This window comes from Malus domestica, chromosome 14, assembly GCF_042453785.1.
Source record: "Malus domestica chromosome 14, GDT2T_hap1".
Classification (NCBI taxonomy): Eukaryota; Viridiplantae; Streptophyta; class Magnoliopsida; order Rosales; family Rosaceae; genus Malus; species Malus domestica.
The window spans coordinates 7601064-7673152 of NC_091674.1; the positions used below are offsets into that span (position 1 = coordinate 7601064).

General features: G+C 37.4%; 2 protein-coding genes, 2 long non-coding RNA genes, 1 other non-coding gene and 1 pseudogene across 7 annotated transcripts; 3 read left to right on the plus strand and 3 right to left on the minus strand.

The window, feature by feature from the left end:
* The first annotated feature begins 24292 nt into the window (after positions 1-24292).
* Positions 24293-26781, plus strand: LOC139191360 (uncharacterized). Of its 2 annotated transcripts, XR_011575383.1 has the most exons (3): positions 24293-24671; positions 25119-25602; positions 26531-26781. It is a non-coding gene; the product is annotated as an uncharacterized lncRNA (long non-coding RNA). The 2 variants fall into 2 exon arrangements; XR_011575382.1 differs by having other exon boundaries at positions 25119-26781.
* Positions 26782-27542: 761 nt separating this feature from the next.
* On the plus strand, positions 27543-31088 carry LOC103456124 (target of rapamycin complex subunit LST8-like). Of its 2 annotated transcripts, none has more exons than XM_008395764.4 (11): positions 27543-27725; positions 27862-27984; positions 28342-28443; positions 28571-28683; positions 28789-28858; positions 29051-29128; positions 29593-29709; positions 29799-29893; positions 30130-30209; positions 30340-30399; positions 30671-31088. In XM_008395764.4, the coding sequence occupies exons 2-11, from the start codon at positions 27874-27876 to the stop codon at positions 30673-30675; spliced, it is 831 nt and encodes a 276-aa protein (XP_008393986.3). In that variant the 5' UTR covers positions 27543-27725; positions 27862-27873; the 3' UTR covers positions 30676-31088. The 2 variants fall into 2 exon arrangements, with proteins under 2 accessions (XP_008393986.3, XP_008393984.3); XM_008395762.4 differs by having other exon boundaries at positions 30739-31088.
* Positions 31089-32746: 1658 nt separating this feature from the next.
* Positions 32747-38078, minus strand: LOC103400225 (DNA-directed RNA polymerase I subunit 1-like; annotated as a pseudogene).
* A 2687-nt stretch (positions 38079-40765) lies between these two features.
* Positions 40766-41938, minus strand: LOC139187586 (uncharacterized). Its single transcript, XR_011575518.1, has 3 exons — positions 41824-41938; positions 41476-41651; positions 40766-40938 (listed from the first exon to the last, which is right to left on the minus strand). It is a non-coding gene; the product is annotated as an uncharacterized lncRNA (long non-coding RNA).
* A 2261-nt stretch (positions 41939-44199) lies between these two features.
* Positions 44200-44394, minus strand: LOC114821248 (U2 spliceosomal RNA). Its single transcript, XR_003768695.2, has one exon. It is a non-coding gene; the product is annotated as a U2 spliceosomal RNA (small nuclear RNA).
* Positions 44395-47114: 2720 nt separating this feature from the next.
* LOC114820879 (uncharacterized) lies at positions 47115-48151 on the plus strand. The gene is made up of 4 exons (XM_029092199.2): positions 47115-47225; positions 47509-47744; positions 47840-47906; positions 48143-48151. The coding sequence occupies exons 1-4, from the start codon at positions 47115-47117 to the stop codon at positions 48149-48151; spliced, it is 423 nt and encodes a 140-aa protein (XP_028948032.2).
* The last annotated feature ends 23938 nt before the right edge of the window (positions 48152-72089 follow it).

Below are 72089 nucleotides of genomic sequence, written 5' to 3' on the forward strand. Positions count from 1 at the left end.
ACAACCAATCCTGACACGCCACGTGTCACTTCCGGTTTACAATAATTTAGCCAAGATTTCGATAAGATTTTCAACCAATCACGTAGTGCCACGTGGCATTGTCCAGAACCTCATCCTTTCTTTTTTTGTCCATATAAACCCTACATCCCTACATTCATCCTCACACCAAGCTCAATCCTTCTTTTTAGCTCAGAATCCTTGTTCATCGTTTTCAAATCTTGAGTTCTTATTACAATGTCTTCTTCAAGAAGGGTGTATAAGCAGTTGCAAGAGCAACAACAAAGGTTGTTGGCACAACAGGCAGAATTGGCCAATCTCGAGGAAGGTGGAGGTGGAGATGAGGCTTTCTTCATGGAGGAGGATGAGGATGATCACCATAGAAGGCAGAAGGCCTCACATTCCCGCCATGTCATGGAAGCCGTGGGTCAGATAGCCAAACCAAGACGTGTTGCAAACCTCGATAGAAAAAGGGAAAAACGAGGTAAAAATCTATTGGAAGATTATTTTATTCCCAATAGCATATTCCCTGATCATATTTTTAGACGGCATTTTAGAATGCAACGACATTTGTTCAACAAAATCATGAGTGATATTTGCAACCATGATTCATACTTTGTGCAAAAAGAGGATGCTTTTCATGTTCTAGGTCTTATTCCCGAGCAAAAAATTACGGCATCCTTGCGAATGCTTTTCATGTTCTAGTTCTGGCGTTTTCTCCATGTACATCGCAAAACGCTTTCGTAATTTTACTCCATATTTCTCGCTTATCCATCTCATTACCCGTAATCGGGTCATGAGTAGTGTGAACCCAACATTCACACAACGTAATATCTTCAATGAGCTTCCACGAAGACATTTTTTTCTCTTAAAGTGTAGAAAATATTGAAATGTGGTGTAAAGGTGGAAGATGAGGGTTAGGTATTTATAGGAAAAAATTTAACATTTTTCAAAATTTTCTGTATTTTTTAATAATTTTTCTGTATTTTTTTAATAATTTTTAATGAATTTTAATATAGTTAATTAATCCAGACCGTTGGATTTGAAAAATATTCAAATCCAAGAGACAGGGAATTACCACGTGGCCAACGGTCATATTTCTGACCATTGGGCCTTTTTTTTTTTTTTTACTTTTTTGTGAAAAAAACATGGACCGTTGATCTTTGATCCGACGGTCTATTTTAAAAGTAAAATTTAAATTTTTTTTACCGTTGGAAATCCAACGGTCTAGAAAACTAGCCGTTGGAAATCCAGCGGCACAAAGGGAGCCACGTCGCCAACTCGGGGGGGGGGGGGACTGAGTGCGCCTGCACGCAGGCCCGCGCTCTGAAACCTTGTCGGGCACTTGCGGCAGCGCCTGCATGAAGCGCATGCGCCAGGCAAACTGCCCAGCTTTTTGCTCAGTCGGTTTTGGGCTGGTCCATTGCCCAGCTCGGGTTGGGTACCAGTCAAATTGAGGGGTGGACTTGGTTGACAGGGTGCTGGGCCCTGTTTTTATGCACCCCAAAACGCATTATGATTATGTTGCCCACCTAGTGTGGCTATCGTGAATAATAGTTGATTACTCAAAAAATGGTAGAAGTTCTTTTATAATGTAGATTTATAGAATTTTGTGTTTATGATCAGAACTGTTCATACTATAGATCATATTATAAATATCATCTTTGTAAATAATCGAGTAAAACTGAGATCGTTTAGTCATCGAATTGTATAAAACCAGATGGATGAAATTGGTACAATTATCAAAAATTGTCTATCTATTTGTTACAATTGATTTACTAAATAATCTTTGTTTTAATTTTTTTTTTCACATATGATTTTTACATGTGATTTATTTATGAATGGTTCCAATTATAAGCACGAAATTTTGTAAATTGAACATGAATTTTTTTTAGTAGGAATTCCTAATTATCCTTGAGTAGTGAAGTATTGTTTGACCATGGTCGGGTTTGAATCAACTGATATTCAAGAAGTTATTTGTCTCGTGTCCCTGAACAATTATCATTCCTATAACGTATATTATCATGGAAAAATTACACTTAGAGTATATTTTTAATACTTGATTATACATTGAGATAACACTTTTTAAACATTTCAAGGAGAGACAAAAGTTAATACATGTAAAAAATGACATCATTGCCTTTGTTTTCTCTAGAGTGTAAGTTACAAAATTACCCTTTATAGTGGAAAAGTCTTTCACATTTATATCTCTTCAACTATTGCTCCTTTCTCTCTCTTTCTCTCTTCAAGAAATATTGGTTCCATTTAATTATTCAAATGAATGAATGAACTTGTGGATCTACAACCTCTACCCAGTTTACCATCTCATTCTCATTCTTAGTTGGACAATTAAAGTTCTCACCTAGGTTTAATTATTTGTTAGATGGGTATAATTCCCTTTTTTTTCCCTTTTCAAGTTCAAGGTGCCTTGAAATTGGATTGAAGGATGTTCTTGCAGCTTTATAGTATATGATATTCAAATCAAACACGATTTATCACAGATAACCTTCCATGGACCAATTTAAGATGAGTTTCAAATCAAACAAATTCTGAATTAGAAGACCTGGCCTTTGCCTTGCTTCTCTCCCCCAAAATTCTATTGTTTTATTTCAACCTCTGTTAACGAAAAAAATTCTATCAAAAATTTGAATTTGTAAAATGAAAAAAATAATACAAGAAACTGGATTTTGCAAATGTAAATTTATCGTACACACCTATGACTTAATAAACCAAAAGATGAATTAGTGAAATTTTGTAAACATTATCATTTATCGAAGATAGGTTGAACTAATTCTACAAAAATGATCGAGGACTAGTTGAATTGATTATGCAAAAATTGTCGAGGATGGGTTGAACTAATTCTGCAAAAACTGTCGATGATGGGATGAATTAATTCTGAAAAAATGTTGAACTGATTCTGCAAAAATTGTCGAGGACGGGTTGAACTAATTCAGCAAAAATGGTCGACGATGGGTTAAGCTACGTTGAACTGATTCTGCAAAAATGGTCGATGACGGGTTAAACTAATTCAACAAAAATGGATGAGGATGGGTTGAACTACGTTGAATTGATTTTGCAAAAGCGGTCGAGGATGGGTTGAACTGCGGACGGGTTGAACTAATTCTGCAAACACTGTCGATGACAGGTTGAACTGATTATGCAAAAATGGTCAAGGATGGGTTGAACTGATTTTGCAAAAATTGTCGATAATGGGTTGAATTGATTATGCAAAAATGGTCAAGGACAAATTGAATTGATTCTGCAAAAATGGTCGAGGATGGGCTAAACTGATTCTAGTAATAAAGGATACAAACTAATTCTGCATATAGTTTCAAAGCTGATTCTGCAAAAATAGTCGATGATGGGTTGAGCTTGTGGCACATTAATTTTGTTGGAGTTGTGAGGGCTTAGTTCTATTAACTGCCCTAAAGCCTTTAGGGGTATGGCTAGTATTTTAAAACATTGTTTCCATGTTTTTGGGCTGGGCTTTAGTTGTTTTTAAGTTTTTGTCTCTCCATGACATGTTTAAAAACTAGTGGAGTTCCTTGAAATATAGTAAATGTTTTTGTCTACATATCTCCCTATTATCATTCACATACCTAAATGTTTTTTTTTTAAATTAAACATGTTAAAAATGTAAATAAACATACTCTAATTACTTCTAAGCGGGGCGGTGTTAAGATTGAAGAAGAATTGATGAACTAGAGGTCTTGGGTTCGAAATCCGCTCTTGGTGTGGAAGCCAGACTTGTAGCCAGAGAGAGGCTGAAATGCCTCTGTGAGTTTTCTCAGTCCCCGAAAATAATGAATAACCATGATTTACCACCAGTTGTCTCCCTTAAATAAAAATAAATAAATAAATAAATAAAATAAAATAAAAACTATTTCAGAAAATACAGAGAGATAGGAAGAGAGAGCTCGAGAAATTTTAATGATAGGATTGCTTGTCTTCATTGTCAAGTAATGTTTACAATGGTGGTTTATATGTATATCTTTCTTACAAAGCTTGTAATGAAAGCTTGACAAATGGATAAAATTCTAACTACCTTATAACAACCTTTATAACTACTCTTATAACAACTCGTATAAACTACCTATCTCATTATTGAGCTAAGACAATACTCTTATAACAACTCGTATAAACTACCTATCTCATTATTGACAAGTGTCACTAGCTTGACCCTTGATCTCTTCTTGACTTGGATCCTTAATTCTTTTGTCTTAATTGTTTTGCTAGCTTTGAGAGCTAAGACAAGTGAAAAAATGGAAACTTACCAATACCACTACTATTCAGTGATCTGGTTTAACTGGTTCGCTCAACGATTAGACTTTTTAGTGTAAAAGCCTAACCCCTCTCATATCTATGTTCAGTGTCGCTTATTTGAATGGTTGGTCTGTTTAAACTTAGGTGAAGGGGCACACAAATTGCCATAGCCACGGACTTAACTCACATATGTCGCGATGTGCCATTTCAAAAATAATTTCTGGTCCATTCGTGCTTCTAACCAAACGCACACCGGTCAATATAACTTACCCGGTTTTGATCTGAATCCAGTTCCAAACTGGTAGCTAACTCATACGGATTTTGTAGCATTTGGCCCCTACGCTGACATATTTTGTTCCAATCTAAAACCCAACCTTTAGTCCGTCAAGGACCCTCAAAATAAAACAAAAAATGCATTGCAAGCAGCAGGAACCTCCTGTCCCTGCTCAGTGATGAAAGTTGCTTAACATGAGAAGGAATCAAAGTGGATCCAACATTTTCAAGCAAAATGTAGAAAGTAAATCCTTAACTCTTCCACTGGGAATAACTCGGTGCATCCTGTAGTAGTATACAAGTACTTGCATTCATTTATCTGATTCACAAAGTGACAGAGAAAGCATTTAAGAAGTTAATGATTGAACCCTAAACTGTTCACATAAAGATGTGACATATTCATCATCTAAATACCTTCTTCTCTTTCAGTATAATTCCATCTCTCTCTCTCTCTCTCTCTCTCTCTGGCCTAAACTCATTAGTTGTACTCCTACTTCCGCAGGCTTATGTAGCCATCACAGGAGCTGAAATTTCTACGCTATTTTACTTTCTAACTCTCATTAGGGTTCCCATCTCATTTTTTAACAACTTGAAGGGCCCAGCCAACATGATCGGACCCCACTCATTATGGCCTGCATGTTCCAGAGGTTTGTAGTTTGTACAGATATCATGATCAAAGATGAGGAGGCACTTGGAGCATTAGGGCACAATTTGACCCCTCCCCAGCCAACAACAATAAAAAAGTGGGGTTGTGATTGAATAATGAGGTTAATTATTTTGTGGACTGAGAGAGCAGAGACCACTACCACCCAACATGAGTACTCCAATTTATTATCCCTGCCAAGGACTTCATGATTTTGCTTTGTTTTTCCTTCCCGAGGCCCTGCCAAGAACTTCATTGATTCACCTTGACAGGTAAAGCTTCAATATACCTGCATGGCAAAGCTTGCAGCTTTCAGAAGAAGAAAAAGTTATATGCGGTTTGTAGAATTGCATTTTGAATATTTTTATCTAGATGAAATATCTCATTTATTGAAGGAGTTAAGGACTTTATAAGCTGAATTATTTATGTAGAGCAAATTTCAGTAGGCCAAATGCATGACTTGAATTGAATGTGTAGTCGATTAGTATCGATGTGATGTTAGTGAAAGAGTCTCATGTGGGCTTAAAAGATTTAGAAGAATGAATGTTTTAGGGCATAGATCATGTATCTCAATCTGTTGAAGGACCTACCAGCTCATAAGAGCACCGGCTACGTACGCTGTGTTTATAGGGTAATCTTGTCCACTCATGCCTACGTACGTTGCGTGTATAGGGTAATCTTGTTCACTCATACACATCCATTTTTGCATACATTAGTTATTTCATTTGAACATAAAGTTTGTTCATTTTTGAATTAGGAATATTTGTAAAGTTCGGGTTGAGGAAGCTCCATTTTGTTTGGAGCTTTTCCTTCTTGATGATGGTGTCAACTTAGCAATTCCATTACTGTAACATATTAGTTTGTTCTAATGAATACTTCTTTCTAAACAAAATTAGTCATCAGTGATTAGGATAGGATTAGGATTATATCAAATGTTCCCTCACTTTAGGACTAGTCTCAATTGCGAGGATTGTTAATATATTGCTTTTATCTTGGCTTTTTTTTTTTTTTTTTTTCAGAGAGTTGACTTGGAACATCTGCTGATATTCATAGCATCTCGTGCTCACTTTTGGGGCACATAGCTAGAGCATGATGCTTATCAGTCCAAAAGATTGCTAGTCACAACCGTAGTATTACGCAACCTACAAGAATTTTATTCTTTGGTACGGTTTTCTTTTATTCTATTTTAATTTCCTTCAATTTTCGTTTTGTTTTCATTCTTTCCTTCAAGCCCGATAAATGGAAACATATTCCATATGCTAAGTTGACACCATATTCCATAAGAAATTTTGACCAAATAAAAAGATGATTCCATATAAACGGAAATTGGTTGAAATATATACTCAATTACACCAAAAAAAAAAAAAAAAAAAAAAATTAAATTCCCTTCTTGTAAAGTCCAATATACAGTAAAACCTCTTTTAAGTTATATAGTAAATTGGGACCAAACCAAATTTATAACTTAGGAGGTTATTACTTTATAGAGGTGTAGTTAAAAATAAGAGAAAATAGATTCATATCCTTCTTTTTGCTACTCCATTGATTAAAATCCTATTCATTTTCAATTTTTTATCAAGGTCCTTGGATATTAATAACATCATTAATTATTTGAATAATAATTTTTTTAAATATATTCCTTTAGTGTTAAAAATGTTACAATTAGTATATTTATATTTATGGCTAAATTTTTTATTATGTATTTTTATTTTTAGTTTGTACCCACTTTTAATTTGCAACATTTTTTTAAATTTGTAGTATTTTCTTTTTAGTTTTATTTTGTACGCATGTATTAATTTCATTTAGTGCCTATATTTTTTAAAAATTCATTTGTACTCATAATGTTTTAATATTTTATCTGTATCCTAATTTATTTATAATATATCCATTCTTCTTTATTAATGTACCACTTTGTTATATGTGAAATGTACCAATTTTTTTAACACTATGGATACATTCTTTTGCCATTTATTATTTCTCATTTTTACATAGTTTTTATCCATTTATTCAATCAAAATGTTTAAATTTTTTTATTGTAACCATTTCTAATAGTATTATAATGAGGGATTGTAAATTTATAGGATTATAAATCTCATAAAATATCAAACAATTAATGTCAAAACTATAAAAATATTAATATTAATTGTAATATAATGAGGTGTACAAAGTCAAGGGACTTTGATCAAACTTTGAATAGCATTAAGGTTTTAGTCAAAGAATGTTAAGGATTAGGGACCGTATCCAAAGTATCCCAAAATATTATTTATTGACTTATTTATCTTTTAATGGATGTTGTATTTTCTAAATAGGATTCCTTGGGAGCCAAGTTTTTTTTTATTGCATATTTTTGTACTCATTGACAATTATAATGATGTAAAGGTCTGTTTCCTTAACATGGGACGAACAAAAATTATAACTTATTATAATATGGAGTTTATTCTACTACATAGCTGAAATATTATTTGTTAACTTCTAAGCGTGCAATGTGCCACTCTTGCACTCCGCTTCAATTTTCCTTTAAATTATGACACATTGCACACTTGGAAGCCCAAAAACTTTTCTTCAAGGTAATTTTCGTCATAATAAATCAAAATAGCATTTTGGAAAACAATCAATTCCAACTAGGAACACCTATCCCACACTTGGAACACCAATCAAATCTCCTTAATTGGTTCCTGAAAATGTCCTCCGTCCAATGAGTTTTTTATAGTAAAAGTTGGACGTATCCATCTTGTGGAGCCAAAAATATTTACTAGGCGACACGTGGACTTTTGGACAAAAGGGGACAAAAATATCCTTGAGGCATAGCGGGATTCATACGCGCGAGCAGCGGGCAATCATCTTTCAACCAAGTCAAAAGTGCCCAAAATAGGTAACAATTTAAAACCTATTTCATCAAATCCTTTCTATAAGGTAATTCCCAAAATCTAATTTATTCTATATGTTTTATATTCCATTATTTAGCTAATAAATTAGCTAAATAATATATTCCTTTCATATTTCCTAAAATTGACGAATTAAGGGATTAATTACCTAATCAATCCCTTAATTATCAATTAAACCACCAAATTATAACCAAAAAACATACCAAAGGCCCGTTACCCACTAGGGCCGGCCATACCCTTTTTGCTATCATTTTCTTTCCCTTTTATGACATTCAATAGCTAGTTAATTAGGTTATTATTATTTGCTAATTAACTAGCCAATTATTTCCATAACTCTCCAAAATAACTAGCCCATTATCTCCATAACCCCCCAAAGTAAATCATCCATGGCCCAAAGGCCAGCCACACCCTTTCTCTCCTATATATTGGTTCCCATTTTCACCAAACACTAATTCCAATTCTCTTATAAAAAAATTCCGAATACTCTAAACACTATTTCTCTCTAAAAAATTCTAACTTTAGCATTGGAGGTTCTTCAGCCAAAGGCCCCTCCATTCATCGTGGGCGCGTGAGGCTTTTGGCCTTAACCTAAGGTGCTAGTTGTTTGTAGGTGCAAAATCGTCCAAGATCGAGGAGGAGAAAATTTGCATCCACAAATTGTTGCTTTCATTGAGAGTTGAAATCCACACTCGTAGAAGACTTTCCCACAAAAAGGTTTTTTCTCTATTTTTTAGTCCATTTGAATATTTTTCATACATTCATATTATTAGAATTTTTTACTTGCAAAGGTTCTTTGATAAAACGTATAAGAAAAATATAATGGCCAGAAATTTGGAAAATACCACAAGTGAAAATTCTAATACTCAAGAAATGGGATTGCGGAGATCCACAAGGCAAAATACGGTCATAAATAAAGTGGCACCACCATTACGAGGTTCCACCATGTCCCAAGTCGTGCCATCCAGGTTTGCACGGACCCAAGCCCAAGCCTCGCATTTGCATGCACCACGCACTGAGTAACTTGCTCCCGTAGCCCAGCCTGCTCCAGTGATCCAGCCAGCTCCCATGATCCAGCCTGCTTCTGCAGCATAGCCTGCTCTCATGGCTTCTTAAGCTGCCCAAGTCAGCCCGAGACTATCTCAACCATCCGGACCAATCATCGAGGCTGGGGCGTTTTCACCATATTTCTCCGCAGATTTGACATTCCCCAACTCAAATCTCGCACTCGGAGTTAACCACCCTTCTATTGTTTAAGGAGGTACATTCCATCCAAGTTCTTCAAATCCGAATGGCGAACAAAACTTGTCCTGACAAGTCATAGAATTGACAAGCGCCCTTGCACAACAAACAACTTTGGTGAATCAACTTTTGCAATGCACCGAGATCCAACGTGCCCCAGATGAACTATCCCGAAGTAGGACAAGGGCAGACGAGGAACCTCTCAAACAGTGTCACGGAAATCAGCTGCTCAACCAACCACAAATCAAGCATTCAGGCAGTGCACACTTTTGATTGGGCCCCCGAGATAGCGTATACTCCCGTCTTAGTGCGCAGAGGAGCGTGCATTCCCGACTAGGTCCACAGGCAAGTATACATTCACGGTTAGGGCCACACTTTGATAATCAACATGGGTAGCCTTCCAGGCAAAGCATTCATTCGCAGTTAGGCCCGCAAGGAGTATCCTCCACATCACATCGGAGCAGGCAGCCTAACAAACGGAAGGAAACAACCGTTCAATATGGCTCTAGTTCAACTAGTAACCTGCAAAGAAATCCCTCGCCTGCTAGGAATCTATCACATACACCGTAGCCACGACATAGACGAGCTTAGTGTGTAGAAAAGCAGCCTAGACCGACAAGTAAAGACCAGGGGCAGCCAAAGGCTTCACTACCCCAACAAAGGCAAATCTAAGAAGAGGTAGAAAGGCTTTTCAATAAACAGATGCATGATTTCTGATGCAATGAAATGGTTAATGAAACACTTAGGCGAGATATGACCAACATAAGTAAGTCACCTTTCATGGATGAGATCAAGCAGGTAGAGCCTTCATGCAAGTTTAGCATGCCGTACTTCACATCTTTCAAAGGAGACGGGGATCTAGAAAGACACTTGAAGCATTACCGAAGCGCGATGGTCCTTTATCAGAATAATGACGCCCTTATGTTCAAAATATTCGCTACTACTTTACAAGGAAAGGCACAAGATTGGTTTCATACCTTGCCGACGCAATCCATTCAAAATTTTGATGATCTTTCCTTGGTTTTCACCAAAGAATACTCATCTTATTGTTTGATCAAGAAAAAGTCCGATCACTTGTCTAACGTAAAAAAAAACCTAAAAGAGTCACTTCACGATTATGTAAAGAGATTCAAAGCAGAAAAGGCGAAGATCGTCGAATGCGATAACTCAATAGCAAGTGCAACCTTCCAAAAATGACTCCCAGCAGACCACTCACTGTTCGGAGAAATGATCATGAAAGAAGACCTAACTCTAGCAGATTCCTTTGCTCTGGCAGAGAAGCATACACTTTGGGACGAGGCTCGACAAGCGGAAAAAGCCCCTGAACAACCTCGAAAAGAGTCAGCAGCTGCTCAAAGGAAGGAGGATGGAAAGCAGCCCAACAAGGGCAGGCAGGAGGTCAAGCACATGGACCGACCCATGACCAAAGAAGGCCCGATGACCAATGGCTATTCTAAGTTCTCAATTCTGATTCATCAAATCCTTTGTGACATCAAGAACGAACCATGGTTCAAGTTGCCGAAACAATCAAAAGGAGATACTTCCAAGTTGGACCACACCAAGTATTGCGCATTCCACCGAGGTCCTGGCCACATAACCAACGACTGCTACACTTGGAAAAACTACCTAGAGAAGCTCGTGAAAGAAGGCAAAGTCGATAGATACTTGGACAAGCCAGTTGCGCAGCAAAAATGGAATGTAGACGGAGATGAAAAGCCACCAACCAAGATGATTTGAATCAATGGCATTTTCGCCGAATTCAAGCACTTGGGGGCCACTAATAACTCCAAAAAGAGGAAGATCTGGCAGGCTTTACTAATCTCACAAGTTTAAGCAGTCGATACCCAACTTAGATCTATTATTGGCTTTATTGAGCAGGATGCCGAATGAGTCGATTTCCCACACGACGATGCACTAGTAGTATTTGTCCAACTAGCCCATGCTATAGTCAACATGATGATGGTTGACAATGGAAGTGTAGTCAACCTACTTCAATATTCAGTCATTCAAAAGATGGGCCTGGAAAGTACAATCATACGCCGGGCAGAGGTACTTACTGGATTCAACGGACACACCTCAACTGCCATCGGCCATATCACACTTGACGTGAAAACACCGCCAGTCATCTCAAAGCAAACATTCACGATCGTAAGTGACCCATCTCCCTACAATGGGATTCTTGGGAGACCTTGGTTGATCAAGCTGGATGCCGTCACTTCCGTCAAGTATCAAAAAATCCGATTCCACATCCAGGGAGGATGAGTCGGAGAGATCAAGTTTGACTAGGCTTCATCCCAACAATGCACTGTGCAAATGTTGAAAGAATCAAAGAAGAAGACCTTTACCCCCATAGAGGTTACCGAAGTCCAAAAGGATAAAGAAACTGCCAAATAGCAATTACAGCAGGTGGATCGAGAAGATGATGCCCAAGCAGACAAGATATGATGGAAACCCGAAGAGGACACCGAAGATATCATTCTTGATCCTCAGCAGCTGGAAAAGACGGCTAAAATTAGCTCACGACTAAGCCCAAACGAGAAGGAAAAACTCACGATTTTCCTTAGAAAAAACCGAGATATCTTCGCATGGTCACCATCTGACATGCCCGGTATTGATCCGAAGGTGGCCTGCCACAAGCTGCACGTCGATCCTACTGCCAAACCGATAATCTAAAAAAGATAACATTTCGCACTCGAGCGAGTAGCGATCATCGAGGTAGAAATCGACAAACTATTGGAGGCCGATTTCATAGAAGAGGAAGCACACTCAGCATGGCTTACTAATGTCGTACTAGTCATGAAGAAAGAGAATGGCAAATGGAAGGTTTGCGTAGACTACACCGACCTCAACAAAGCATGCCCAAAAGATCATTACCCTGTCCCTCGGATTGATCTATTAGTAGATTCAACTTCTGGAAACCAGTTGCTTAGTTTCTTAGACGCATACTCCAGCTACAACCAAATAGCCATGCACGAGCCCGATAAGGAGAAAACTGCATTTGTGATAGAGCGAGGCACCTACTGCTACAAGGTCATGCCCTTTGGCCTCAAGAACGTGGGAGCCACTTACCAAATGCTAGTAAATATGATGTTCAAAAAGCAAATTGGGGTAACCATAGAGGTCTATGTTGACGATATCATGGTAAAGGGCAAATAGCAATCAGATCATATTCATAATTTGGCAGAAACTTTCAATATCCTTAGAAGGTACAAGATGAAGCTCAACCCTACCAAATGCACGTTTAGAGTATCTTCAGGCCGATTCCTAGGGTACTTAGTAACCCAATGAGGAATTGAAGCACATCCCAAGCAAATCCGAGCTATCCTAGAGATGAAATCTCCAACTACCTTGAAGGAGATCCAAAGCTTGACCGGACAAGCAGCCGCCCTCAACCGCTTCCTCTGACGATCCACGAATCGATGCAAGCCTTTTTTCAAAGCTATCAAGAGGGCACAAAGAGACAAATGGGATGAAGAATGCGAAAAAGCTTTCCAAGACTTGAAGAATTATCTCACATCACCTCCCTTACTATCCAAGCCGGAAGCAGCAGAGGATTTATACATTTATTTAGCAGTCTCCGAAATAGCAGTTAGCTTTGCTCTCATACGAGAAGAGCTGGGAGCCCAACTGCCGGTATTCTACACTTCTAAAGCTCTTCTCGATGCGGAAACAAGATATCCGAAGATGGAAAAATTAATTTTGGCTTTAGTTGTTGCGGCGCAGAAGCTTAGACCATACTTTCAAGCTCATACAGTCATTATCATGACTCAGTATCCCTTACGATCAATGTTACATGGTCCGGACGCTTCTCAATGAGTGATGAAATGGGCATTGGAACTTGGCCAATATTGTTTAGTTTTCTGACCTCGCACAGCGATAAAGGCCCAAGCCTTGGCAAACTTCGTAGTGGAATTCACGCCTAGCCTAGGCAACGCAACAGAGTGGCCCATCGACGCCCCAGAAGCAGCCGAGAGCACTTTAGCCACGCTTGCTCCATCCGATAAGGACTTCTAGAATTTACATGTCGACAGAGCATTCAACTATAAAGGCTCGGAAGTGGGTGTAGTCCTTGTTACTCCAGACGGCTCAATGCTCGAGTAGGCGATCACTCTAGGCTTCAAAGCATCCAATAACGAAGCAGAGTATGAGGCCCTACTAGCAGGCCTCCGAATGGCAAAAGCCTTGGTGGTGAAGAAACTCACAATTCATTCTGATTCTCAACTAATCATCAGCCAGGCTACTGGGGAATACACGGTAAAACACCTAAGGATGGCACAATACCTATAGAAAGTACACCAACAGCTTGAGGCATTTCAGACTTACACTCTCAAGTTCCGCGGGCAAACAACGCCCATACAAATGCACTAGCTGATTTAGGCTCTGCCCTCGACCACCAGTTTAAAGGCTCCATTCCAGTGGAATATCTAGACAAGCCAAGCATAGAGATGAAGCCGATAGCCGAAGTGTCACAGGTTAGTGTAACTCCCAACTGGCAAAGTTCTATTATAGACTACTTGGTCAGCGGCACACTACCCACCAAAAGATTGGAGTCAAGGAAGCTCCAAATTAAGGCAGCACGCTACTATATGTGGAATGGCATTCTCGTCCGAAGATCCTACACCGGACCACATCTTCTTTGCCTAGCACCTCCCGATGACTTGAAGGTTTTAAGCTCAATCCACGAAGGCGTTTGTGGGAACCACTCTAGAGGTCGATCCTTAGCCCAGAAGGCTCTTAACGCAGGCTACTACTAGCCTACCATGCACCAAGATGTTAAGAAGTTAGTACAAAAGTGTGATCACTGCCAACGCTACAAACTGGTACCAGCACTGCCTGCCAGTAGCTACACCTGCAGATAAGTTCTTAGCCATTCATGCAATGGGCAATCGACCTGGTAGGGCCTATGCCGCCTGCTACTGAGGGTAGATGCATGATGATCGTGGCAACCGACTACTTCACCAAATGGGTAGAAGCAGAACCTATGAAGACCACGACTTAGACGAACATAGAGCGCTTCATATGGAGGAACATCATTTGCCGATTTGGCATCCCTCAGTCCATCGTCATCGACAACGACCCTCAATTTGTGGGAAAAGATTTGGTGAAGTTCTTCCAAAAATACGGCATCAAACAACATATGTCCACGCCAAGATATCCTCAAGGCAATGGGCAGGCTGAAGCATCCAACAAGACAATCTTCGATCGCCTCAAGAAATCCCTCACCGACAAAAAAGGGAAATGGCTAGATGAACTCCTTGGATGTTTATGGGCATATCGCACCACCAAAAGATGAGTGACCGGTGAAACTCCTTTCTCTTTAGCATTTGGTTCGGAAGCAATCATTCCTCCCAACATCATCGTGCCAAACATCAACACTCTACTGCCAAGCATTAAGCAGAACAGTAAAGAGATGGCCATAGACTTAGATTTGGCAGAAGAGAGGCATGAACAAACCATCACCAGTATCGCAGCCTACCAGCAGCAACTTCTTTCCAGCTACAATAAAAGGGCCAAGATCCGGCAATTTCAACCCAGAGATCTGGTCCTAAGCAAAGCCTTCATCACTGTCCGCAGAGAAGGCTTGAAAAAGTTGGATCCCATCTGGGAAGGTCCTTACAAGATTAGCAGAGTAGGCGGCAAGGGTAGCTACACCCTTGCTACCATGAATGATAAAAAGATCCAGAAGCAATGGAACGCCTACAATTTGAGGAAATACCATGTGTGACTTCCTACTATATCAAGACCCGAAAACTCAAGCAGCTCAACGGGCACCACCTCGTAAGCCAATGACTATCCAATCATCATGCAGTCTTTTGCGGCCAAGTTATTCACTTATTTTGTTTATTTTTCAATAAAGAATTTAGAAGTAATTTGTAACTTGGCTCGATTACATGTCTACAACAACTTATCTTTCTCTGCATTTCAAAAAAAGATCGCACCCCCTTTTGGGACTTACTGCAGGAATTGCACCTCCCGAGGGACTAACTATGCTCTCCAAGGCGAGAAGATAAACTCAACACTCTGAATATCGAGACGTGGATGAGTCTGGCTGCCCTAGTATAACTAGGTGCATGATGGCTTGCACTGGGATTCCTAGAAGTAGCCACAATAGTCTTTTTCAAGGCTTAGCTAGTTGAAGGATTATGGGTCTATTGGTCTAATCCACAGGGAACCGGGCCCTAGAGACTGATGGAGCACATTACGCAGCACACCCAAAGGACGGCTGCCCTGGAAACCTAAAGCTGCTACCGAGTGCACTAAGGTAGCTTACGGATTTCCAGAAGACTGCATACGGCCTGCCTTTCAAGTAGTGGAACCACACTAGACTTATACAACTGCACATTCTTGTGAAAGGTTAAACAAGCTAGCGTGCATACGCGAAGATTTTATCCACTGCCGACATGCTACGTAGTCGATAAGCTTCACCTTTGTTAAACGCAGAACAACCTACACCAAGTCCTAAAGTGTTGTGATACTTGCTACATAACCTACGGAATTGGAAAGAACCAAGGTTAAATAGCCTAGTGGTTACGCGGATTCGTCTGCTTTTGTAAGTAAGGCATCCGGCTGCCAACCCTATGGCTAACAACTTTGCAAAAGTTCTACACCAACACCTACGGCTGCGTAGGCTATACGGGCCTGTCTACTTATAGAAAAGTAGCACGCTTGCTACTGGTCTATAAGGTCTAAAGGTTAGGGCATGGACAAAAAAAGAAGCAAAGATGGGAAAAGCAAAATAAGCAAGCTTATTAAATTTTATAGCAAAATTGATAAACAACTAGCAAATACCGAAGGAGTTCAAGCAAAAGCAACAAAGGAAAACAAAGAAAATCCTAAAGGCTACCTAGGAGACTACTCTTCAATAGATTGGACATTTCACAAACTACTCAGTCGCCACACCTTCAGCAGCCTTGGTGTTCTCAGCAGCGGCATCCTCCGACTTTTTATCCTCGGCTGCTCTAGCCTAGGCACCAACTCCTCCAACTACTTCACCGATAGAAGATTCAAAAGTAAAAGCAAGCAAGTCTTATAGAGAAATAGAGAAGGTCTCAAAGTCTTTACCGGAAAACTCAAAATAAGACGGCCGCCCATATAGATGATCTACGTAGCCTAGCTTGTAGAAATCGGCTTGATTCTGAGTAAGCGAAGCCTCGAAACCATCTTTCTCACCTTTCAACTGCTCATTCTTCTCAAGCAGGCAAGCACGAACCCGCTGCAACTCCTTAATTTCCTTCTTCAGATTGTCGTTGGTCTTCAAAACACTTTGAAGTTCCAACATTTGAGGTTCAAGCCTGTCAACAACTTTTTTGAAGTGGATCACTTGGTTGTAAGTAGCAATCAATTCTTCATCCTTTGCATAAGCAGCGGAGCAAAATTCAGAGATGGAACGTTCAAGATCTTGAATCTGAGGTATGTAACGCTCGATTTCCTTCTCTGCACTTTCATACTTTACTTGGATCGCATCAAGCCTAGTCTTCAAATCCATGATCTCTTGGCGAGCGGCCTCAAGCTACAAAGAAGTAGGGGCAGAACTATTAGATCCATTTAAAGCAGCAAGCTCATATTCCAATTTCTTGATTTTTTCGACCGAGGAGTAAGCTTCGGCAGCCATGGTTCTTGCCATCTCTTTAGCAGCCTTGGTATCCTCTTGGTCAAGGACCATAGACTCGGCTGCCAGAATTGTTGTTTTCTACATCATGGCTAGTAAATGAGTCTTCCTATACTCGAGTGTGTGCTTCGCAAAAAGACTCGGACTAACAATCTCTTTGACGCCATCAATAAACTTGGCACATACATCCATGTTTTAAAAAATATCTGGTTTCAAAAGCGCGCAAATCTCAACAGCTTCCCCATAAACAACCTTGGTAGATTCTTCAAGACTGCATGAACGAGCAGTTTCCTTCTTATCAGCAGACGAGTTGATTGCAGCAGCGAAAGAAACAGGTTTTTACGCCACTTTAGCAGTCTGGGACACCTTATCACTCTTCATAGTAGCAAGCCTCTTCAAGGGTAAACCAGACTTAGCCTCAGACGGATGCTTTGGCATAAACTTCGGTACCAGAGGCACGGAGGAACTTCTGCGCTGGGTAATTTTTTTAGCAATCGAGATAGCAGCCTTCGAAGCAATAGGTGTTACCGGCACAAATCTAGCAGTTCGCTCTTTCTCGCCCTTAGAGGAAGTCAAGTCAATCACAATCTTAGGAACAGCCGGAGAATCCCCATGAGCAGTCTTCGTTTTCTTTTCAGCAGGCATCTCTTGAACAGGCATGGAATGTTTCTTTTTCCCACCTTCATTGATAGTAGGCTCCATCACAGTGATAGGACGAGCCATCGCGTTTGCCTTGATTCGTTTTATTTCTTCTTTTGGGGGCAGCCCACCTTTTTCCCTACGAAGAGGACTAAGCAGCCAACGCCACTCATGATATTCGGAAGGGATACCCAAAGCGACATGTACTTTTTTCATGTCCGGAGAAACCTTAGGAGTTGAGCCGAATTCTGATTTTCACCCAGAAATGGGAGTTGAGCCAACGCCACTCATGATATTCTGATTTTCTCTATTTTTTAGTCCATTTGAATATTTTTCATACGTTCTTATTATTAGAATTTTTTACTTGCAAAGGTTCTTTGATAAAACGTATAAGAAAAATATAATGGCCAGAAATTTGGAAAATACCACAAGTGAAAATTCTAATACTCAAGAAATGGGATTGCAGAGATCCACAAGGCAAAATACGGTCGTAAATAAAATGGCACCACCATTACGAGGTTCCACCATGTCCCAAGCTGTGCCATCCAAGTTTGCACGGACCCAAGCCCAAGCCCAAGCCTCGCATTTGCAAGCATTACGCACTGAGCAGCCTGCTCCCGTAGCCCAGCCTGCTCTAGTGATCAAGCCAGCTCCCGTGATCCAGCCTGCTCTCATGGCTTATCAAGCTACCCAAGTTAGCCCGAGACTATCTCAACCATCTGGACCAATCATCGAGGCTGGGGCATTTTCACCACATTTCTCCGCAGATTTGACATGCCCCAACTCAAATCTCGCACTCGGAGTCAACCACCATTCTATTGTTCAATGAGGTACATTCCATCCAAGTTCTTCCAATCCGAATGGCGAACAAAACTTGTCCCGACAAGTCATAAAATTGACAAGCGCCCTTGCACAACAAACAACCTTGGTGAATCAACTTTGGCATCAGAGGTTCTTCGGCCAAAGCCCCCCCATTCATCGTGGGCGCGTGAGGCTTTTGGCCTTAACCTAAGTTGCTAGTTGTTTTGTAGGTGCAAAATCGTCCATGATCGAGGAGGAGAAAATTTGCATCCACACATCTCAATACCGCATCACTGCCTATCTATTTCCTACAAACTCCAACAAGCTTGTTCCTAATACTTGAGGAAATGGTTGAACTTTCTACTAAGGGTAAAGAACCCCATAAACACCTGTACGATGCCAACATGATGTAGGTTTATGGAGTAAATGGTTTCAGCTACCTTAGTTGCAGGGAACGGCCTTCGTGTTGGTCACGCACCATTATTTGACAGAAATGTAGTTGCAAGTGGACGTAGGCGTCTGACTATAACACGGGGTAAAGTTTGAGTAGTTGATCGAAGAAACATTCACTAGGATTTTGCGCAATGGGACAAATTACGTTGCGCAAGGACATTTTGCGCGACGAAGACTGCCGTCGCGCAAAACAGTTTTGCGCGATGAAGGTTCACCTTCGTTGTGTGAAACTATTTTGCGCAACGGCAGTCTTCGTCGCACAAAGTCAACAACTTTTTCCATATCACTAAAGCAGTTTGGGAGGCAGAAAATGCAAACCCAATTGCAGCAGGTTCTGGGCGTGTCTCCTTCTTTTGGGTGAATATAATGTGACCTTTTAAAAATTTAGTTTAATAAAATTTTTGCGGGCAGACAACTTTGATCAACTTTTGTAAACCTTAATGAATGGTTCCAAGACTTAATTATTTCATCCTAAAGATTTTGTGGAATCCACTAATATAAATATTTTAAATTGAACATCGAGTTCGTTCATTGTATTCATATAGGGTCAAGGAGTGTAGCTGTAAAAAATCATCAAAATCGGAGTTAAAAAACCATTAAATCATGATTTTTCATTTATAATCGTCGAAAAGTTTTGTTCCGTTAAATCGTGATTTTCATTTATAATCGTGATTGTTCAATAAATTTTATAATAATTGTTTTTAAAAAAAATATAACTTGCGCAACGTCACAATGGGGTCGTTGCACAAACATACTTTGCGTGACACACCAACCAATGCGTCACGCAAAGAGTGTTTGTGCGACGAACAAATTGCATCGATCAAAGGGTTTTTGTGGTCCACTTGTGTAAATATTTTAAATTGACAAACGAATTAGTTCATTGTATTCATATAGGATCAAGGAGTGTAGCTGTAAAAAATCATCAAAATCAAAGTTGAAATAATCGTTAAATCGTGATTTTTCGTTTATAACCTTCAAAAAGTTTTATCCCGTTACTTGATCTCTGAATGTTTTTTTTTTTGCGATTTTTGGCGTACGCGATCTCGAAGTATATACAAACATGTTTAATGGTTGGATCGATAAAACTAGTTTCGTAGAATGTGTATCCAATCAAAACAATATATTCACTAACACTTAAGAGTTTGTTTATCTTTTCATTAAGTGTACTAGTGTAAATATTTTAAATTGAAGATCGAGCTCATTCATTGTATTCATATACGGTCAAGGAGTATAGTTGTAGAAAATCATCAAAATCAGAATTAAAATAACTATAAAATCGTGATTTTTCATTTGTAACCGTCAAAACGTTTTGTCCCGTTACTTGATCTCTGAAAATCGTGATTTTTCATTTGTAACCGTCAAAACGTTTTGTCCCGTTACTTGATCTCTGAATGTTTTTTTTTTTTGTTGAGATTTTTGGCATATGCGATCTCAAAGTATATATAAACAAGTTTGACGGTTCGATTGTTGAAACTAGTTTCGTAGAATGCGTATCCCATCAAGTTCAATGGTATATGTATTTATTAAGTAGCTTTAAATTTATTTATTTTGTTATAACACTTAAGAAATTGAATGGTATATATATTTATTAAGTAAATTTAAATTTATTATTGTAGTTCGGTTCGGGTTTTTGTTAGAAAAATATATTATTGTGTTTTACGTAAAAAATAAATGAATTTGAAAGGAGTAAAGTCACATTTTCAGTAAATTTTATAATAATTTTTTTTTTAAATATATAACTTGCACAACATCACAATGCAGTCGTTGCACAAACATACTTTGCGCGACGCACCAACCAATGCGTCACCCAAAGGGTGTTTGTGCGACGAACAAACTGCGTTGCGTAAATTGTTTGTTTTTTGGTCCACCTGTGTAAATATTTTAAATTGACGATCGAATTAGTTCATTGTATTCATATAGGATCAAGGAGTTTAGCTATAAAAAATCATCAAAATCGAACTTAAAATAACTGTTAAATCGTGATTTTTCGTTTATAACCGTTGAAAAATTTAGTCCCGTTACTTGATCTCTAAATGTTTATTTTTTGCGATTTTTGGAGTATACGATCTCGAATTATATACAAACATGTTTGACGGTTGGATCGTTGAAACTAGTTTCGTAGAATTTGTATCCCATCAAAACAATAGATTCACTAACACTTAAAAGTTTATTTGTCTTTTCATTAAGTATACTAGTGTAAATATTTTAAATTGAAGATCAAGCTCATTCATTGTATTCATATAGGGTCAAGGCATGTAGCTATAAAATATCATCAAAATCGGAATTAAAATAACCGTTAAATCGTGATTTTTCTTTTATAACCATCGAAATTTTTTCCCCGTTACTTGATCTCTGAATGTTTATTTTTTGCGATTTTTTGCATATGCAATCTCCAAGTATATACAAACATGTTTGATGGTTGGATCGTTAAAACTAGTTTCGTAGAATGTGTATCCCATCAAAACAATAGATTCACTAACACTTAAGAGTTTATTTATCTTTTCATTAAGTATACTAGTGTAAATATTTTAAATTGAAGATCGAACTCATTCATTGAATTCATATAAGGTCAAGGAGTGTAGCTGTAAAAAAATCATCAAAACCAGAGTTAAAATAATCATTAAATCGTAATTGTTCGTTTATAACCGTCGAAACGTTTTATACCATTACTTGATCTCTGAATGTTTTTTTTTTTTGCGATTTTTGGCGTATGCGATCTTGAAGTATATACAAACATGTTTGATGGTTGGATCGTTGAAACTAGTTTTGTAGAATGCGTATCCCATCAAAACAATAGATTCTCTTACACTTGGAGTTTATTTATACTTTCATGAAGTATAACATAAGATTTTGCGGTATCCACTAGTGTAAATATTTTAAATTGAAGATCGAGTTCATTCATTGTATTCATATAGGGTCAAGGAGTGTAGTTGTAAAAAATCATCAAAATCGGAGTTAGCATAATCGTTAAATCATGATTTTTCATTTATAACTATTGAAGTTTTGTCCTGTTACTTGACATCTGAATGTTTTTTTTTTTTGCAATTTTTGGCGTATGCGATCTCAAAGTATATACAAACAAGTTTGACGGTTTGATCGTTGAAACTAGTTTCGTAGAATGGGTATCCCATCAAGTTCAATGGTATATAATATTTATTAAGTAGCTTTAAATTTATTTATTTTGTTATAACACTTAAGAAATTGAATGGTATATATATTTATTAAGTAGCTTTAAATTTATTATTGTAGTTCGGATCGGGTTTTTGTTAGAAAAATATATTATTGTGTTTTATGTAAAAACAATGAATTTGAAAGGTGTAAAGTCACATTTTTCAGTATATTTTATAATATATATTTTTTAAATATATAACTTACGAGACGTCACAATGGGGTCGTTGCACAAACATACTTTGCGCGGCGTAGCAACCAATGCGTTACGCAAAGACAATTTGCGCTACACACCAACCAATGCGTCATGCAAAGGGTGTTTGTGCGATGAACAAACTGCGTCGCGCAAAGGGTTTTTGTGGTCCACTTGTGTAAATATTTTAAATTGACGATCGAATTAGTTCATTGTATTCATATATGATCAAGGAGTTTAGCTATAAAAAATCATCAAAATCAGAGTTAAAATAACCGTTAAATTGTGATTTTTCGTTTATAATCGTTGAAAAGTTATGTCTCATTACTTGATTTCTGAATGTTTGTTTTTTGCGATTTTTAGTGTATGCGATCTCGAAGTATATACAAACATGTTTGACGGTTGGATCGTTGAAACTAGTTTCGTAGAATGCATATACTGTCAAAACAATAGATTCACTAACACTTAAGAGTTTATTTATACTTTTATTAAGTATAACATAAAATTTTGTGGTAACCACTAGTTTAAATATTTTAAATTGAAGATCAAGTTCATTCATTGTATTCATATAGGGTCAAGGAGTGTAGCTATAAAAAATCATCAAAATCGGAGTTTAAATAACCGTTAAGTCATGATTTTTTGTTTATAACCATTGAAAATTTTTGTCCCGTTACTTGATCTCTGAATATTTTTTTTTTTGCGATTTTTGGCGTATGCGATCTCGAAATATATACAAACAAGTTTGACGGTTCGATCATTGAAACTAGCTTCGTAGAATACATTTCCCACTAAGTTCAATGGTATATATAGTTATTAAGTAGCTTTAAATTTTGTTATAACACTTAAGAAATTGAATGATATATATATTTATTAAGTATCTTTAAATATATTATCGTAGTTCGGATCGGATTTTTTGTTAGAAAAATATATTATTGTGTTTTATATAAAAAATGAATTTGAAAGGAGTAAAGTCACATTTTCAGTAAATTTTATAATATTTTTTTTTAAATATAACTTGTGCGACGTCACGATGGGGTCGTTGCGCAAACATACTTTGCACAACGCAGCAACCAATGCGTTATGCACAGACAATTTGCTCGACGCACCAATCCATGCGTCATGCAAGGGGTGTTTGTGCAATGAACTAATTGTGTCGCAATGGGTTTTTGTGGTACACTTGTGTAAATATTTTAAATTGACGATTGAATTAGTTCATTATATTCATATAGGATCAATGAGTGTAGCTGTAAAAAAATCATCAAATCGAAGTTAAAATAACCGTTAAATCGTGATTTTTCGTTTATAACCGTCGAAAAGTTTTGTCCCGTTACTTGATCCCTAAATGTTTGATTTTTTGCGATTTTTGGCGTATGCGATCTCAAAGTATATACAAACATGTTTGACGGTTGTATCGTTGAAACTAGTTTCATAGAATGCGTATCCTATCAAAATAATAGATTTACTAACACTTAAGAGTTTATTTATACTTTCATTAAGTATAAGATAAGATTTTGTAGTATCCACTAGTGTTAATATTTTAAATTGAAGATCGAGTTCATTCATTGTATTCATATAGGGTTAAGGAGTGTAGCTGTAAAAAATCATCAAATTCAAAGTTAAAATAATCGTTAAATCGTGATTTTTCATTTATAATCGTCGAAAAGTTTTGTCGTGTTACTTGATCTATGAATAATTTTTTTGCATATGCGATCTTGAAGCATATACAAATAAGTTTGACGGTTGGATCGTTGAAATTAGTTTCGTATAATGCATATCCCTCGAAACAATAGATTTACTAACATTTAAGAGTTTATTTATACTTTCATTAAGTATAATATAAGATTTTGTGGTATTCATTAGTGTAAGTATTTTAAATTGAAGATCGAGTTCCTTCATTGTATTCATATAGGGTTAAGGAGTGTAGTTGTAAAAAAATCATCAAAATCGGAGTTAAAATAACCATTAAATTGTAATTTTTTGTTTATAACCGTTGAAATTTTTTATCTTATTTTGGCAAAAAAAAAGAAAAAAAAGAAATAGAATCATACATAAATTTAAAATGAAAAAAAAATTGGAGAGGGGAGACTAAAAATTTGGAGGGCTGCCAAAATTTTGGCATGGCGCCCAAAAACTCAACTCTCTATTTCCTCCTCCTCCTCCTGATTTCTCTCTCACAGCTTCTCTGCCTCTCCTATTCAGAAACAAAACCCTAGCGTCCATCCTTCATTTGTTCTCAAACTCTCAGAGCCACATTCATCAAAACCAACCCCATCTCTCCATTTCTCTCTATTTCTGCCTTCATCCAAAAAAATTCACACGCCTCCACTTCTGCAAACCCGAGTCCAGTTCCACCTTTTCGACTCACCCACAAGGGACTTCGATCAGAGATGAGGGCCGAGAAAAATGATGAACTGAGCATTTCTGCACTTCGTCCTTGCAGGGGGCGTTTCTTCAACCTCTGAAATCCCCAATGCAGGGGGCTTTTCTGCATTTCGTTCTCCAAAACTTTGGGTATGTTCTCAATCTCTAGACCCTATCCTTTCCCCTTTAGCTTTTTGTGTAGCCTCAACTTTTTGGTGCTTTTCTTTTATTTGTTCTATCACTGTAATTTTAAGTTATTTTAGGTAATGAATTTGGTTGAGAATCTCAGTTAGGTTTGTAATTTTTTTCTTGGTTGCCTGGGTTTGAGAATGATCAATCCACTTTCTGAATTTTAATTACTTTGAACTTTGATTTTTGGGAAACTGCAATTTCAATAACCAGAAGAAGAAAAAGCAATACCCAAGAAAAACCAAAAAACCACAAACCATGATTTATTCAACGCTTTATAAGTTATTCGATCTTTCAAGCACACAAACATCACACTAGAAGCTTAATTTTATATTCTGACTTGTATAAATACCAAAGCATTTCAATGGGGAATGCTGACTTGAAGCCCGATGCTTTTGCTTTGTCTAGTGTCCTTCCAGTTTTTGCAGAATCTGTACATGTTATCAAGGGAAAGGAGATTCATGGGTATGCTATAAGACGTGGGCTTGATGCACATGTATTCATTGGGAGTAGCTTAATTGACATGTATGCCAATTGCACTCGAGTGCAAGATTCCCTGCGGGTGTTCAAACTGCTACCTAAGCGTGATGCCATTTCATGGAACTCGATCGTTGCAGGATGTGTGCAGAATAAACGTTTTAGCTCTGGGTGAACTTTGGATTCAGTTTAGGAGTTGTGGCATGTGTGCGTGGGTTACCTATTGCATTATGCCTTACTACATTGTAATTGTGTAATCAACATATTGGTTTTTCCTTTTCTTTGTCTTTATCTTTGTGTTACCTATTTCTTTCTCCGCTGGTACAGGTTAGAGTCTACAGGGAGAAAGAAAGCAACAGATCATGTACCTGCAGTTAAGAAGCTTAAGAAATCAGAGATGCTTGGGGAAGGTCAGGTATACATTCATCTGTTCAAACATGTTCCTCAATCGAAATGAAATTTTCTTCACCGGCCTTAGTGTATCGTTGTATATAGTTTGTGCATGTGAAAGCAGAGAGAAGTCTATTTATAGAGGTTGACAATCCTCAAGCTCTGTTGCTGCTTCCAGGATGAAAAGTCGTCTTATTTGTTTACGGTTTAGGGTTTAGGTAGAGGCCACCATCTCCCATTGATCCACAAAACTACAATTCCAGTCTCCAAATCCAATAAATAAACAATTGTTAAGGTCAAATCAGTCACCAACTATTTATCTGTTCATTGGAAGCTGGAAGCCACACTTGAATACAATTCTGTGAGTGAGTGAGATGCACATTACTCACTCACCTGAAACTTTCAAGGAAATATTGATTTCACTTTCTAATTGTAATGATTTTTAAAGTTCTCCTTCTCTTTAGTGGTTTTCAGGTTTTACTTGTAGAATAATAAATGACAAGGAGCTTGAGGTACCTCAAAACATTTTTTCATTTCTAGTATGCATATTTTTTAACATGCCTTTGCATTTGTTTATTACAAGTGTTCTCATTGCGACAAAATTACTCATTGTTAAAGTCTCTCTACTACTGTCTCCTTTAAATTTTATAACTTGTTGATTTGGGCAGTTGCTTGTGCATTTTCCTTGAAGGATTTATTTCAGCAGACCTGATTGGCTTAGCTCTGTTGGGGAGTTTTTCTATACTGCTTTCACTGGGACGAAAAATGGCCGCCATGAAATTGTGATATAAAATTGATGCATTCCATAGACTAGGACATGAGACAAGGACAGGCCTGGCATGCAACCTGTCCTCTTTAATTTGACATTTGTTTTCACAGATACACACATATTCTTTGAATTGTTCTGATATTTGTATCATAATTGAACTTGTGGTTGTGTGGTTTTGGTGTAGTGAGACATGAGGAGTGATGAAGGAGCTACATAAACTGTAGCAAGCTGCATGAAGTAGTGAGATACATAAAGGAGCTATATGAAGGAATGATGATAAAACTATGATGAAGGAGCTACTTACACTTTATGTACAAAAGGGAAGATATTTTTATCTGCACGTCTTCGAAATAATTCAAGTTTGTATTTTCGAAGTTTGAGGGCTTGCGGTAATATGTTCTATATCTTATGTTTGTAATGAATGTATTGGCTTTACCACATTGATCTTATATACGTTTGTTTTTATTAATGATAATACAAAATATTCTTTAAACAATGCTTAGTGGAAATTTTACCAAAAAACATATATTTCTTGCCTCAATTTCCATTGGTTTATTATTATTGTTTATAATTTAATTACAATATTTATAAAAAAAAATTAAATAAAAAATATTTTGTCAAAAAAAAAAAAAAAAGGTTTGCTCAACGTAGGAGCTGTCGTCGTGCAAAAACCTTTTGCGCGACGCAAGTTGTCACTTTGTCGTGCAAACCCTGCTTTCACTACCTTTGCGTGACGGTTGGTGCGAGACGAAGATTTTGTTGGGCTAATTTTTAGGCAACGTTTCATCGTGCAAATTGTTTTTTGAATGTAGGAAGTCTAAGGGTTTTGGTAAATTGTAGATAAATACGTGGTTGTATGAAGGGTTTTTTTGCAGTTACTTAAGGGCTTAGCCTCATAATAAGCTAGTAATAATGTGGTTCAAATTCGCCTTTAACGAGAATTGAACCTAAAACCTCTCACTTACAACTAAAGAAGAATAATATTAAGTGGCTACACTTTTTTTTATTTATGCTCATAGAAATGAATAAAACAGGCGGAATTAAAGGCTTGGAATGTATAAGAAACTAAAAAGGTGAGTGAAAGCCGATGATTTTAGCCAAATTCCCAATAAGGTAGGGAAAGAAAAGGTAAAGAGACTAACGCCCAAGAGTGCCAAAAGCAAATTAAAGACACAGAAAAAGCCCATGAGGAATTCATTTCTCGGACTCAGGCCCATAACATGTCAACTCAGGACTGTGCTCTCTGCTTTCTATGGAGCTCTCTCTCCCCCTTCCAAAACCCCCTCAAAACCCTGATCCCCAATTACACTATGCCCTTCAATTTCCCATCATTACCAACCTCAATTTAACGTCTTTTTTCTGTTTAATTTGATGATTAGGTATTACAATTTCAAACCCAGTTTTTCTGAAGTTCTTTTTATCAGTCTTATAATTGGCATATAAAATTTTCAATTTTGTTGTTGTTGTTGTTGATGTGATTATGTTTGCTTATTGAGTTGTTTGAACAATGATTAGGAGGAGATTAAGATGATCCAACAACCATCGGTGATCCTTGCAACTGCTAGCTATGATCACACTATTCGGTTTTGGGAGGCCAAAAGTGGCCGCTGCTACCGTACCATCCAGTACCCTGATTCAGTTTGTTCCTCACTTCCCACTTTTATTGTTTTGGTTTTAGAAAGAAATGATCTTTGTGTGTGTATGTATTTGCGCTTTGAATTTTGGATTCTGGGTTTTTGTTAAAATGTCGATTTCGCTTTTAAATGATTGAAACCGACTGAATTAAGGAGAAATAGTTGGATTGGGTTTCGTCGAATGGAATGGTTTTCTTATGTTGTAGGTCGTTGAGTTTCCTTTGGTTTATAGTCCATTGATGGGTTTACTCTTAAATTTCCTTTGTTTTCCTAAATGATTGTGAAATTTTTTATGGATTTACTCTTGTTCTTATTTGATTTATTTATGCTGGATCTGACTTTCCATTTTTCATGAGCATAGCAAGTTAATAAGCTCGAGATAACTCCAGATAAACGCTTCCTGGCTGCAGCCGGAAATCCTCACATTCGATTATTTGATGTTAATACAAATAGCCCTCAACCGGTTCGTATTTCTCAGGCGTTGGTCTTGCTTTGTTTGCATCGAATTAAAGGAGGGGGGATGGAAAATCTTGTATGCTTTATATTAGTTCTTCTATCAACTTATGGGCATCCTTTTCTTATGACTGTAGGTGATGAGCTATGAGTCACATAGTAATAATGTAATGGCTGTAGGGTTTCAATGCGATGGGAACTGGATGTATTCAGGTTCTGAGGATGGTACAGTAAAAATTTGGGATCTGAGGTATTCGCTGCCAACAGATATATATGCTTGTTTTGTTTTGTAGTTCATTAAGTTTTGTTCATATGTTTTAGTATAATTTAGAGTTATATGTTGACTTATTTACAGAGCTCCAGGTTGTCAAAGGGAATATGAAAGTCGGGCAGCTGTTAACACTGTTGTGCTTCACCCGAACCAGGTCAAGCACTGTCTCTTCCTTTCCTACCATAAAATATAAATGTTGCCAAAATCACTATCCGGTTTTACTGTTTCATAACTTCTGAAATTATTAAAGAAACTAAATGAAAATAAAGAAGATGAGACCTTGCATTCTGTAATGGTTTTGATTGTTTGTCAAAGATGTTAACATTTTTTATTTTCGTTTTTACAGACTGAACTAATATCTGGGGACCAAAATGGCAATATTCGTGTTTGGGATTTGACAGCAAATTTGTGCAGCTGTGAATTGGTATCTTAATTTTCTTGCACTTTTGTATTCCTATACATCTTTTATTTCTTCTACTATTCAAATTGCTAATCTATACTAAATTTCAAGAGGTCCGTTAGCGAGTGTGTTGTCCGAAAAACATTATTCCAAACCTTTGGTATGTTATTAGGTGAAAGGAATATCCAAATGGGCGAAACCATTAGTAGACTCGTGCACATGCATTGCAAGTTGTTTATTTGAAAAAAAACATTAAAGGGATAAAAGTAAATAAATAAATAAAAATGAAGTGGTGTCCTGTGCAGGAGTAGATGGTTGGTGGAAATTGATTTTTGGATAGTACTTACTAAGGATTAGAATGTGAAGTTGTGGTGCTAGGAGTGTTTATTACTCTTGATATTTTTTTCATACGAAGCTTACTCGTTTTATCTGAAGCATCTTACTGTTGTACATGATATATTTAACATTGATTTTTGGAGTTAACCTAGGTTCCAGAGGTGGACACGGCTGTAAGGTCATTAACAGTTATGTGGGATGGGAGCTTGGTTGTTGCAGCAAATAATCATGGGACATGCTACGTTTGGCGCTTGTTGCATGGAAACCAGGTAATACTCTCATCCACTTGATCCCATTATCTAATGTTATCTTCTTACCATGCTTGATTCATTTTGATGTCAAGTACTTTTTCTTCCAGACGATGTCAAATTTTGAGCCACTTCATAAGCTGCAAGCACACAAGGGATACATTCTTAAATGTCTTCTTTCACCTGAATTCTGTGAACCCCACAGGTTTGATTCGCGAAGGACTATGACCCTTTTTCTGATATTTTTGGGTTCAAATATTATCTGCCCTTTCGTTCTCTTTTGTTCCCAACTGATTTTGAGACGAATAGCTTTTTTATTTTATGGTACATTTCTGTTTCGGTTCAAATGATGTGTACTATTTTATTTTGCCTTTCATTCCTAGCGGCTATACATGCTGTTCTGAGTTGTTGGCATAACCTTTATATGCTTTGTACTTCTAGATACTTGGCAACCGCCTCTTCGGACCACACTGTCAAGATATGGAATGTAGATGGTTTCACATTAGAGAAAACTTTAGTAGGTATGTATCTGTATTCTGCAACAACATTCACAGGTGCTGATCCCAATCTGCAAATTACTCGATAAATGCGATGGTTATTGAAAACTTAGCCATATTATTAATTGATCTTCACTGTTTCTTCACATTATAGGACATCAACGGTGGGTGTGGGACTGTGTTTTCTCAGCGGACGGTGCCTATCTTATAACAGGTATTAATTTTTCAACACCTGAGAATTTTGATTGAGCTCGTGTGTTCTTAAGCAGGCATGTAGATAAGGATTTTCGTCATAATTAAAGATTTTGACCATAGTTCTAAAGCTTATTTATAAATGTCATTTTTCAAACTCGGATTTAGCAGTATCCATCTCTTTGCTGTCAACAAACACTTTTATCAAAGTTGTTTTTTCACCATCTAATTTGCGTGATAAATTAACATTTATATTCTTTGTTTTCGTTCTTCTCCTTTCTGAAAAACAAAAGGGTGACAATGATATTAAGAAAATTATTGGAACTATTGTAACGACGACAAAAACCAACCATCCATGCAGCTTCCTCTGATACAACAGCGAGACTTTGGTCCATGTCCACCGGTGAAGATATCAGGGTGTATCAGGGGAATCACAAAGCAACAATTTGTTGTGCACTCCATGATGGAGCCGAACCTTCTGCATCCTGAACTAGGATCGTCCTTGGCTCGTCTGCATGCATCTATGCCCGGAGTGTGCACGCGGTGACGGCTAATGGAATTTGTAATTTCATAGAAGCAATGTGGTGCTACATTCTCTTCTTTCATACAGTTATTTCCCACCTAATGTGCATTATATGTATTACTATTGTGACCGAAATAAGAATGTATATGATTTTCTTCAAAATGAGATGTCAAATTTTAAACACAAAATTTAAATTTGAGAGCTTATGTGACACATTGATTTTTTTTGTAAATTTTGTTCCCAAATAGGAATGTCAAATTTAAACTATTATTGATCGCATTATTTACCTTTTATAATTTTAATTAGTATTTTTAAAACAAAAAATAATAACAAAAATCATAAATAAATAAAAACAATTATTATCTACTAAAAATAGATTTGAAATTGTTGTCAAATTTGACACCAACTCCTTTTGCTTCAATTCCATGTCATGCCACAAGAATTGGCATTTAGTTTGGAAAACATTAGTGCTGTTTTTTCTACCGTTATTGCTGATGTAGACTTTTTGATATTTCATTTGAAGATGCTTTGAGACACTTTCTTTGTTAAATCCAAACTTGTCCTGTGTCATGTATTCATCGACATCCAATGGCCGTACTAAATATGAGCAACCTCTTCCGACATCCAATGACCGTACTAAACATGAGCAACCTCTTGTTGTTTATTTGCTTAAGTGGACTATATATTAATACCACGTGGATTAGTGGATGCAATATTGACAACTAATAATTTAAATTGCATATTAATAGAATTATGATTGTCAACTAAAATCTTATTAAATTATCATTTAACTTTCTAATTAAAACTGAACATAAATAAAAAATATAAGTTGTAATGTAATTTCACACAAACTAAATTTTGCTCTATTTTTTGTAAGCCTCATTCACATGTGATTTAACATATTTTTAATATTAGAAATTAAAAAAATAAAAAGAAAACCTTGCTCTATCTCCCCTATTCTTATGTTCTCTCTCTTCCTCTCTCCTTCCATTTTAAAAACAAAAATAAGAACGTTAGGCTAATTTTATGTAAAGGACGAGATATCAGCCTAACGTTCATGTAAGCGAAAAGTTAATTTGATTGTCGGACGAATGAAATATAAGAACCAAACTGTTCCCAATCACAAAGCTGAAAACTTTGATGTCCAACGAATTCAAAAATAATATTTAATTTTCAAAAGCTGTGATGTTAAAAAAATTTAGAATATATTTGGTACTCTACTTGAAATTAACTTTTTAAACTTAATAATATTTTTTAAGTTTTAGGCTTTTAAAATTCGTTTGGTAGGATTATTTTGGAAAATTGAACTCAAAACTTACTTAAAGAAATAGCCTATTCTCTAAAACCACCAAAAGTGGGTTTCAGAGTTTTTAAACTTTAAGCTCACTCTTTTCCTTTTTCTCTCCTCCCTTCTCACTTCGAAAATCTCTTTTCTTCTATCTCCTCTCTATTTTCTTATCTCTCTCTCTCTCTCTCCTTCGATTCTCTCTCTTGTTTATCTCACCCTTGATCCTCTTTTTCTTTCTTTCCTCCTCTTTCTCCCTCTCCTGCAACCCCTCTTTGGATCTTTTTGTTCAATTTAAGTTTTCAGATTTAAAAACAATTTTAAATCTCATACCAAATAAGTTTTTGAGCCTTACAGAAAATTATTTTCAAAAATTCGAAAAAAATGTTTTGAGAAATGATGAAAACTTTGATCCATTATTAACATTTGGTGGGTGAACGGATCCATTTTCAGCACATCCTCGTTATATCATGATTGTGTCTTTGATATGACCGATATGTCGTCAATTTGATTTCAATTATTTCGACAATTGAAACTATACGGACGAAATCGAAACCAAAGTAAACCTACAAAACCAAGATTGTTGTTTCCACTACACCAAAAATGGGAAAGTACGTTCGGAAGAAAGACGTCAAATAACAAAAGAGCTACGCTAAACCTTTATCTTCTGCATCAAATCAAAACATCCAGTACCCACCTTGACTGGCAATCCAAGACAGATCCTAGCGGACGGGGTTTCCAAGTCATCCGTCTGTCCATGGTATGCTGCTTCCACAATGAACTTTGCCGCCGTCTCAAAAGACATTTTCTTAAACGGAGATATCGACTCTGCGATGCCTCCAAATCTATTCATTGGACGATAACCACCCGTATGAGTCATGTAGTCAGCTATGAGCGTAAGGTGCCCAATGTTGACGGATATCCCGTAAGACTTGAAAACATTCACAATTTCTCTGATGATAGTTTCCCTGGCGGCTTCTACTCCGTAAGTGTTTCAGCATAGCATGTATGTTATTGGAATATAAATACCTGACATCAAGAACATCTTGCAATTTCCAAAATGTACGGAAATCCACTCCAGTGGTCTGCAGAGCTGCCATCTCCTTCTTTTCCTTGGATGAATAGCTTTGTTTATTCTCAGGATCCTTTCCGTATAAGAGGACTTGATTTTCGTCACAAGTAATTTGTTTACAGTCAGCTACATTGCCAGATCTTTGCATACAAACCTTCTGGGCTGTCCGCTGAGCAATCTACATAACATAATTCAAACAGTTTTCAACACAGGGCTGAAAGAGAGAATGTATAACAATAAACTAAATAGGGACTCCGAACGCCACATCAAATCATAATTTTACTCATAAGTTGACGCAATTTTGAACACGCTCTTTTAAAATTTCGATAACTTTATTAGGGCAATGTTTATGTTGATGGAACAATCCCACATTAGGTAATGGCAATAAGTGGTGACGGCTGAGTGTGTTATGTAGGCAAGTTTTCTAATGAAATTTAGAGGAAGAGTAAAATTGAACGTACCTGAGCCAGCAAAATATGAGGTTCATCTGTAAATTTAAAATGGACCTCAAAGTGGAACCCGTTCGCTGACACAAATATTGACCTGTCAGTCTCTTTTCTTACTAACTGTGCTCTGACCTCCTTTTTAATTGTGGCTCCTGATTTGTTCTTCTTCTCCTCTGACTTGGGCTTAGGCAGGTCCCCAGCTTCTTCTAAAGGACTTTCAGACTTTTCATCGATAACATGTACAACCCCAAGTGCATCATCCTTACCATTTTCAATATCATTCTCCTCATCATTCTCAACTTCATCTCCATCTGTCAGATCTCCATCTCTCACCTCAACTTCACATCCATCTTCATAGTCCATCTCATCAAAAGCTTGCAGCTTTCGCTTCTGTGCATCCAGACCAAAATCCTTAAGCCCCTTCACCATCATCTGCACCATCATTGTCGTCGTCTTCTTCCTGATGTTGATGTCTGCCTTTAGAAATATTTTCATCCGTCTCATTTGACCCCTTTTGTGGTGTATCAATGACTATTTTTATACCCCTAATTTTAGAAAGCAAGAGCACATGACTTTGTATGGCGTCTTCCAGCACCCTAACACAACCTCCAGGATTTCCTCCCAATCTTCTGATATATCTTGAACGATGTTTTGAAGATGTTCAAGTATGTGGAGTTTCATTTAAGTTTATAAATACGGCAAGTTTCAAGACCCTGAAGGACATATGGCAACAAAGTAACTTCCATACTCTCTACTAAGTCTGCCACAGTGATCTTCTTCAGCTTATCAGCTAGATGCTGAGCTTCCTCCCTGCACATAACAATACAGTGGTTCAAAGTCCATAAATACAACACATGGTCGCCGTACTGTCTATAAACGTTTCCAAGTGACAAAAAGCAAGAAGACATGTAAATCATTAAAGTTCAACAATTGGATAACACAATCACAGCGGGGTTCAGCAACAATAAACACTGAGAAATTCAATTACATAAGCTCTTCTAATGAGAACAAATTAAAAGTTTTTTTTTTCTCCCATCAATAAACACCATTTTCCGGGCACCTCCTTAATCATAGGCAAGCCTTTTCCCCGCAAGGACAACTACCTTCTTTTATTTTTCTCCCAGAAACCCTCTTCCAATAATCCATTGTCTACAAAATAAAGGTTAATTTTGACTTTTTCAAGTGCAAGCAACTTTTATAGAACAAAGAATGAGATGCATATTTTAATATTCAACTGAAGCAAAATAAAGTAGGTTCATATATGAGTATAACTACGTATCACCAACTGTAGCTTTGCGATAAAAGTTGCATTGGAGTTGAGAGCAGTGTTCTAAAAGTCCCCGCCTAGGGTCTCCTAGGCGCTAGGCGCTAGCCACCACTGCAATTAATCCTTAGACGTTTAAAATATAAGAAAAGGGCACCTAGACTCGCATAGGATCCCACTAGACCCACTTAGGTGTCCACCTAGCCCGCAAGATAGGCGGGCCTAGGTGGGTCTAGGCGGGTTGGGTGGTTCTGAATTTTTTGCTAATTTTTTTTTATTTAAGAAAATGGCTTAGGGTAACGATTCTCACTTAGATAAAAAATAGATAACTTCCATTTTGCATTTCATGGTTTCGATAAATTGTAAGAGACCTGTTATACTTGGATGAACAATCATTAAATGTTTGTTCCCATGTCTCAATATGTTCTAGTACTTTATAATTTATATATCATTCTATTTTGCAATTTATGTTTTGTAATACAATTATGTATTTTCTTACGTAGACACGTATCTATATAATATATAATAAATTTATGAGAATTGTTATTGGCACTCCAAAAATCTCATTTTGTGCTCTTAACTTTCTATAATTAGAAAGAAAAATACACTTGCGAGGATTGTAAATTGATATTTTTGGAGTGCTAATAACAGTAACAACTGCCTAGCATCCGCCTAGTTCCGCCTAGTACCTGAGGCGCTAAGCCTACCCGCTGCCTGACTAGCACCAAGCGCCTTTTAGAACCTTGGTTGAGATAGAATGAAGCCTTCCCATAACCTACCCTCACTTTAACTATGAATAAGAGCTTTTAGTAAAAACAAGCTTTTACATAGCTTGTGGCAATCCCTTTGAAATTTATAAGAATCAATCTGTAATGTTGGAAAAGTTTACTTCAAGATCAATGACAATAAACTATGAAAAAAATATAATTTAAAATTTAAAAATAAAAAGCAAAAGTCGTTCATCAGAACGAATTAAGGACTCACTTTGATCTCCCTTTTTGCAATGGACATGTCATAACCGGAGTCTTACTCTCATTTGCAGCAGTCATTAAAATCTCTTGAAGACGAGGGATTCCTAGGGTCACATTCATTTCACCTCTTTCGGCAAGATGGAAAGTATTCAGTCTGAAAACAATAAGCAAAAGATACTTATCAAAATTAATAAAATCATGGTTCATAAATAAAGCACATAACTAGACTCATTTCGTTGTACAATAAAACTAAATATAAATAAAGAATTTCTTTTTGTTTTGTTTTGTTTTGTTTTTTTTTGAAAAAACAGATTATTGCTGAGAAAATAGGATTAAAGAGGAAGTGACTGCCACATCAATGAGACAAAAACCAATGTAGAAGGGAAAATCTAGCTAATGCTAAAAGAGGCTCCTACCAATAGACTCCAAACAGCATTGTTTTAAGCAAAATGTGAGCTCAGGGGTAAAGTGACCCAAAGTGACTTTTAGGGGCGTCACCACAACTTTCAGGGTGAAATAGTTATTAAGCCTATGTAACATTCACTCTAGATACAGAACCGAAACAAATACTATGTAGGCATTGGAGTAATTAACCCTTAACCAATGAGCAGAATTCAAAATGACATGAAACTTACGTCATCTGAGTTGAAGGTTCCCCTACTGACTCTCCATTAAAATCAAGAAATCTGAGTTGAAGGTTCCCCTACGGTTCTGTTTTTACACTTAAACTGCATGTTGGACCACCAAAAGATTAAAATATTAAGTTTGAACATAAAAATTAATAAATGAAAACCAACAAATAGCAAGCAGTGAAGTTACATAGTAAAAAAAATGAAATAGGAAACTCTAGAACTAAAATAGTAAAACATTTAACAGAGAACTTGAAAAATAAAACATTCACTAACCAGTAGCAGTTTTGCTATTGTACATAACATTTTTGTACTCTTGAAGATCCCTCCACTGCCGAATTGTCTTTGAGGGGTCGGACTTGGTAACAACAGACTCTTGCAAAGAATTATTTGCCTGCACCACCTTACTTAATAAAACGGTTTGAGGATGCTCCATCACCTAAAATGTGAAAACATAACCAAACAGATAGAATTCAGAGAAGGTGGTGGGACATAAATCGTTGTATTGCTGACTTGCAGTACTATTTTCTCTAAAGGATTTCCATAATTCTATTATTTTTAACTTAAAAAGAAAAGAAGAAGCTTTCCTAAGAAAAGGTTCATAAATGCACAATGACAATATAGTATGTGGCGCACAAACCAAGAACGCCAATGGAGGGTTGAAGGAAAAAAAAAAACAACTTAAAAATAAAGGCAAAACATTCAACAAAGTTGCTTCAAAGAGCAAATCAATTTTGACCTTAAGATTGGGAAGTCTATCAATCGAAACCTACAAAACTGCCTCTTCAACTGGATTACCATATAGTTACCAAAGGACCTTACAATCACAAAGATTAAATCGAAACCAATTGTCAATCATGGAGAGGCCCAAAGATCTTTTAACTCTTAAGCAAGACAACTTCCCAACGTGAGATATAGTTTTAATGAAACATATAAGTTTAGAAAGAGTGATGGTGTCCCTAATATACGTACAGAATCACCATCCCTGGATGGAGGACGAAATTTGATTGGTGGCGCAAGTACAGTCTCTAAAAAAACATAGAGTGACCTGCTTTTCTTCCAATTCCTTGGCATTGGATATCACCAATAAAAGAGCAGAACTCAGCTTCATTTTCCCACAAAAGCTTTATGATGTCTTGAACCTGAAAGAAATTAGAGATTGTGAAGCTCTACCTTCCTAATAAGAATAAGGTTTATTTTGAATGTCCACATAGCATAGACTTTGGTCAATGACAGCAATTATAGGTTAATATTCTCATTTATCATAGTGTCATTGTCATGCCAACACTGGCATGGACCTGTTTCGGTAATAGATCTCCCGACAAGGAAATTGTCTGATTAAGGAACTCACTTGGCACTTTGCTCCGTTCTCCTTTGTGATTTTTTGTATCATTGTTGTCAACATTTTCATCCTCATCCTCATCCCCTTCATCTTGACCAGTTAAGGGTCCCACTAGGTTGCACCCTCTGATAACATTTTCTCTTGCATTTTCAGTGCCACTCTACATCACCGGCCCACAAAGGAGAAAGCTAGTGATAAATACAATACAAGGATGAGAAATGTGTAAATTATAATATATAGTATAGACCTGTCCATGTGTTTTAAGACAAAGAGATAAATAGATCGGCAATTTGGTAATCAATATATATATATAGAGTCTATATTTTACGCCACATTATAAGCCAATGAAAATGTGTTTGTAATTGATGAAAAGAAAACAAAGGAAAATAACAAGAAGCATAATAACAATACAATCTTATTTTCTTTATTTATAAAAACTCAAGAAAAGACTTAGAGTAAGACCCTAAGAAAAGACTTAAGAGTATTTGGATCTAAACATGACACAGAACCGAGCGCAATGGCGTTCTAGGATTCATATAGCCGACCCCACTTAGTGGGAAAAGGTTTTGTTGTTGTTGCTGTATAAAAACTCAAAATTCATTAAAAAGAGAAAGACGTACAACACAGGGGGCAGGGTGTGTTGAAAAAACCTGCACACTAGACCTTGTTCTTTAATGTAACCAACGGCAATAGACTAAACTAGCAAATATTAGAAAACTTAGAAACACACAAGAATTATACTGGTTCGGCAGAACTTTTGCCTACGTCCAGTTGTGATTTCTCTAGGTAGAGAAATCACTGCTCCTTTGATTAATAATAGAGATTACAGAACTTTTGCAAACCCTAGAACTAATCTCAAAACTCTTAGCTGTCTAGCTGTTTTCTTTTTCTCTTAAAAAATCAGCCTTGCCGCACCCTATTTATAGACATAGGGTTGGCTTACATGTCCCAAAGCTAATTGAATTCCTATTTCTAAGTGGATTAGGAAATTACACTTATCCAAATCCAAATAGACTTCTAGAAATCCAAACCTAAATTGAATAAGGAAACTGAAATTCCTTCCTAATCCCTGTAGGACAAGAATCGGTATACCTCTAGCTCTCCTAAAACAATCCTAAACCAACTAGGACATATTTGACGAGCCAAAATCCTAACAGGGTGAACCCCAGACCCAGCAAAAGAAACAGCAAAACAGGACCCAACAGAAACAAAACAAAAGGACAAAACTAATTAACGGCATCCCTATTAGAATAAATAAATAGCACCAGTTCTTAAAATTTAAAGAAACTGAAGCCCCTGAAGAATCCCAAAAACAAACTCTCTCTACATCTTCCAACTTAGGCCTTTAAGAAATCTCCTATTTCTCTCCATCCAAACAAACCAAAACAATTTCAATACATCACATTGACTTAGCACCAAAGAACCCTTTTCCTTCCTCCTACACTAGTGTGAGTTCAATATATTAATACCACACTCATGAGTATGATATATTGAATTCATAAGTCTAACATATTGAACTCATGAGTTCAATAAATTGGTATCACACTCAAATTTTCCGGCCCACTATAGAAGTGTGATTCCTATGAGTTTAGTATATTGGTATCACACACACTTTTCCGGCCTACTATGGACGGCCTTAGAGGGCTTGAAACCAAGCCAACTAGATTTTCTAACATCAAGTTAGCTGAAAATGTGAATTACAAGAAAAGAACAGAGAAAAAAAAAAAGAGCAACTCCAAAAGCATGAATACATGTTTGATGAGCCTAACTAGATTCAACGATGCATAATTAATCCAAAACTATCCATGCCAAGATCTGAAAATCCCATACCATTCGAATTCCACCCATGTTAAGCTCTAAGAGATAAGGGTACAAGGGAGTAATGGAAAATACTAGAAGTATGGATAATCAATAAGAAAGAGAACACAAATATCAGTCACCATACCACAAGTCTTCCAAAACCCTTCCCTACCACAAAGACAACTGAAAAAAAATGAAGAACAATAACCTAAGAGAGATATTTCCAAGGACATTGCTGCCTAGGGATAAGACTATAAACCTAAATTTGCAAACATTATGGGAAAAAAATATATCAGTCTCGCATAGACTTGGTTGACACAATTTTATCTTATGCTGAATGGGGTAGACAAAAAGCATAATTTACTATAAGCCAAAAATTTTGTTCCACTTTCCATTCCACCAGTATTGACAATTTTGTGTGTTGAGAAAAGTTCGTAAGGCAATCATTAAACTTTGGAAAAGTGACTGATAAGACTCACAAAACAAAAATTATAAGTATATTTTTTATATACCACTTTTCGACCATGAGTTTAAAAGTTGACAGAAAATAAGCATGCTTCTCAGTTAAAAAACTATTTAAGCAGATGCTAGTAGATAATTCATAACTCCTCTAGCAGCTTCAAGCACTAAGGATGGAAAATCATACCATTTGAAACCATTCAAAAGTAGGTTTGCTGATTTTGGGATTCTTTGCCTGGCAGTTGTTGCAGTCCTTCCCTTGTTTAGGCAAAGCCTTGTCAAAAACAGACATTAGATCTGTAAACTGAAGAGAAGTCCATCCTTGCTGCTTTGCATGCTTGTCACTGTGACTATCTCCCTCATTGCAGTCTGAGTATTCACTAGGAGTCAGAATCTAACATTTTAGCCCCAACAACGTCACCTTCCATTATGAGTTTTAATTGGGAAACAGCTTTCTCAACCTTAATCAATCAAAAATAGCACAGAAGAGAATGGGGAAATTAGAGCAGAAATGGTCCCAGTATAAACTTCTGAATGCAATGAAATTAAGGAACGGCACAAAAGACTATGGCCTCAAGAAACTAATTCTATTTAATCAAAGTTCAATTACTTGTGTTCGGACTGTCCGAAAATGGTAGCAGAAGAAACACATTCTTTGTAGAGGATTGTACAGAGTATTGTACAGCAAGGGATTATAAACTGGCAAAGCGAGGTCAATATGACCACAATGACCCAGGCAATTACGTGACTTCTCACCACATGTTCCCCAACTGCATAGAAGTGAAGGGCTAAATCAATCAACTGTAAGTCAAAACATCAGGAGCTCTTTTAACTATGACAAACTCACCAACCAAAAATCAACTACTTAAGGGCCGCTTGATAACTATTTCAGCTTTTAGTTTTTAGTTTTTTGTACAGTGATACCAGGAAAGAATATGGGATAAATGACGAATGGTGAAGGAATGACGGTGGAAGAAATGTTAAAGGAATGTCTACGGAGTGACACACAAAATGTCAAAATGAAAACTAAAAACCAAAAACTGAAAACAATTTTAAGTTGTTTTCACTTTCAAGTTTTTATTTCATATAATCTCCTTCATTTCTCCCCCCATTCCTCCCACCGTGTCCCATCGTCCTTCTCCGTTCCTCATTCCTTATTCCCTCTTTACATACTTGGTGAAAACTAAAATTACAAGATAAAACGCACTCCCATTTGAATTATGTGTTTACAGAGTATAAATCCAAACAATGAAGCTAACAAACGAACACGAAAAGAATGCAAAGACTGGCACGAAAATTGGTGTTACCTTTCGCAGGGTTTGTCATCAATTGGGCCCAGTGCCTTATCGTATAGCCCACCGGCCACGGGGTTTCATAATTGAGTAAGGAGAGATGGGTCGGTAACCCTCAGAAAGCTGTGCTGTCGCACCTCCTCGTCAGTTAAGAAAGCAAACTTAATCGCCTCCGTTGACGCCATCGGAACCTGCGATTAAAGGTCGGATTTTCAGATAAATTACAGAAGAATTAAGCTTTCCCATTATACTCAACGCAGAAACACCACGACCCACTGAATCAAAATTCGAATGTAATACGTTTACACACGTATTTGAGAGAGAGAGAGAGAGAGAGAGAGAGAGAGAGAGAGAGAGAGAGACCTCTGAGGAAGCCATGCCGACTGCGGCGAACTGTGAAGGAATAAGAAGGCCGGCGGCAGAGGAAGAAGAGGAGAGAGGAACGTTTGATTTGAGAGAGAGAGAGAGAGGGTTTAAGAGAGGGTTTAAGAATCCACCATTAAAATTAATTAAAAATAAATTTGATACCTGATGTCAATAGGGTGGATTTTTTTGCCAAATTGTCGTGCCAACCGTACCATACCGATTTTGTGCCAAATGTTTTGTACCAATCGGTAATGGTACGGTATTGTACTGTACCGAAATTTCATGGTACGGTATTGGTAATGGATACCATTACCACGGTATTACCGTATCATACCGAAAATACAATATAATATATCATTTATAAATTATATAATAGATAATTATATAACACATATTTATAATATTCCAATAATTTGAAAATAAAACCCTACTTATATTAGCATTGTTGTTGTTGACTTTGATCTCTTGAAATTGTGGAAATCAAACAAAAAGAGTTCCTAATTCTTTCACAAATAGCCAAAATATCTTTGTAACCCCCACTTCTATTGTTGCTAGTGAAAATGCATTTAGCCTAAGGAGGAGGGTTGTGGACCCTTTTAGGGTATCCTTGACTCCTAAAATAATAGAGGCACTAGTGCGTACTAGTGGTTGACTTAGGTCAGACGAAGTAAACTTCTACAAGGAATCAACGAAAGATATGCTTCAATTTTACAAGGAAATGGAAGAAGAGAAAACAAGAAAGATATGCTTTAATTTTTTCAATAAATTTGTTATTAAATGGTTTTCAACTTTAATTCTTCTTGCTACTAATTAATATGTTTTCTTTGTTTGTAATGTAGGCTTGACACAAACTCAATCTTCTACAAGTTCAATGCCTCCTCCAAAAGCTTCAACATCTCAAGTTTGAATAATTGATCAATGAATTCTCCTTTTTGAAGTTTACTTCCAATTTTCATTTGGTTTGAAACTTTAATTTCTATTTGGATTGTTAACTTCTATTTGTTTTGGTTCGTAACTTCTATTTGGATTGTAAGCTTAATTTTCATGATGAATCTTGATGCATCATTTGAATTATTATGTGTGTGAATTGTGAATGATGAATTTAATCTATAATGTATGAGATAAAGGTACAAAAAAAAAATGTTTTGCCCTTGAATTGGGTTAAAAAAACAAAAACAAATTTTGTCCCAAAACAAAATGGCAATTACCATTGCCATACCATGAATTTTTGGCAATACCGAACTTCGGTATACCGAAAGTTGGTATGGTAATGGTAATAGATTTTACCAAACCGAAAGTTTGGTACGGTAATTGGTACAAGGGTTTTGGTACGGTAACCGTACCGAACCCACCCCTAGATGTCAAATATAGTATGTCAAAATTTTATTTGATGGCTGATGTAGTAAATTGAATACAAGTGTTAAATTATCTATTTTTTTAATGGATGTGTCAAATATTTATTTTATTATTTTATTAGGTCTAGAGTTACATTAACTATTAAAAATAATCAAAATTAGTTTTAGTTTTTATTCTATTGGTTGTTAATGAAACCTATATATTAAAAATTAAATTAAATATATTTGACTCATCATTTGTTTGCTGTAAAAAATTGATGCTAGAAAGCAAGGAGTCAAATGAATCACATACCACATCATATATGGCATATCCATTGGAGAACACTTCAGTGTCTTTTAATCATATTTGGCATATTTATGGTCTTAGCTTCACAATAAGTTAGGAATAATGTGGTTCAAATTCGTCTTTGGCGAAAATCGAACTTAAGAACTCTTACTTACAAATGAAGAATAAATAATTTTTCGGTTGGAAAGATTTTTTTATCTAAAATATGCACAATGACATCTCCACCTAAAATTTAACATCTCTCTTCAAGATGCTCTTTGTAAGTTTTTTTCTGTTCTTTTGCCAGATCGGACCGCTGTTAGGGTGTGCATGATCTGCGTGTGTAATTTCTCATGCCTAATGTTTTTATTTATAATTTTTCTTATCTTACAAGTAATACAAAATCTATGAGAATTTAATTTCCAAATCCTTTTGGGATTACTATTCTAAGTTTACACAACCACATAAGTTATAAAGTACGATTCACAATAGTCCCATTTGACTTTACAACTTAAGAAGTAGTCACATTAGGATCGTCATGATTAGGAGATGATGTTGGTGTTGTCAATCTCGTTTGGCACATGCAATGCATACGTGAGTCACAGATTAAGGGTGCATATAAGGAGATAGTCTCCCCAACCCTGCTATGGTAAACCCAGTGGGACAACCAGTCTAAGTATAAAAAGGTGAGTTAATGCAATGTTGAGACCAAGGTCTTAAATATCGATAATATCGGCGATATTTCGCCGATATTATCGGTTTTTTGCTTTACTGATATTTTAATAGGTATCCAAGAAGTTTTCGTCAAAATATCGCGATATTACCGATAATATCACGAAATTACCGATAATATCACGAAATACTTCAAAAATACTTAAAATACTGAAAATATTAAACTAACAAGAACAGATACCACATCTGATCTTAGCCAAAAGACCGAGAAAAGAATGCCTTCGTCAGCTTTGGAATGTGGCTTTTATAGACCTGTTTGCTTGCTCACTTCTATTGCACGGTCGATGTGGGATGCAAACTAGCTTTTATAGACTTGTTTGCTTGCTCAGTTCTATTGCACGGCCGATGTGGGATATGCTTTGCTTGTCAAGTCGGCCCTGGCTTGGTTATATCCATCAAGGACATTTTCTCTTAACACCCCTATCGTATGAGACCCTTGAATATCCTGCCTCATTTTCATCCGATCAATGTTCGGAAGGTGTAGTTTCTGTTGCTGGAAATGCTTTAAGGGTTTTTACTATTGAAAGATTGGGAGAAACATTTAATGAAACTGTGATTCCACCGAGGTACACCCCTAGAAAGTTTATCATTCAGCTCAAACGAAAGCTTTTGGTAATTATTGAAAGTGATCAAGGAGTGTTCACAGCAGATCTCTGATTCCCGTTCTCGATTCTTGGGACTAAGAGCACCAAAGCTATTTTCTATTAGTGTGTAAGAAAAGTTTCAAATCGGAGAGTTAATTAAGAAATTCCTCACAAAGTTTATTAGGAGTTGTGTCATAACTCTTATTGCCAATTAATTTTGGGGTTGAAACCTTAGTTTTCTTCATGGATCTGGAGCATATATGCTTGCATATTAAAGGAAGTTGAGTTTCCACTATAAAAAGTTATTACAAATAGTTACCACACCCAATACTACATGTATGTTTGGGTGAGAGACTCCCAAACTACAAGGCATGCATTTTAGGCAAATGAAGAAGAAATCTGTCGCACAAAGTTAAATAGGAGGAATTAGAAATGTATCACATGAACATTACAAAGATATGTAAAAGAAATTTGTTAATGACTCATTTTAAGCAGTCATTTGCAAATCCCTCACGTGTTGCATTTCTAATCTCGCATATCTATCTTTTTGTGATTCATTTCTTCATGACTATGTCTAAATTCTCCTAAAATTCCTCTCTTAGATCTTAAGTGCCCCTCTTTTTTTTGTTTCTCACTCACTCATGTCTAAATCTTGTCGAGTTGCATATATTTAGTTGTACAAATGAGCATTAAATTGTTAATATCATGCAATGTATAAAGTATAAAATATTGTACTAATTCATTATATATAAATGATTATGGTATGTTTAAACTTCTTTCATTAATTACTACATATTTTCTACACTCACAATGTTTGCCAGCTCGCTATATAATCAACTTGATAATGTTAAATTCATCATGCAATGCATTTCCTTCCAATTTTTTGTGATAAACTAATAGATAATTGACTAAATAAACATCCTGCAAAGTTTCAATAAAAATTTCCAAGTTTTTCTTACAATTTCCGTGGTTTCCATGTAATTTTTATCGATATTGATATTATCCCGATATTTCCATCGATATTTCCGTATTTTCGAACTACCAATATTTCCGATATTACCGATATTTAATACTTTGGTTGAGACAGATCAAAATGAAGCTTGATGCCTTTTAGGTATTGAAGTGGCCACGTGGAAGCAAAACAAAATGGTCCATCTTTGTATCCATAGGATAGAAAGCTTTTACCAACCCTGCATAAAAATTATGAAAATAAGATGAATTTAAATAATGCCTACACATGAATTCCTAAAAAGCAAAAGCTCCAGCAACTATCACTTTGACTAGAAATTAGACAAAAATCTTAGGAATGTTGCCTTCTTCTTTTTATTAATCTATTCATAAAGGCACAAATCCGTAATACACTTTTCAACCTATCACAAGAAAACATAATTTTTGGAAGCTAATATGCGTTCATCATCTGGACAAGGACAAAGGGTCGGGATCCCACACTTTTGATTCGCGCCCAGGATCCCACACTTTTGATTCGCGCCCACACTTGGGATGTATTGTTCAGACAGAGAGAAAGAATATATATACATATATATATATATATATATATATATATATATATTAAATTAGGGAGCTTATGGGGTTCGAACTCATGTTATGATGCAACGGCAACACTCATCTCTACTACTGTGATAGATGACCACTTGTTACATTTGTTTTTTTATACATTAAATTAAAGTACATTCCATAAATCCTCCACCAAATGAGAAAATTTTCATTGTAATCGAAACAGGGGAGGTACACCACTTGTTTTTATATAAGTGGCGAATTTTTTTATTTTTTAAGTTATTAATTTTTTAACACACAAATCACATCATTTGTATTGTAACACATGATGTACGACCTCGTGTTCCAGTCACACTAAAAAATCTCTCATTTGGTGGAGGATTTAGGGAATGCACATTAATTTAATGTATAAAAAAACAAATGTAACAAATGGTCATCTACCACAGTGATGAAGAAAAGTGTTACCCTTGCACTATGGCGTGAGTTCAAATCCCGTCAGCTAAACATAGATACATATACATATATATATATATATATATATATATATATATATGCGTATGTTATTTTGGACATTTGATTTGATATATACGTACTAGTAAATGCCCACACACACTATTTGTGAATAATTTCATTTCATTTTGTTTTTATTATAAATGGTTCATGCATGTTTGTTGCCAATGGCAAGAAGATCAAGTTGGTAATGATTAAAATATCCATTTTCTATTGAATCATGGAATCTCCTTCCTGTTGTATAGTCCACAATATAACACATGGATAAATACACACACACACACACATACAGAAAGAGAGCCAGAGTGAGGCAGAAAGAAGCAACCTATGGCTCCGTTCCCCTCTCCAAGCGAACGCACAGCTACTTTGGCTCTGCTTCTCCTCGCCACCAGGGATGTCTCAAAGGATGAGATTCAAGCTCATACGATGAATGTCGAGGTGATCGAGCTTCTCTCTCGTTCATTTTCGAATTTTTACGTGCTGTTTGGTAGTCAGCTGTAACCTTTGAATGTGTGCATAATCGATTTGTTGGTTTTGTTAGATTTTTCTCTTCGATTGCCGTTTTCAAATCGATTTGTTGTTTAGTAGATTTTTCTCATCATTTTACTTAGAGCTTCGATTTTCTTCCAATTTTGTAATTTGCACTTTGTGTTTTTTTGTAGATGATAATTTATATTGATTAGTTAATCTGATTTTAATTAATCATTATTTTCTTAATTAGTGTTCCAGCAGGCGAAGCCGAAGCAAACGACTGTTCATGTCCAAAACTGGATGGAAAGGTATCAAGATTGAAACGGTTTGGAAGGCTTCGATGAAGCGGAGGCGGGTGAGGTGTTTGGTTATGGACAAGAAAGCCGAAGCCATCCTGAATCTCTTGTCTCGCGGCGGCTGTCTCCCTGAAGTCAAGATACGTACGGAGTTGGGTGACAATCCCGACACCAGCAAAGCATTAAGAAAGTTAGCATTGCCCCTCTCTCTCTTGCTCTCTCTCTCTCTCTCTCTCGGAATGTGTTATGCAAGAATGGTTGATTGAAGATACTGTGTTCATGCAGGTTGCTGAGGCTTGGGAAGGTCACAAGAGTAGGGGCAGGAGGACGTCACCAGCCATATGCTTACACGGTATATGTATTTATATTAAAGTTGGTTATTTATGTGTGTATTTTTACTCACAATCCTTTAGTATTGTAAAACGAGTTTATATTTTTAAGTTTTTGTAGTAGTTAAATGAATCAAACTCATCTAACAATGATTAATCAAATCTAAATTAATTAATATGGTCATAAGTATAGTGGCTGCTTAAGTTCACTTAATATTTTTGTTTCATGTTAGTTATTTATTTATTGTTTTAATTGCAGATGTCGTGAGAAGGTAGCTAACTAGCTAGGTAGCTAATGGGTCGGGTTGACCAGAAATAATAGGGTTTGGGATACTTGTTTTGATGTAACAGCATTGAAAGAGTAATGCTACATTTATCACTTATTTGTACCGTCATTTGTATCATTTCTTTAATATAATTTTGTTAAACTCTTATTTAACTTAATGAAGGGGCAATGTTTATTATTAATCACGATTTAATGTATTATGCGTTTAAGCAATAACAGAATTCAAAAAATGTAATTGACCTAAGAGAGAAGTGATCTAAGTAAGTTAGATTTTAAGGTTTGTAATTCTAGGAAGAGGGAAAAGAGAAGAGATTGAGAGGAATGTGTGGGAGAGAGTTCAATGCACTCGAGAATCAGAGAGAGAAAAGAGTGAACAGGTACGGTAGAGTCCATGTATGGACTCAGCTACCACTCATTAAAGCCAGCCGTGTGGTTGTCAAATTCTAAATACAAAAATCGATTTGGTACCAAACCTAGAACTGAGACCGAAATGTTTAACTTAATTCCGGTTCGGTTCTTTGTCCCGTATCATAATTCGCCAAAAAAATTGAACCAATCGATTTTTTTTCCAATTCAGTCCGAGTTCGGTTTCGTTCCTCCGGTATTTTTGTCCACCCTTACTTTACATACCAATTCCAATTAACCAAGTTGACATTTTTTTTGTTAACAAAGGGGCATAACATGTCATTAGGCCAAGCAACTCCTGCTATATCAATAACTAGAAAGATGTCAACACAATGAACGAGCTTGATCTAAAAATACTGAACCCAAATTGTAAGATCAATTCAAGCGAGTCAGGTCATCAACAAGATATTCATTTCTCAATAGACGTGTGACATTTTACAAGATTTACAAATTGACACTTCACTAATACTATTCCTATTTTATCAAAAATAAAAAAGGGAACTGTTATTAATACTAAAAAAATCTAAGTTTACACAACCACATAAGTTATAAAGTACGATTCACAATAGTCTCATTTGACTTTACAACTTAAGAAGTAGTCACATTAGGATCGTCATGATTAGGAGATGATGTTGGTGTTGTCAATCTTGTTTGGCACATGCAATGCATACGTGAGTCACAGATTAAGGGTGCATATAAGGAGATAGTCTCCCCAACCTTGCAATGGTAAACCCAGTGGGACAACCAGTCTAAGTATAAAAAGGTGAGTTAATGCAATGTTGAGACAGATCAAAATGAAGCTTGATGCCTTTTAGGTATTGAAGTGGCCACGTGGAAGCAAAACAAAATGATCCATCTTTGTATCCATAGGATAGAAATATTGCCAGCTTTTACCAACCCTGCATAAAAATTATGAAAATAAGATGAATTTAAATAATGCCTACACAGAAATCCTAAAAAGCAAAAGCTCCAACAACTATCACTTTGACTAGAAATTAGACAAAAATCTTAGGAATGTTGCCTTCTTTTTATTAATCTATTCATCAAGGCACAAATCCCCAGTAAACATTTCACATTATCACAAGAAGACTTAATTTTTGGAAGCTAATAGGCGTTCATCATCTGGACAAGGACAAAGGGTCGGGATTCCACACTTTTGATTCGCGCCCACACTTGGGATGTATTGTTGAGACAGAGAGAAAGAATATATATATATATATATATATATATATATATATATTAAATTAGGAAGCTTATAGGGTTCGAACCCATGTTATGATGCAACGGCAACACTTATCTCTACTATTGTGATAGATGACCACTTGTTACATTTGTTTTTTATACATTAAATTAAAGTACATTCCATAAATCCTCCACCAAATGAGAAAATTTTCATTGTGACCGGAACAGGGGAGATACACCACTTGTTTTTATATAAGTGGCAAAATTTTTATTTTTTTAAGTTATTAATTTTTTAACACACAAATCACATCATTTGTATAGTAACACATGATGTACGACCCAGTGTTCCAGTCACACTCAAAAATCTCTTATTTGGTGGAGGATTTAGGGAATGCACTTTAATTTAATGTATAAAAAAACAAATGTAACAAATGGTCATCTACCACAGTGGTGGAGAAGAGTGTTACCCTTGCACTATGGCGTGAGTTCAAATCCCGTCATCTAAACATAGATACATATATATATATATATATATATATACACACGCGTATGTTATTTTGGACATTTGATTTGATATATACGTACTAGTAAATGCCCACACACACTATTTGTGAATAATTTCATTTCATTTTGTTTTTATTATAAATGGTTCATGCATGTTTGTTGCCAATGGCAAGAAGATCAAGTTGGTAATGATTAAAATATCCATTTTCTATTGAATCATGGAATCTCCTTCCTGTTGTATAGTCCACAATATAACACATGGATAAATACACACACACACATACAGAAAGAGAGCCAGAGTGAGGCAGAAAGAAGCAACCTATGGCTCCGTTCCCCTCTCCAAGCGAACGCACAGCTACTTTGGCTCTGCTTCTCCTCGCCACCAGGGATGTCTCAAAGGATGAGATTCAAGCTCATACGATGAATGTCGAGGTGATCTTTGGAAGGCTTCGATGAAGCGGAGGCGGGTGAGGTGTTTGGTTATGGACAAGAAAGCCGAAGCCATCCTGAATCTCTTGTCTCGCGGCGGCTGTCTCCCTGAAGTCAAGATACGTACGGAGTTAGGTGACAATCCCGACACCAGCAAAGCACTAAGAAAGTTAGCATTGCCCCTCTCTCTCTTGCTCTCTCTCTCTCTCTCTCTCTCTCTCTCTCGGAATGTGTTATGCAAGAATGGTTGATTGAAGATACTGTGTTCATGCAGGTTGCTGAGGCTTGGGAAGGTCACAAGAGTAGGGGCAGGAGGACGTCACCAGCCATATGCTTACACGGTATATGTATTTATATTAAAGTTGGTTATTTATGTGTGTATTTTTACTCACAATCCTTTAGTATTGTAAAATGAGTTTATATTTTTAAGTGTTTGTAGTAGTTAAATAAATCAAACTCATCTAACGATGATTAATCAAATCTAAATTAATTAATATGGTCATAAGTGTAGTGGCTCCTTAAGTTCACTTAATATTTTTGTTTCGTGTTAGTTATTTATTTATTGTTTTAATTGCAGATGTCGTGAGAAGGTAGCTAACTAGCTAGGTAGCTAACGGGTCGGGTTGACCAGAAATAGAGTAAATTGTAGCAATGGTCCCTGAACTTTAATCAAATTGGAGCAATGATCCCTCAACTAAAAATCCATTACCATTGGTCCCTCAACTTATCAAAATGTGTAGCTATAGTCCTTTTCATCAATTTCTTCAAAATTTTGTCAAAATATGTTATGTTGGAATAACCATTTATATAATTAGGATCCCTCAACTCATCAAAATGTGTAATTATGGTCCTTTTCATCAACTACCTAAAAATTTTTGTCAAAACGAGTTATGTTGGAAGGACCATTGCTACAATTGGGTTAAAGTTAAGGGACCACTTCTCCAGTTGAATTAAAGTTGAGGGACCAAATGTAATGGATTTTTAGTTGAGGGACCATAGCTGCATGTTTTGATAAGTTGAAGGACCAATGGTAATGGATTTTTAGTTGAGGGACCATTGCTCCAATTTGATTAAAGTTCAGGGACCATAGCTACAATTTACTACCATACATAATAGGGTTTGGGATACTTGTTTTAATGTAATAGCATTTAAAAGAGTAATACTATCACTTATTTGTACCGTCATTTGTATCATCTCTTTAATAGAATTTTGTTAAACTCTTATTTAACTTAATGAAAGGGCAATGTTTATTATTAATCACCATTTAATGTATTATGCGTTTAAGCAATAACATAATTCAAAAAATGTAATTGACCTAAGAGAGAAGTAATCTAAGTAGTTAGATTTTAGGGTTTGTAATTCTTGGAAGAGGGAAAAGTGAAAAGATTGAGAGGAATGTGTGGGAGAGAGTTCGATGCACTCGAAAATGAGAGAGGGAAAAGAGTGAACAGGTACGGTAGAGTCCATGTATGGACTCAGCTACCACTCATTAAAGTCAGCCGTGTGGTTATCAAATTCTAAATACAAAAATCGATTTGGTACCAAACCCAGAACTGAGACCGAACTGTTTAACTTAATTCCGGTTCGGTTCTTTGTCCCGTATCATAATTCGCCAAAAAAATCAAACCAATCGATTTTTTTTCCAATTCAGTCCGAGTTCGGTTTCGTTCCTCCGGTATTTATGTCCACCCTTACTTTACATAACAATTCCAATTAACCAAGTTGGCATTTTTTTTGTTAACAAAGGGGCATAACATGTCATTAGGCCAAGCAACTCCTGCTATATCAATAACTAGAGAGATGTCAACACAATGAACGAGCTTGATCTAAAAATACTGAACCCAAATTGTAAGATCAATTCAAGCGAGTCAGGTCATCAACAAGATATTCATTTCTCAATAGACATGTGACATTTTACAAGATTTACAAATTGACACTTCACTAATACTATTCTTATTTTATCAAAAATAAAAAAGGAACTGTTATTAACACTAAAAAAATCATATTATAAGTGAATTTCTTTTTAATTATAGAAAATTTGGAATATAAAATAAGATTTTTTGAATGCTAATAATAATTTTTAATAAAAAAATTCCTGACAACCGTACTAAAAAGCGGGAGGTCCCAAAAGTCGCAACCAATTGAAGTTCAGTCAAAAGATTGTTCCCACTTCCTCTGTAACCGTCACTAACAGAAATACCAGCCTACCTCTCTCCCTCTTATCTGTCACTCTCTCTAGATATACGCATACGCCCAAAGGCTAAACCCAAATTTGCCTCCCTCTCTCTCGCATCCATTCTTTATTTTCAGAGTGTTTGGTCTCTTTCAGTAATGCCAGAGAATGCGGGTGAAGAAACCAGTCCAGATGATCAATCTAATGCTGCTTCGGATGCTGATCAAGATCATGATCAAACTGATGGAACGGGGCAGTAAGATCAAGAAGCTACTGCAGATACAGCAGAAAAGATTAATCTTGATCAAGAAGCTACTGGAGATGAAACAAAGGAAACCGAAAATTCCAAACCAAAGCAAATCGAAAACACCAAGACGGAGCAGATTGATGGTCATGTAAAGCCTTTGTTTGAAATTCCGGGTCCAATTCCTCTCCTGAGGGACTTGTATAGTTTCAAGAATACCGGCACAACAAGGGGGACTACTGCTTGTACAAAAAAAGCTAAAGAATATGTGGTTTCTGCATCCGAGAGCGAAAGCGGAAGCGATTTCTACACCAGGGAAGAAAAGGATTTTGAGGTTTCAAGGGTAGAGGTTCAAAGGGTCAAGAAAAGGGATGGAAATGTAATTCTGGGAAGTGAAAAGGAAGTGATTTCTGCACCTGAGAGCGAAAGCGGAAGCAACTTATACACCAAAGAAGGCAAGGGTTGTGAGGTTTCGGCGGAGGAGTCTCGAAGGGTCAAGAAAAGATATCAAAAAGTGATTCCGGGAAGTGACAAGGAAGTGATTTCTGCACCCGAGAGCGAAAGCAGAAGTGATTTCTACACCAAAGAAGAAAAGGGTTGTGAGGTTTCAGTGGAAGAGGCTCAAAGGGTCAAGAGAGGAGATGAAACTGTGATTCCGGCAAGTGATGAGGAAGTGGTTTCAACACCCAAAGAAAGTCAGAGCACCGGTTCCCAACAGACCAAGAACCCTTGGAAAATTTCGTGGGAAATTTCAGATCCATATTCAGATGTTGATCCAAGACTTTACCAGAAGTACTTTGAAGAGATTCCTGACGATTCTAGCTACTTCAGATGGTGAATACTGACATCAATTTGAAATCACCTCTAAAAATTGGATAGTTCTTTCTATTTAACCCACAATTATTGTTTCACATTAATAACAAATTATTTGTCATACCCTGCGTTTTTATTTTTTACTTAATAGTAACCAATTATCACATCACAAAACATATTTACTTATTGCTAGTTGGATTTACATCTTTATCCATCCCATTTATTTTTATTAAATACCAATTAGTGATTACTATATCTAGCAGGATTTGTATTAATCACTTGTGCAAGACGAACTTTGAAATGGTACCCAAATCCAACACTAGGAAGGACATACTCCATTCTTTTATAAAACAGACCACAAGAAAGGGTTTTCTGATGTCGGCATAAGAGGTTTCTAAAACAAAGAGGTTGCAAATTTCTTCCTTCGCTTTTCTCGTTGACGAGGACCACCGATCGAGGTGTGTATTTTCTTGTCTTTGCATTTTTGTTTGTCTTCGTTGTATGCAAAAAACTTTTTTCCTTGATTTTCTTGTAGAGAGTTAATATCTATTGCATTTTATGCAATTTTCAAACATGAAAGGTAGTGCAGTAATTATGAGCAACTAAATTCTTAATCCTGAGATAAATTACATTTTCCATATTGGATGTTTTGTTTAAATACAAGCGCTTTTGGAGGAGATGAAATTCGAACATAAAATGTTGACTGTAACGGTAAACGTAGGTTTCATTGCCTTTTAGGAGTGTTTCAATTTCTACATGTTAATCATATTTTCACATTCATCTTTTTTTTTAAACTCCACCCCTCCCGTGCGAGGGCGGATGGGGGCTACGAAAAAAAATTTGAAAAGAAAAAAAACTTAAATACTCTTTTAACCCACTAACCTTTTAAAGTTGCTCAATCCTTTCGTCTGCCACCTCATTTTTCCTTCTCCTTTCCTTAATTCTCACCCTAAACTTCATACAGAGCAAAAAGGTAAGATATAAAATTAAGGGTAGTGCTATTCACACTCTTTTTTTATCTTACATACTCTTGTTAACTTTTATCTTTAGATCTTTTTTAATCCATTTGACCCAACAGCCGGAAATAAAGAGAGGTGCGTGAGAGGTAAAAATGGGTGGGCGGATAGCACTACTAAAGATTAATTGCACTACTGTTGTGCCCACGTAAAAAGGATAACACTTAGGTAATTTGATCTAATTTAGTATTATCTTATTTTGTACTAATTTGATCTTTTATAAACACTCTCTTGTAGATGAATAATTATTGCGGAAGAGGAAGGGCTGAAATGATCAGTTCCTACAAAAACAAGAATAATACCGAGAAAGAAGTTAAATCTCTGACTGATTATTTGCCACAAAATGTAAGTCGGAAGCGAAGGTCGACCAAAATACAGACACCCCATGTTAGAGGCCAAAGAAGAAAAACTAACATCATGAAAGATGACTTGCCTACAAATCCATTGGAGACTCATGCTTTGGATGATATGACCTGCACAAAAGAAAATAAGGTGGAAGAGATTAAGAATACAAAAGAAAAGAAGCCTTGGATTTTTAGATATCACGTTGAAGGTCCAATTCCGGATGTTGATGCGTTGTTGAAGGATTCAAGTCTTTTTGAGAATTTCTTCGAAGATATTCCTGACGATTGCAGTTCAGACAGTGAATGAGATTATTCTAGAATTTGTAAAATTCGGAGTTCTCAATTTGACTCATGGTTGTGGTCACTTTATCGCAAGTTTTATTTTCTTTGTTCGACTTGTTGGAAATTATAAAAGGGAAAGTTTTATTTTCATGGGAATTTGATTTTGTGTTCCAGAAATGTAGCTAATTCCTTTGCTCTAATTTCTTTATTTGGTTGACTTGCTCAGTTAGGCTTGTATTTTGTTCTCTACAAATACCTTCTTACAGAGAAGAATAAAAATATTTCTGAACCTGGAATTTTGAAATACTTCGTTTAACTCGAATTGACTAGTTTTCAACAGTCGTTAACTTGAAGTGATATGCTCCATGATTCAAGTTGACTGTTAAAATGAACTTGGGACACAGATTTTATAGAAGAAAAAAAGAAGTGGATCCTTTTCGTGGCCCGTAAACAAATTATTATCATCTTGTTATTGATAAAGGCTTGTACCTTGTATTAATCTGGGAATAAGTACACAAGTTTTGAAAGAAAAAAAATTTGACATGCTCTACTAAAAAAGCAAGGAAAACATATGTTTCTCATAACCAATTAATTGAATTTCAGTTTAAGATGGATAAAAGGAAGTATAAAATTGAAGTCAAAAGATTGTACCAGTTCCTCTGTGTCACTGGCAGAAATACCAGCCTACCCACCACCCCAAACATTTAAAGAATCAATGGGTGATGCTAGAGAGGAACGTTAGGAAGATGAGCATGCTCTTCCTCGAAAATGCTTTAGCGATAAAAAATGGTTTGAAGGTCACCGATAACTTCTTCAGTGAGCAAAAATCATTTGAAGGTCATCTCCAAAATACTTTAGCAATCAAATCTATTTATGTTTTCTCTCTCTTTTTTGTAAATTTATTGTCAAAATTTATAATCACATGCATAGTATGTGTACAGTTGCTAGTTGTCATCACCAAAAATCGTTTGAAAGATCACCAAAATACTTTAGCAATAAAATCCATTAGATAAGAGACATTTAAGACACAAATTTCACAAATGTGATAGCCAAAAGACTTAAGTTACATAGAAGTTCATCATTAAATAAAGACAAACATAAAAACAAAACCCGAAAAAGCAAATTAATGGACAAGGCATAACATGATTCCAGCTAGTACTGTAGAGTGCAATTTACACACTAGATCGACCACTTAATTTTCTTTATGTCTAATTAGTTTATTAAAAAAATGTTTTATTAAAAACAACAACATACATATTATTCTTTATAAATCTATTCAGAGAAAGCCTCCACCAAGATTAGGGTTCCATGGATTGAGAGGTCAAGCAAAAGAGTTGTTATTAAACCCAGCATTTCTCTGGTACTAGCCTAATTTGTAGGAGCCTACATGACATGATTGTTTCAATTAAAAAGATCGAATCCAGCAATGTTTACATTGGGGGTTAACCAAACCTTGGTGGCCAGAACGCCTATCAGCATCATTAGCGGAAGAGGTCCCCAAAACAACAACAACAACAACAACAAAGCCTTTTCCCACTAAGTGGGGTCGGCTATATGAATCCTAGAACACCATTGCGCTCGTTTTTGTGTCATGTCCTCCGTTAGATCCAAGTACTCAAGTATTTTCTTAGGGTCTCTTCCAAAGTTTTCCTAGGTCTTCCTCTACCCCTTCGGCCCTGAACCTCTGTTCCGTAGTCACATTTTCGAACCGGAGCGTCAGTAGGCCTTCTTTGCACATGTCCAAACCACCGGAACCGATTTTCTCTCATATTTCCTTCAATTTTGGCTACTCCTACTTTACCTCGGATATCCTCATTCCCAATCTTATCCTTTCTCGTGTGCCCATACATCCCACGAAGCATCCTCATCTCCGCTACACCCATTTTGTGTACGTGTTGATGCTTCACTGCCCAACATTCTGTGCCATACAACATCGCTGGCCTTATTGTCGTCCTATAAAATTTTCCCTTGAGCTTCAGTGGCCTACGACGGTCACATAACACGCCGGATGCACACTTACACTTCATCCATCCAGCTTGTATTCTTCTGTTGAGATCTCCATCTAATTCTCCGTTCTCTTGCAAGATAGATCCTAGGTAGCGAAAACGGTCACTTTTTGTGATCTTCGCTAGATTACTCCGGTCATTAGTGTGGATAAGTATATAAATGGATAGAGATAGGAAAGCAAACACAAGATGTACGTGGTTCACCCAGATTGGCTAGGTCCACGGAATAGAGGAGTTCTCATTAATTGTGAAGGGTTTACACAAGTACATAGGTTCAAGCTCTCCTTTAGTGAGTACAAGTGAATGATTTAGTACAAATGACATAGGTATCGTCTAAGTACCGGAGTGTGGTATCGTCTTGACTTGCCTTATCTGTCTCATAGGTAGATGTGGCATCTTCTCTGGAAGTACTCTTCCTCCATCCAGGGGTGGTATCTGTAACTGGTGGAGATGCACAAGGTAATGTATCAATTTCACTTGAAGCTTACTTGTAGTTTCAGGCTTGGTCAAGCGCGATACAAACCATGTAGTAGGAGTCCCCCAAGTCGCCGAGCTAGGGGATCTGCTGAAAGAGGTGACAGACAAGATAAGCAATCAGAGCTCCAGCTGATTGTTCACATTCTCCCTATCTTGCAGGCATCATGAAGGATAAAGAGAAGAAAAATGAGAAGATATGATATGGGATACTTTTGCTTTTGAAGAAGTAACTTTCCACAGGCTTATTCTTGAACTGGGCTGGAGGGTTTTCTGGTTTCCTCCAGAGTATAAGGCCGACTGAAGAATTTGAGGGTCAAAACAAGTCCATCAAATCTAGAGTACGTTCGACCCTGCTGATATGGGATACTTTTTCTTTTGACAGAGTAGTGGATGTATCGGCACGTGTGCTGTTACGCTTGTCTCCACATGCTTCCTTGTATCCTTCTCACTTGCCCTATATGTTCCTCAAGCAGATGTGGTATCTTCCTTGGAAGCATAAGATGTTGAAGATAAGTACTCGAGAGCAATGCCAGGTAAGTAATCAGGTAAGGGGTTCCAGGCAGTCAGTTCCTGGCTGGAAGCTTGATTCCAAGTGCTGACTGATTGCTCTCTTTCTCCTTGTTTTGCAGGTAAGAACAAGGCCAAAGAAAAAAACAGGGAAAAAGCATGATATGGGATACTCTTGCTTTTAACCCTGATGATATGAGATATTCTTGCTCTAGTATAGCTTGTTTACAGAGGTATTATCGGGGGGAAAGAAAGCTGAATATTTCGAAAGGCTTCGTTGGGAGTGCCCTCTCAGATAAGAGGAATGGTTGAGCATTTTTGCAGGTCTGCCTGTCCGTTGGGGATGGAGGTCGACATATATAGGAGTCTCCCTAACATCAAGTAATAATGTTATTCTTTTACCCTGCTTGGTCATAGCACGGTAGTGGGAGCTGCCAGCTTCACATGTTTTAACTCTGTCAGAGCACTTTGAAAAAATGGTCTGTGGTATCTGGAAAGCTGATGTTGCTTGTGAAAATTACAGACAAGCTTTATCCAAGGAGATCCAGCTCTTGAAGTTGGGAAAGTGGTGCCTCTTCGGTTTTCGAACAAGCAATCCTGTCGGGGATCTGACTCTCGAGATTCAGAGAACAATGCCTCTTCGATTTTTGAGAAAGCAATCCTGCTGGGGTCCTGGCTCTCGAGATTCGGAGAGCAGTGTTTCTTCGATTTTTGAGAAAGTAATCATGTTGGGAGTCTGGCTCTCGAGATTCGGAGGGCGGTGCCTCTTCAATTTTGGAGCAAGCAATCTTGTTGGGAGTGTTTTCTCGAATGTGAGTAAAGGTTGGGCATGTTTGCTAGTCTACCTTGCCACGAAGCACAGAGGTTGACACACAGAGACTTTCCAATTATCCAGCAGTGGTACTGTTCCTTTACCCTCTCTTCGATTTTTGAGAAAGTAATCATGTTGGGAGTCTGGCTCTCGAGATTCGGAGGGCGGTGCCTCTTCGATTTTGGAGCAAGCAATCTTGTTAGGAGTGTTTTCTCGAATGTGAGTAAAGGTTGGGCATGTTTGCTAGTCTACCTTGCCACGAAGCACAAAGGTTGACACACAGGGACTTTCCAATTATCCAGTAGTGGTACTGTTCCTTTACCCTTGTGGGTAATAATATGGTAGCTAGACCTTCAAAATTTATGTGTCTAAACTTTGTTAGTGTTGTTTCTTTGCTATTCTTTTACCCTTCTTGGTCAGAGCGATGTAGTGGAAACTGCAAGCTTCACGTGTCTCAACTTTGTCAGAGAACTTTGGCAAAGTTATCTGTGGTACCCATGAGCTACTGTTGCATGTGGGAAGTGGGTGATTGAACAGTACGATTCATGTGCTTTCTACTTCTCCAGAAATCTTCGACAGAATGCCCATAATTTTCGCAAAGCTGAGTGTGCGTGTGACAGGTGCTGACAAGGCTGGAAAAGTAGGTGCCTCTTCGATTTCTGAGATCGGCCCTCGTGGTCTCTGAGCAGCCCAGCTTTTGAGAAAGCAAGCCTCTTCGATTTCTGAGATCCGCCTTCGTGGTCTTTGAGCAGCCTAGCTTTTGAGAAAGCCAACGCCTCTTCGATTTCTGAGATCGACCCTCGTGGTCTCTGAGCAGCCCAGCTTTTGAGAAAGCAAACGCCTCTTCGATTTCTGAGCAGGCGCCTCTTCGATTTCTGAAGCTTCGTCGAGTGCAGATTTTTATAGGGGGTGACATTAAGTTCCAAAGCACACTTGAATATCCACCAGTAGAAGCTCTATTCTTGCACTTCTAAGATCTTGATTTGTCCGACCTCTTCTCTCTTCAACACCTTTGAAAATGTCTGGCCCCTCCGACCGTCGTTTTGACTTGAACCTTGTTGAAGAGGCAGCCCCGCCTTCTCCAGACAACATATGGCGCCCATCCTTCGTCTCCCCTACTGGTCCTCTTACCGTTGGGGATTCCGTGATGAAGAATGATATGACCGCTGCGGTAGTGGCCAGGAACCTTCTCACTCCCAAAGATAACAGACTGTTTTCCAAACGGTCTGATGAGTTGGCTGTTAAGGATTCTCTGGCTCTCAGTGTTCAGTGTGCAAGTTTTGTGTCTAATATGGCCCAACGCCTATTTGCTCGAACCCGCCAAGTTGAATCATTGGCGGCTGAAGTGATGAGTCTCAAACAGGAGATTAGAGGGCTCAAGCATGAGAATAAACAGTTGCACCGGCTCGCACATGATTACGCTACAAACATGAAGAGGAAGCTTGACCAGATGAATGAATCTGATGGTCAGGTTTTACTTGATCATCAGAGATTTGTGGGTTTGTTCCAAAGGCATTTATTGCCTTCGTCTTCTGGGGCTGTACCGCGTAATGAAGCTCCAAATGATCAACCTCTGATGCCTCCTCCTTCTAGGGTTCTGTCCAGTACTGAGGCTCCGAATGATCCCCCTCCGGTGCCTTCTCTTTCTGGGGCTCTACCGACTGCTGAGACTTCTCCTAAGCAATCTTTGTGAAGGCTCCCTCTTGTTTGTTTATTTTGACTCAAGTATATGTACATATTTGTAACTGATCGGGGATATCAATAAATAAGCTTTCCTTCATTTCAACGTATTGTGTTAAATACACCAAAGTCTTCTTCGCTAAGTTCTTTGAATTTTCTTTTGTTGAAGCTTGTATGTTGAAGCTTTGTGAGTGGAGCATGTAGGTTGAGGTAGTGTTCCCTTAATTTCCCGAGTGAGGAAAACTTCTCGGTTGGAGACTTGGAAAATCCAAGTCACTGAGTGGGATCGGCTATATGAATCTTAGAACGCCATTGTGTTCTGTCCTGTGTCATGTCCTCCGTTAGATCCAAGTACTCTAAGTCTTTTCTTAGGGTCTCTTCCAAAGTTTTCCTAGGTCTTCCTCTACCCCTTCGGCCCTGAACCTCTGTCCCATAGTCGCATCTTCTAATCGGAGCGTCAGTAGGCCTTCTTTGCACATGTCCAAACCACCGTAACCGATTTTCTCTCATCTTTCCTTCAATTTCGGCTACTCCTACTTTACCCCGGATATCCTCATTCCTAATCTTATCCTTTCTCGTGTGCCCACACATCCAACGAAGCATCATCATACCCATTTTGTGTACGTGTTGATGCTTCACCGCCCAACATTCTGTGCCATACAGCATCGCCGGCCTTATTGTCGTCCTATAAAATTTTCCCTTGAGCTTCAGTGGCATACGGCGGTCACACAACACGCCGGATGCACTCTTCCACTTCATCCATCCAGCTTGTATTCTATGGTTGAGATCTCCATCTAATTCTCCGTTCTTTTGCAAGATAGATCCTAGGTAACGAAAACGGTCGCTCTTTGGTATTTCTTGATCTCCGATCCTCAACCCTAACTCGTTTTGGCCTCCATTTGCACTGAACTTGCACTTCATATATTCTGTCTTTGATCGGCTTAGGCGAAGACCTTTAGATTCCAACACTTCTCTCCAAAGGTTAAGCTTTGCATTTACCCCTTCCTGAGTTTCATCTATCAACACTATATCGTCTGCGAAAAGCATACACCAAGGAATATCATCTTGAATATGTCCTGTTAACTCATCCATTACCAACGCAAAAAGGTAAGGACTTAAGGATGAGCCTTGATGTAATCCTACAGTTATGGGAAAGCTTTCGGTTTGTCCTTCATGAGTTCTTACGGCAGTCTTTGCTCCTTCATACATATCCTGTATAGCTTGGATATATGCTACTCGTACTCCTTTCTTCTCTAAAATCCTCCAAAGAATGTCTCTTGGGACCCTATCATACGCTTTTTCCAAATCTATAAAGACCATGTGTAAATCCTTTTTCCCATCTCTATATCTTTCCATCAATCTTCGTAAGAGATAGATTGCCTCCATGGTTGAGCGCCCTGGCATGAACCCGAATTGGTTGTCCAAAACCCGTGTCTCTTGCCTCAATCTATGCTCAATGACTCTCTCCCAGAGCTTCATTGTATGACTCATTAGCTTAATACCCCTATAGTTCATGCAATTTTGCACATCGCCCTTATTCTTGTAGATAGGCACCAAAGTGCTCGTTCGCCACTCATTTGGCATCTTCTTCGTTTTCAAAATCCTATTGAAAAGGTCAGTGAGCCATGTTATACTTGTCTATCCCAAAACTTTCCACACTTCGATTGGTATATCATCTGGGCCTACTGCTTTTCTATGCTTCATCTTCTTCAAAGCTACAACCACTTCTTCCTTCCATATTCTACGATAAAAAGAGTAGTTTCTACACTCTTCTGAGTTACTCAACTCCCCTAAAGAAGCACTCCTTTCATGTCCATCATTGAAAAGATTATGAAAATAACCTATCCATCTGTCTTTAACCGCGTTCTCTGTAGCAAGAACCTTTCCATCCTCATCCTTGATGCACCTCACTTGGTTTAGGTCCCTTGTCTTCTTTTCCCTTGCTTTAGCTAGTTTATAGATATCCAACTCTCCTTCTTTGGTATCTAGTCGCTTATACATATCGTCATAAGCCGCTAACTTAGCTTCTCTCACAGCTTTCTTCGCCTCTTGCTTCGCTTTTCTATACCTTTCACCCTTTTCATCGGTCCTATCCTTGTATAAGGCTTTACAACATTCCTTCTTAGCCTTCATCTTTGTTTGTATCTCCTCATTCCACCACCAAGATTCCTTTTGGTGTGGGGCAAAGCCCTTGGACTCTCCTAATACCTCTTTTGCTACTTTTCGGATACAACTAGCCATAGAATCCCACATTTGGTTAGCTTCCCCCTCTCTATCCCACACACACTGGGTGATTACTTTCTCTTTGAAAATGGCTTGTTTTTCTTCTTTTAGATTCCACCATCTAGTCCTTGGGCACTTCCAAGTCTTGTTCTTTTTTCTCACTCTTTTGATATGTACATCCATCACCAACAAGCGATGTTGATTAGCCACGCTCTCTCCTGGTATAACTTTGCAATCCTTACAAGTTATACGATCCCCTTTCCTCATTAGAAGAAAATCTATTTTTGTTTTTGACGACCCACTCTTGTAGGTGATCACATGTTCTTCTCTCTTCTTAAAGAAGGTGTTGGCTAAGAAGAGATCATATGCCATTGCAAAATCCAAGATAGCTTCCCCATCCTCGTTTCTCTCCCCAAAACCATGGCCACCATGAAAACCTCCATAGTTGCCTGTCTCCCTGCCCACGCGTCCATTTAAATCTCCTCCTATAAATAACTTCTCCGTCTGAGCAATTCCTTGCACCAAGTCTCCAAGGTCTTCCCAAAATTTCTCCTTCGAACTCGTATCCAACCCTACTTGAGGTGCGTACGCACTAATCACATTGATAAGTTCTTGTCCTATTACAATCTTGATTGCCATGATTTTATCTCCTACCCTCTTGACATCTACAACATCTTGTGTCAAGGTCTTGTCCACGATGATGCCAACACCGTTTCTCGCTCTATTTGTGCCCGTATACCATAGTTTAAACCCTGAGTTTTCTAGATCATTTGTCTTACGACCAACCCATTTAGTTTCTTGTAGGCACATAATATTTATCCTTCTCCTCACCATAACTTCTACTACTTCCATAGATTTTCCCGTCAAGGTTCCTATATTCCACGTTCCTAAACACATTTTGCTCTCTTGAACTCTACCCTTCTGTCCTAGCTTCTTCACCCTTCCCCGTCTAATAGGATCAAAGTATTTCTTTTGTGTGTCCCGTGTAAAGTTGATAGGAGCATATGCTCCCAAACAACTTTGAGTGGAGTTGTTCGAAAAGAAGTTTCTATAGCCCCCTTGCTCATTTAACACTACATCCGGGTGCCGATGGAGATACAGCAACCCTTGCTCACTTATCACTGTGCTTGGGCCACACAGCGCGCCACTTACGGGTGACGCCCTAGCTTTAGCGCGATTTCGTTCTGGATTCATTTTCATAAGGATTAGATGTAATCATGGAGTGCCGGCTGTCGACTACCTGACGCCCTCCCCCTCCTCCTTTATCCGGGCTTGGGACCGGCAATGTAAGATAAACTTACACGGCGGAGTTGGAAAAGGTCCCCAAAACAAAACAAAAAAATTATTATTCACCTCAGCTCATTCGTACAACTTCTTATAAGCTCCAACCCTTCATTCTTGATCTCGTCTAACCGGCGCTCCCACCAGTTTTCTGCCATGCTCGCCTTCATAACCTAGGTCATGTGCTTGCCAAGCTTTCTTTCGATATTGGCCAACTCTATCACCTTTAATCAGCTCAACATTGCGCTCACTCAGATTCACATTACGGTAAGCCTCGACATGCAATGTTGCGTATCAAAACCCATGATCAGCTGGTTGTGTGAGGGTCTAATCTGGAACATATCAATGACCATCTCAAAGCACGGGTGACCAAAGCAAAACACCTTTTTGCTCGGTGTGAAGACAATGAGGAGGGCAATCTCTGAACCACACAGGGTAAAGAGTTCGATGATCTTTCTGAAAAAGGCCATACCTTCGCTTAGAGAAGGTTAACTGGAGATTGGCCTCATTCGTCATATCTCCACCCTTTGACGATCCATACTTTTTCCATCCATGGCCATCACTTAATTAAGGGTTTTTATTACAAATGATCCTTAAGATTGATCAAACTCATCATTTTGGTCCCTCACTTTCAAAATCAATCAATGTCGTCCCTGACATTCACTACCCCACATCAATTTGGTCCTTCCATTAAGATTACGTCAACTATTCTATTAGTTTGTAAGTGGGACCCACAAATCCAATGAAATGGTGACACGTGGATTACGCAAAATAAGGATTTTTTATCACAAATGGTTCCTGACATTGGTCCAACCTCTCATTTTGGTACCTAAGTTTCAAAAATTGATGAATTTAGTCATTTCGTTAAATTTTCATCAATATGGCTCCACGTGGATTAATTATAAGAAACTATTTTTTTAAAGAGTGAACCAACGGACGAGTATTCTGCGCTGACATTTTTCTTGCATCCCACAACCCAATTGGAAAAAAAAATTCAATGTAAATTCGATAAAATCGAATCCAAATTCAAATAAAAGTTGATAGGATTATAACCAACTAGAGAGAATTAAGAGTGAGTTCAGAAGGCCAAGTACTTTAGTGGTGTCATGGTGCCTTCCTTTTCTTTTTTTAGCATACCCTGATGATGATGACGATGACATTTTTTTCTTTCTTTTAGGTTTGGTTTCCAGTCTCTTATTTTACTTTTAGTTTAAATCTTAAAAAAAATAGTTTCTTATAGTTAATTCACGCGGTGCCATATGATTGAATCAGTGGGACAAAAAAAATTGACGAAACTTTAACGGAATGATTAAATTGACGTGTGGTATTGAAAGTCAGGGACCAAATTTATCGATTTTTGAAACTCAATGACCAAAATGAAGAGTTGGATCAATGCCAGAAACCATTTGCGATAAAAACCCTTATTTTGTGTAATCCACATGTCACCATTTCATTGGATTTGTGGGTTCAGCATACAAACTAACAGAATAGTTGACGGAATCATAACAGAATGACCAAATTGATGTTCGGTAGTGAATGTTAGGGACAACATTGATTGATTTTGAAAGTGAAGGACCAAAATGATGAGTTTGATCAATCTCATGGACCATTTGTGATAAAAACCCCTTAATTAATGGTTTTATTGTGTGTAATTTGTAGCATGAAGGGATTATTTACTGAGTTTTGAGTACATCGAAATCTAAGATTGTGTGGGGGAGGTATCCTTAACTTAGTTAATTATAATTATTTGTTGTAGCTATGCTTAATAATTTGTATGTAGTTACTAAGATAGCATACAAAGTAGATGCTTCGTAAATTTTTAATCTATAATTCATACAATGAAATATAAGCGCAACTGTTTTTCACTTTCAGTTCATCATTTTCAATATAAATATTTGATTATAGTAACATGCTCATATAATGGGGTTCGAATACGGAAATATTGCATATTTAGATGTTTTACAGAAAAATTGCATATAACGAGTGCAGATAAACAAAACTGTGTGAGAATACTGAATATCATTGATAAATAAGAATACAGTTAATATTGCATACTTGCTTTGGTTCGGATACAAATCCTACCGACCAACAATCACCAAATGTGTACATATAGTCATACTTTTCAATGAGAGCTAGTATTCATGAAGGATAATAGTTGCATTTGAAAGATTTTTTAATCAGTTAAGATACAGTATTTACAAGCAGGGAAATATGTGTATCCTCACATGAGAATGCAAGTATTATATTTTGTTGATGCACAAAATCAATGAGGACTTTGGTACAACAGAAAGTGTAAGTTTGTGACCTTCGCTAGATTGCTCCGGTCACTAGTGTGGATAAGTATGTAAATGGATAGAGACAATGAAGCAAACACAAGATGTACGTGGTTCACCCAGATTGGCTACGTCCACGGAGTAGATGAGTTCTCATTAATTGTGAAGGGTTTACACAAGTACATAGGTTCAAGTTCTCCTTTAGTGAGTACTAGTGAATGATTTAGTACAAATGACATTAGGAAATATTGTGGGAGAATGATCTCCTTTTATAGAAGAGAGTTTCTAGCTTTGTTCTGACATTGACACGTGTCGTGTTGTGATTGACTTCTGATGTCAACACGGGTCGCGCTGTGATTGGCCTCCTGGTTGGAGGGAAATTCTTTTGGGTCTTTGACGATATAACGTTGACCGGTGCTCGGTAGTTTCGGGATTGGTCAAGTATATGGTACAAACATACTTAACCATAACCAAGGTATAAAATATCGATGATATCGAAAATATCGGTAGTCCAAAAATATGGAAATATCGATAGAAATATCGGGATATTATCGATATCGATAAAAATTGAATAAAAACCACGGAAATTGTAAGAAAAACTTGGAAATTTTTATTGAAACTTTGGAGAATGTTTATTTAGTCAATTATCTATTAGCTTATCAAAAACAATTAGAAGGAAATGCATTACATGATGGATTTAACTGATTTAAGTTGATTATACAGCGAGCTGGCAAACACTGTGAGTGTAGAAAATATGTAGTAATTAATGAAAAAAAGATTAAACACACCATAATCATTTATATATAATGATTTACTACACTATTTTACACTTTATACATTGTAGGGCTGGGCAAACGGGTACAAGACTCGCGGGCCGGTTCGGGTATTGTCGATTCGGGCCGGGTTCGAGGCGGGGCCAAATTTGGTAGAGACAAAGCGGGGCGGGGCGGGGCGGGGATAGGGTATCTACAGGGGCTGGGCGGTTCCATAATTTTAGAATACAGGGGCCCCGAACCTACCCGTTCTACATATGCTTTACTCATTTAGTCCCCTTCCCCCGATTACCCCACTTTCTTTCTTCGTTCTCGCACCCCTCGACTGCGTCGACATCACAACAGTCGAAGAAGACGATGGGCTCACCATCGGAGAAGACGATGACCTCATCGCCACGATCCATGACTGGACTGCCAAGATCTGCTATTGCTCGACTCCGTCAGTTCGTCTTTCTATCTCCGTTAACTTGAGCTCTGCTCAAATACAGTTTGTCGATATCTCCGTTAGTTCGTCCTACGAATCCAAATCGGCCACCACCATCATCTCATCTCCTCCCCAAATTAAGGTAATTTACTGAATTCAGTCTCTGCAATCTCTCTAGGGGTATGATTTGAGGCTAATTTGTTTTATTGGGTTGAAAGTTTTCTGGGTTTGAAATTTTTAAGTGGGTTTTCGGGGATCAGTGAATAAAATTGTAATAAAATTGCAAATGGATGGCATTAGATTCGATTTGCTGGGTAGAGCCTTCCTTAAGCTAGTCTCCACAGATTTCTTGGGATCTTCCATTGCTCTGCTGCTGGTGGGATTCTTTGGATGTGCAGAGAAGGAAGCAATTGCAGAAGCAAGCATTAATCTTCTGGGTTGGTTTCTGTGTCTCGGATGAACTTGCAGGTGCAACAGCTGTTGGTGGAGTTGCAGCGGGGAGTTCGGCGGTGCTATTGAGTGGTGGTTCGGGCGGAGACGGCCTTGATTGTATCAAAATGGTTGAATTGTATCCTTAAAAAAAAAAAAAAAAAAAAAAAACCATGGACCCCGCCCCGAACCAACCCGTTTCAAGCGGGCGGGATAAGGTCCGGTTCTTGTTTTAAAATATGTTGTACTCGGCCCGGCCCGGCCCGTTTCTTTTACACCTGGGTCCGATCCGGTCCCTTCAAAATTGGGCCCGGCCAGGCCCATGCCCACCCCTAATACATTGTATGGTAAGATACATGAGTGATTTAGAATCTTGATGAAACCACCATTACTTTTTATCTAACACACCATAATCATTTATATATAATGATTTACTACACTATTTTACACTTTATACATTGCATGGTAAGATACATGAGTGATTTAGAATCTTGATGAAACCACCATTACTTTTTATCTTGTCAAAAGTTGTCAAAAGTTGTAAAAGTTGTAAAAGTTGTCAAGAGTCAGAGAGTTAGAGACACGGTTTTGAATTATTTGGATGCTGTTTTTTTTCTCACACACCACCACACACACACACAGAGTCGTAGACTCTCACACGCCACCACACATGCACACAGAGATCGAGAGCTCACACACGCACACAGAGACCTCGGTCTCTTGACCCTTCTCTCTTATCCCTTCTCCCTTCTCCCACACACACACACACAGATCTCTCGATCCTTCTCTCTTCTCCCTTCTCCTACACACACGCCAAGGTTCTAAAAAACGTTAGGTGCTAGTCGGACAGTGGGCTAGCGCCTAGCGCCTAGGCGGCCTGAACGGATTTAGATAAATTTCTTATATATTATATGAATTAATTAAATTTATTATATCAGATATAAAAAATTATTGAATAATATGTTATTTCTTATAGAAAAACATACATATACGAATGTTTTATGTACATGTATAATATGCTTACCTAGAAAAAAAAATTATCTAAATAATTTATAATTTATGTAACATTTATATAATTTATGTAACATATATATATATATATATATATATATATATATATATATATATATCCCAAACTTTTTAAATATATAAAAAACCCACGCAAGTGGGGTGTGGGTGGTTTCAATTAAAACCATCTGATGACCATTGTCCACCTTACCTGTTCACATCATTCACATCACCCAAGGCCCCTGTCCACCTTACCTCTTTCTTCTTCTTTGCCCTTTCAGAATCTCAAAGATTTATTTTACTCTCTCTCTCTCTCTCTTCGCACTCCCTCTTCCCTCAGACATCTCGATCCTTCTCCCTCCCTTTCCTTGTTTCTTCTCCAGTTCTCCCCCTCATCTCTTCTCTGCAACTCACCTTCCCAGAGCAGACACACCACACACACCCCACTTCCCCGTGTTTGGCCCTTCCCCAATCCCTCGAACCTTCTCCCTCATTCCTCTCCTTGTTTCTTCTCCCCTCATCTCTACAACTCTCCTTCCCGGAGCACAGACACACCACACCCACCCCCACCATGACCTCCACCACAATGGCGCACACTCCGGCGAGCACCATCACCACCTGTGGACCGTTCCTCCTCCCTTTCTCACCTCTCGGCGGCGGCGAGCACCATCAGCCTAAACTTTAGGCTGTATGAGGCGGAGGATCCATCAAACCCGAGCGGGTTTTAAGATCCGGAGAAAGGATTGCAAAGAGAGGTGCAGATCGGCAGCTGCGACGACGGAGCCTCGGTTGCCATTGCGACGACGGAGAGAGAGAGCGATATTATCACGATAATCAAGTGGAACACTGTGAAAATATCGTTGTTGCAAAAAAACGATATTATCGGCGATATTTCGCCGATAATATCGATATTTTAGACGTTGACTATAACCACAATGGAATAAAACAAAATCATTAATTAACAAACTTTATCACTAATATTGCTAATTAAAACAGGATGTCAATTTTGATGAAACGGTTTTTTAACCCAACTTTCATGTAACCTTCTGTGACGATGAAAATAACATTAGATAGACAAAAAACCCTAAAATACATCAAGCTTCATTATTTTGATAAGCCAAAAGGCGTAGGTTACATAAGTTCTTGATAATCGAAAAATCGAACGACAAACATCAAAATAAGGAGAAATTTTTAGTTGTGACGGGAACATAAGTGGTACACCACGTGTTTTAATAGGAATGGTGAAAATTTTATTTTTTAAGTTATTAACTTTTTAGCACACATATCCCACCATTTGTTTAGTGAAACATAATGTACCACTTCATGTACCGGTTATACTGAAAAATCTCTCGAAGATCCCAAAAAGGACAAAAGCAAACCAAAACATAAAGTGAATCGAGTACTGCAGAGTACATATCGATCACAAATTATTATTCTGGTCTCTATGTGGTTAAATAGTATATTCTGGTTTCTATGTGGCTAAATAGTATTATTCTTGGGAAGCAAACCTTTTGACTCTAGCATATCGTTTGTTTTGCGCCTCAACTCCTCCAACCAAGTTATCAGAATATCCAGCTTGTCAGTCTCGATCTCATCTGCTGGGCGCTCCCACCAGTTTTCCGCCATGCTCGACTTTATGGCCTGGGTCAAGCGATCCCGGTGCTTTGTTTCATTATCGACCAGCTGCATCACCTCTATGAGGTCATTCTTGAGCTTGTTCAAAGCCATATTCCGGTGCACCTTGAGGATCTTTCTAGCCATGGCTAACAGATTCAACGGTTGGTCGTGTGTATTTGGCGACATTAGGGGTATTTATTGAGTTTTGAGTACATAGGAAATTAGGGTTGAGAGGACCCAATGTTCCTAGCTAACCTCGATAATTATCGCTTTTTGCTATCATTTTTCTTACTTAATTTGTATGCAGTTACTAAGATACTTGTTTGGGAGATATTTGAATCTCTTTTTTTATTTTCATACATGGTAGGCACTTCATGTATATGTAATCTGTTTGAAACATGCTAAACCAATTATACTCATTTCTTACTCACTAGGGCGCAACAGATGCATGCATGAGGAAAAGGGCTCCTCAATTTTTCCTAAAAAGCCTAATCCTATCTCTTAATTCAAATATTATCTGGACGAATATACCTTTACTTCAAGGTATATTCATCCAAGAATGAATTAAGGAAATAATACGATTAAAATTTCTAAAGAAAGCAATTTGGAGATACATTGCAACTAGCTATGGTTTAACTTTTTAGGTGGCACGCCGCATCGATGACCTTCCAGTATTATTATAACACATACATGCCTTGAGGACTTAATTTGAAGTTTTTTGTGTTATCCATTAGATTTGATATAGAGGGACGGATGCCTATAGTTTGCTGCATCTCAATCATTTTTAAATTAAGTAATTAGGTTGTTAACTTATGTATGCACACCACAAATATATATCTCTATAAACCAAGTTTTATGTAAAATTATAACTCGCACTCAAAAAGCGATCTATTATCAACGTGGGATTATTTTATTTTTAAAACTTAATTAATTTTGTTGTTCAAAAGTGAACTATTATTAACACTCTAAAAATATAAATATAAAATTTCAAGTACACAACTAGATTTTTAAAGTACCAA

Coding starts and splice junctions, on each gene's coding strand:
- LOC103456124 (XM_008395762.4), top strand. CDS start 27,874: ATGATCCAACAACCATCGGTGATCCTTGCAACTGCTAGCTATGATCAC. Junction 28,444..28,570: donor ATACAAATAGCCCTCAACCG/GTTCGTATTTCT, acceptor TTATGACTGTAG/GTGATGAGCTATGAGTCACA. Junction 29,710..29,798: donor GCTTGTTGCATGGAAACCAG/GTAATACTCTCA, acceptor TTTTTCTTCCAG/ACGATGTCAAATTTTGAGCC.
- LOC114820879 (XM_029092199.2), top strand. CDS start 47,115: ATGGCTCCGTTCCCCTCTCCAAGCGAACGCACAGCTACTTTGGCTCTG. Junction 47,226..47,508: donor CTCATACGATGAATGTCGAG/GTGATCGAGCTT, acceptor TTTCTTAATTAG/TGTTCCAGCAGGCGAAGCCG. Junction 47,745..47,839: donor ACCAGCAAAGCATTAAGAAA/GTTAGCATTGCC, acceptor GTGTTCATGCAG/GTTGCTGAGGCTTGGGAAGG.